A 51,161-nucleotide genomic window follows, 5' to 3' on the forward strand; every position below is an offset into this window, starting at 1 on the left:
GAAAACAAGAACAAGTGGTACAAGTGGTAAGAGTGCTAGCCTTTGCTGAAGAGCTCAGGTACAGCATCCAGGACCAGAGTTTAGGCCCCATGACCAACAGAAGAAAAGTTGAAGGCATTGCTCAAATAGCAGAGCACCAGCTGAGTGAGCAGAAGGTCCTGAGTTCAAACCTTAGTGCCACAAAAATAAAAAAGGGAGAAGTAATTGGAACACAGAGACTTGTACAGAAGAGAGACAACCCCACATATGGTGGTGGCAGAGGTTACAGTGACATGTCTACAGGCCAAACTGCTGTCTCCACCAACCAGGAGAGAAGGCGCCAGCCCCATGTAGGGCTTCTCCAAAGTGAAAGCTCACCTTGGGGGACTGACTCCAAGGTGGATGCAGGTCACCTTCAGTGGCCTACAGTGGCCAGCTTGGTCCTCTGTCTCACTTTGCTAGGTGATCTCCACTGTTACCCACCCAAGTCAGCTTCCCCCCTCTTCCCTCTTCCCACCCCTCACTGCTCCCCAACACTATTCAACAATATTCGCTCCTGCCTGTCTTCATTCCTTGTGTGTTTTTGGTTTTGTTTTGTCGGCTGTGAGGCTTAAACTCTGGGCTTGGGCATTGTCCCCTGAGCTCTTCAGCTCAAGGCTACCGCCCTACCCCTTGAGCCACAGCCCCACTTCCCATTTTCTAGAGGCTAATTGGAGATAAGAGTCTCACAGACGTTAGTGCCCGCACTAGCTTTGAACTGCAACCCTCAGATCTCAGCCTCCTGAGTAGCTAGGATTACAGGCGTTCATCATCCCTTGTGTTCTTAACTGTTCATTTTCTCCCCATGCCTTGCATGCAGCAAATTAACTCTCAAACATTGGCACAGGTCTCCTTCCAATCCAGGAAGTGGCACAGGGCAATATGGCATGAAATTGGTCTTGGGCTGTTTGAGCCTCACTAGCAAGATGGGCACAGTGCCATCCTCCGGCTCCAAGTCCCATCCACACACAGGGAAGGGTAAATGTTACACTGCACTGGACTCGGTAGCGGTGGCCACCGGCTGCTCCTAATCCAGCCCTCACTGGTGTGAGCCAGGTGGAATGTAGGGGAAAGGGTACACGAGGAGGAGCTGGCGTAGTGGCTCTGCTTCCAGGATCAATGGACCTTGCTCCTTGCTCCTAGTCCAGCCTGGCAGGTCCTGGCGGTGGAAGAGGTCCTCCAGGGCTGGGTGGGCAGGGCCCACAGGAGGTGGAACAGGAGTAAGCTGAGGCCAGAGGCCAGCCCCAGTCCACAGATCAACTGGGCCTCCTCCACTCATCTTTCCAGAACACAAGTCTGGCCACAAGAACAATGGGGTAAAATGAGCTCCCTTGGCCACTGACACTGCTGAGCTGGGCCCTGTGGTCTGGAGGGGCTGCCTCTCCCCTCAGTACCTGCTGAAAATGGAGGGAGGGGAAAGCTGATCCACCATGCCAGTCAGGCATTTTACAAGGAGAAACACAGGTCCTGGCCCCAGCCTCAAAACCCTCTGCCACCATTTCTGCGTCCTGACTACTCTCAGCTGGCAGCGTTTATATTCACATCCCAACTCAACTGTTCCAAATGATCAGAAATGCAGTGACTCGGAACAACACAAATGAGTCTTCCAGCTTTAGAGGCTGCAGAGTGCAAAATAAGTTGCGCTGGACTGACATCAAAATGTCAGCAAGTCTGCTCCATCTGCAGGCGCTGGAGAATCTTCCAGCGTCAAGACTCTGCAACCCTTGGCTTGTGACCCTCTCTGCTTCTCTCACTGCTGCTTCACACAGCAACCCCCCTCTTCTGTCCACACATCTCTGCTCCCCTCTTAGGACATTCATGAATATAGGTGGCTCACGCCTGTAATCCTAGCTTCTCAGGAGGCCGAGACCTGAGGATCTCGGTGCCAAGCCAGCCTAGGCAGGCTGTGAGACTCATCTCCAACTAACTACCAAAAAGCCAGAAGTAGAGGTGTGGCTCAAATGAGTGTCAGCCTTGAATGAAAAAGCTGAGAGACAGCGCCCAGCACTGACTGCAAACCTCAGCAGTGGCACAAAAAGAAATGTAAAATGAGCTGGGGGCTGGGAGTTTAGCCTCGTGGTAGAGGGATTGCCTAGCGTGCATGAAGACCTGGGTTCCATTCCTCAGTACCACATACATAGAAAAAGCCTTGAGAAAGCCCAAGGACAGTGCCCAGGCCCGAGACTAGCCAAAAGGAAAAAAATTTCCCCTTGTACCAGTTAAATTAATTTGGGAACAGTTACACAGTGGGCCATGGCATACTGGAAAACTGGTGAGAGAATTTAAACCAGAATTTCCATGTATAATAAACATCTATTATTTGCATAATTGAAAATGTTAAATATGTTCCAAACAAAAACAAGCTAACCAGCATCCTCATGGGCTTTCTCTCCCCAGGGCTCCCTGGCTCCCAGGATGGAGGTGAAGGAAGTGGGATCTTGATGTCCTCAGGACTGTTCTTCCTTCCTGGAGTGCTGAGTCCTGAGGACCAGGGGGGGTTGGGCAGGGACTGTGTTCTGGAGTGTCAGCTGACCTTACCAGCTGTATATGTCATCCCTTGAATATCAGTGTCCTGTTCCATCCTTACAGCAGGTGATACCCACCTCACCACCTCTATGGAGGTTTACTGGGGCCGGCTCTCAGGAGAGATGGGGCTGACCTGGGTCACAGCCAGCAGTGCAGCTCACAGCTCTCTGTCTAGACACAGGGACATGTTTTGACCCTGCATGACAAAGATGGAACAAGGGTTCTTGGCTTGAGCCCCTTTTCCTTTGAGAGACGGAGTTTCTCCTATTAGCCTCATCTGGAAGACCTGAAAGCTTAGAGCCATTTTTTTTAACAGGTGGAGAGCCTCTGGACAGTGAGAATGGGTCCTGGAATGGGTCAGAGGTGATAGCTGTAGTGCCAGGCCCTGCCTTTCTAGCTATTGCAGAGCTTTGTGGGCTTAGCGCCCTCTGGTGGTTGGGAGAAGCCAGCTGAGAACTCCGCACCGTTTGGAGAGGGTGGAGAGGGGAAAGCTGACCCCGGGGTGGCAGCCTCTGGCTCACCAGCTGTTCCCTAGCTACAAGGATGAGATCTGGCTCCACCTGGATGCCCTCCACACTGGGACTTAGGACTGAGTCAGGAGAGTCAGCCTCCTTGTGCCTGAGGGGGGCTGAGCATCCACCCTGGGAAAGGCTGTGAGGAGGGACACGGGAGGTGGGAAGCAGGGGTGGAGACTGAGGGATGCAGGGATGGAGAGGTGCAGGGGTGCACCCCCTCACACCTTGCTGTTCTGTACCTGGTACACAGTCTCCCTGGTATGAATTAATTACCATGAAGAACAGGAATTGTTTTTGAAGAATCAGGAGGTTTCCAGTTGCCCAGTAATTAACAGAGCCCGGCAGATACAATTGGCCCACCTGCACCTGCCTGGCTCCTGGAGAGCCCCTCATAGGCCAGCATGCCTGATGGATCTTCCTCTCGACTGCACCCCAGCCTGGGGCTGAAGTCCAGGTGGCCATCTGCTGCCAGAATCACCCAGCACTGCCTGTTCCCAAAGGTGGCCCCACTGCCTGCACAGCAGAGGTCCGAGCCACTGGCTCCCGGGCCAGGGCCTTGCTCTGAGGCTGGCAATCTTCTGAGCACTTGTCCTGCATCTTGTCACCAAACCCGCATGTTTCTGATAAGAAGGGACTGTCCCTAAACTCGTCCGACAGAGGAGGAACCAGACTGAGAGCGCCAGGTGCAGAGCCAGACCTGCCCCCACGGACATCTGCACCCAGATTCTATGACAAGCTGCTCAGCCACCCCCCACCTGACCCTCGCACCTAATGCCAAGGGAGGGGGTCACGCCAGGGCTAGCATGACCTGGTCCTGGCCCTCCTTGTCAAGACGGCCACATGGCACTCACCACACCGAACTCGGGGACGGTGCCCCCTAGAGGGGGCAACAAAAACACTTCCTTTATTGCAAATATAGCAGGAATCCAAGGGGAGTGAAAGTTCCAGAAGCAGGAGGAGCCTGGGAGCTGGCAGGGGTCTCCCTAATGCACACTGTCCCACAGCTTTGGCCAGACAGGAACCAGTGATCCCCTTCAGGGGAGCCCAGCTGAGGTCCAGGAGCGGGGGGCTGATTCCCTGGGGCTGGGTAGGGAGGGGAGGTCATCCCTCTGTGATACCCCACCCATTACCCTCACCATGGCTGTGGACGAACACTGAACCCGGGTCTTACTCCCAGCACCTCGAGGTGTCCGGTGTCAGTGGTAGAGGGCTCGGGCAGAGTGGAAAAGAGGTAAATGTCCCTGGAATCCCAACACACACAGCAGCGCCAGGGCTGGCCTCTTCCGCCCCCTTCCTCTCTGTCCAGTGGGGCACTCAGTGCGCTGGGGGGACCTGGGTGATGGCTTTCTCCACCCGCAGGTACCACGGCTGGATGCGTGAATGCTGCATCAGGTCATCAAAGGCCTCCAGACCCTCCATCACCCGCAGTACGCCATAGACCGCCTGTGGTGGAGCATGGAAATGCAATCAGCACTGGGGCTGGGCCCAGAAGGGGCACCGCAGACAGGGCACACAGATGGGGTACCACAGACAGGGTACTAGATCGGAGACTACACATGGATACCACACATGGGGCACTGCAGACAGGGCACACAGATGAGGCATCACAATTGGGGATATCACCAACGGGGCACACAGACAGGACACCACAGCAAGAGACTAGTGACCAGACCTGCCTGTTCTGGGCCTGTCACCGCACCTCTCACACCCATGTCAGGGCCACCCATGTCCCTGGGGAGGACAGATCCCAGCACCCTATTCCCAAACCGGGGCCATCGGGCTCCAGAACTGCGCAAGGACAGGCACGGAAGCCAGGCCAATGAGACTGCTGGGTAGAAGCCTGGAGCCAGGCCTGCCTAAACCGCCATCAGGAAATGGATGTTGAGATGGAGTGAAGGAAAGCCTGGACCCTGCTGCCACCAGCTGGGCTCCTGGATTCAGACAGGCCTAATGCCAACACTGTTCCTTGTCCGTTATGTGACACAGGAAGGTTCCCTGCAGTCAGCTCTCTCCTAGCAGACAAAGGCAGCGTTTCTAGAGAGCTCGAGGCAGTATGGCCTGGATGCCGCCCCAGCCTGCACCCACGCCAAGCCCCCCGACCACACCTACCAGATCAGCGAGATTCGGCTTCTGTCCCCCCATGAAAGGCCGGTCCTTGCCCACTGCTGCCACCCACTTGTTGGCAGCCTCATAGAGATCCTCCCGCACATCATCCTGGAGGTGGTGCCTGAGTGGGGCACAGGGTCCATCAGGAAGCAAGGACTCCTCTGGAGATCAGTTAGACTGAGGGAGTAGGGTGGCCTCTGGGGAGACCTGACCTCAGGAAAAGCGGGGATGGGGACAGGGACAGGGACAGGCGCAGGCACAAGGCTGCAGACTCCAAGGTCTGAGGTGGGAGAGCTCTGGGCTAAGTTGTAGCTTGCCTCTGCCTCCCCCAAGGGTTTGCTGGGACAATACACCAACGGAATGGAACTCAGGCGTTCTCCAACAGCTGGCCCCAGACCCTCACCCACCATCACCTGCTCTTGAGGCGCTTGCTGATGAGGTACATGGCAGCTGCACCCACATACTTGGCCATGGCACCCTCCACGGCTCCAAACTTGCCCTCTCGGACAATGTAGTCGAAGGACGCCAGGGCCTCGGCAGGAGTGCGGTACACATTGGGGGAGATGAGGTGCACCAGCCAGTCGTCTGCCCACTGCCGCCACTTCATCTCCTCCCTGGGGGCACATGAGGACAGAGGGCTGGGTGGCCAAGCCATGGCCTCGGCGGTCAGGAATGTGACCTGTCTTCCAGAGGAGCCACCACCCAGCCACGCTGCTCCCCGCTCTGCATCAGCCCAGCCCCACTCACTTCCGGGCCTCCTTGCCCGCATACATCTTCCGGGCCTCCTTCTCGTCTAGCATGAGCCAGTATTTGTTGCAGAACTCGGTTACCTCCTTGCCTTTCTCATTCACAGCCTTCATAGGAGGGTAGTAGGTGATGACCTCCTCCAGGGGCTGTCTTTGGGAGAGAGCCAACTTGTCACTTCAGTCCTTCCCTTTCTTGTCTACACGGCCTGACTGACCCTGCCCACACCCAGAGAGCCAGGCTATAGCTGAGACCCACGCACCAAGGCTTTATGCGCTTTGGCAGCAGGAAGGGTTTGAGTGAGACACAGCAGCACTTCCCTAATCGGAGATGTAGAAGCGGGGAAGGAGAGGTAGGATATCCTTGGCTCATTCTAGAAATTTCAGCAACAATCTCACCCTGTTCTCACATAAAATTTTGGGGCACCCTCCTCGGAGAGAGAAGCTGAGGCTGAGCCGGTCTGTCTGGCCTTCCCAAGGGGCTCCTTACCCTGACACCAGGTAGGTCTTGAGAGCACTGATGATGACAGAGGAGTCATTTAGTTGTTTCTACAAGAGAACAGACAAATTTGATGCTGGGGCCTGAACTCAGGACATCCCACTTTTGTTTGGCCTTTTTGTTCAAGGCTGGCACTCTACTGGAGCCAAAGTTTCCCTTCCAGCTTTCTGCTGGTTAACTAGAGATACAAGTCCTTCCGATTTGTCTGCCTGGGCTGGCCTTTGACTGTGCTCCTTGGATCTCAGCCTCCTGAGTTGCTAGGATTGTAGGCATGAGCCATCAGTATGCCTCACCAGACAATTTTGTTTGTTGGCCAGTCCTGGGCCTTGAACTCAGGGCCTGAGCACTGGCCTTGGGCTTTCTCAAGGCCAGTGCTCTCCCATTTGAGCCACAGCAGCACTTCCGGCCTTTTCTGTGTATGTGGTACCAAAGAATCGAACCCAGTGCTTCATATATGCTAAGCAAGTACTCTACCAATAGGCCACGCTCCCACCCACCCACCCACCCCCTTTTTTTTTAAATGTCCCTCAGGTATCCATGTGAGAAGTTTTGTTAAACTCACTGGCACCCAGACTAGGGCAAGAATGCCCTACCTGGTGGCTCAGTATTAGCATGGCAATTCATCATCGGGACAAGACACCTTTTTTACCTTGTTTCTTGCAGTGCTAGGGATAGAACCTAGGGCCTAGTGTGCAAGGCAAGGGGGAAGCAGAAATGCGGGAGACCCGACATCTGGGCCCAGCCCAGACCTTCGCCTCCCACCACTGAGGCCAGAGTAGACTCTAGGCTGCATACTAAGAGCTGAACTCTGTGCCACACATATCTGTGTCCCTGTAGCCCTTCTCCTGTTGACTAATTGAGAAGCCAGACCATGCTGGATGCTGGTGGCTCACAACTGTCACTACTAGCTATTCAGGAGGCAGAGAGCTTAGGATTCTGGTTCAAAGCCAGCCCAGGCAAAAGAACCACCAAAAAGCCAGAAGTGGAGCTATGGCTCAAGTGGTAAAGTGCCAGCCTTGAGTGAGAAGGTTAAACAAGAGTATGAAACCCTGAGAGACTAAGAAAAAGAGAAGAAAAAGAAAGAGAAGGAGGTAGAGGGAAGAGGAAGAGAGGAGAGAGAGAAAAAAAAAAAAACAGGTAGGTGGCAGAGCCATACTTCCGACTCAAACCACGTGACTTGAGAACCTATGTGGTTAATTTCTGAGTGCTCAGCCTCTCTGAGGGAAGGAAGAATGCCAAACATCTACTTGTTTGTTGGGTTTGTTTGGGATGGGGAGAGTCTCACTATTTTTCCCAGGCTGGTCTTGAACTCAGGGATTCAAGTGATCATCCTACCTCAGCCTTCTAGTGGCTGGGACTACCACTATGGGCCCCTAAGCCTGGCTATGACCTGTATTTACCACTCGCGTGTACACCAGCTGCTTTCCCCATCAAAAACCTCTGTAAAGAACTGGGGGTCCTAAGTTCCTTCAGGGGTACAGAGTAGGACAGGCTTGAGAATGCCACTGGACAAGCGAGGGCTGAAGAGAGGCAGGCAGGTTGTGGAGACTCACCATGTTGTCTCCTTCCTGGACGGTGAGGATGGGCACCTTCCTGTAGGAGGAAAACTTGATCTCAGTCCTGAGCACCGGGTTCACCTCCACGATCTCATAGGGCAGAGCATGGAAGTCGAGGAAGGCCCGGACTTTGCTGCAGAAGGGACATGTCTTGTACTGGTACAGGGTCAGCTGCAGGTGACTGGAGAGGGACATCTAGGAGGAGAAAAAGGAAGGTGTCCAGGCCCCAGGCAAGCATGTTCCCAGAAAGTAACCAGAGACTATGAGGCAGAATAGGGGTAGAGAGAATGGAGGCACTGGGGGTTAGGGAAGTGTCCCGTGTAGCAGACTGCACCAGTACAATGCCCCAGAGCAGAACCCCCAGGGCAGAAGTCAGGCATCCGCTCTGGAAGGAGTCACCCGCCAGACGCAGGAAGCAACATGCCTGCAATCCCGGACACTCGGGATCTGAGATTTGAGCATCACGATTTGAAGCCAGCCAGGGGCAGAGAGTCGGTGAGACTCTAATTTCCACCCAAAAAAGCCAGGACAGCTGTGGCTCAAGTGGCACTGGTCTCCAAGCCCTTGGGTTCAAGGCCCAGCTCCAGCACACACAGGAATCCTGCCGTCTGTGTTTCACAGTGAACCAATGCGGCTCTTCCCTCTCGGGTCCCCGTACACGGGACGAGGTCAGGGTGTGTCTCTCTCCCTCCAGCTACCCCAGAAACCCCAGGCGTCTCAGGGTGGCCAAGCAGGGGCTTCCTCATTTCTCTCCCAAGTGGAGGGATCGGGGTCGAGTGCCCTCGCTACGGTTTCCCCGAGGACAGCCCCAGCTGAAGCATTTCAGTTCCGCTGGGAAACTGAGGCCCTGCTCCGCGTCGGGGGCTGCGGTCGGAGGGTGGCTGCTGAGGGCACCCCGGAAACGCCCGAAGGCCCCGCGACGCCAGGCGGCGGCCACGCGCCCCGGGTCGCTCGCCCCAAGGTCACGGAGGGCGGAGGCGCTTCTGACCCGAGTCGGGGACCCCCCGCCCCCGGCCTCACCTGCACGGCGGGGCTCTGGGCGCGCAGGCGCCGGGCGCGCAGGCGCCACCGCGCCGTGTGGTACAGCCCCAGCGCGCCCCCCAGGACCAGCGCCGCCGCCCCCAGCAGCCGCGGGCGCCCCTGGCCGGGGGCCGCCGCCGGGCCCCGGCCTCCCGCCGACTCCACGAAGCTGGCCTGGCTCTGGGCGAGGGGCGGCGGCCAGAGTCGTCCACCCAGCCTCTGGGCCGGGGCGCACCGGCGGGACCACAGCGCCCGCGCCGCCAGAGCCATGGTCGCTCCGCCGGCTCTACGGGCGGGCGCGCGAACCCAAGCAGGTCCAGGCGCCAGCTCGCCTTAAAGGGCCCGGCCGCAGCGCCCGGCAGGTTGCCTGGGGCGATGGTGGCGCGGAGCGGGGGCCGGGGCTCTAGCGGGACAGGGCTTGTGCCCTCGTTAGAGCGGCGGAGACACATTCAAGGGTGCTCAAAAGCGACTCCGCGCCTGTTTCCTTGGGCGGCTCTGCAGCGGGTATTGGCAGCGATCGGGGGTTCGTGGCTACCCATTTCTATACCACTGGAAAGAAATGAAACCTGACGAGAAAGGGGCCCCAGGCCGGGCCGAGGCCCTCTGCGGAGGGGAGGGCGGGGCAGTCTCGGGCGGGGGGCGGCGGCGCCTCCGTTCTTTTCCGCCCTCCCGCACCGCTCCACGCTTCTGCTCTGACCTGAACCATACGGTTTTTTTTCTCCTTTCCTCAAACCAGACAGGGGGCCTTGGAAACCAGGTGTGAGTGTCTCGGATGTAGCCCACGTGGAACTGTCTGGTCGACCCGGAGGCCTTTGGGGGAAAAAGAAAAACAAACAAACGGAGCGGAGTGATGGGGTCCTGGGATGCTTGGTTTCTAGAGACTTCCCTGCCCCAGCAAGGGCCAGAAAGTCCGAGGCCTGGGCTTCGCCTCGGACAGCCCAGGCGTGACCCCGCCCAGCGACGGGGGCGTGGCTGGGGCGTGGGGGCGTGGCTGGGGCGTGGCGCCGTGGGGCGTGGCTACGGAGACTAGCAAGCCTGGCTTCCGGCCGCCTTCTGCCCTCCTCCTGCCGAACCCTCGTAGGTGGATCCCAACCTGGTCCCTGATCTGGGCCTGCAGTTGGGCTCGCAAGGCGAGGACGACGGCCTCGAGGAAGCAGGGACCCGGAGAGCTGCTTTCACTATCTTTTCCTTTCTAGGGATGTCCTGTGGAAAAGCGGAGTTAGGGCCGGGTGGGAGTTGGGTGGAGGCCTGAGCTAGTCCCACCTCATGCTTTCTCTGTGTCTCTCTCCTCCCTGGCCTCCAACTTGCGCAGATCCTAGGTCAGCCTTCACCTGACAGCTGAGCAAGTAGCCACAACCTCCTTCACCGATGGCCAGGCAAAGGGGCAGATTCCCTTTTTCCAGGCAGGATGGTTGCTGTGCTTTGAAGGTGTTATTGTCTCTCCCTCCAGATCCATAAGTTGAATTTTAGACCTAGTGTAACAGTATTAAAAAGTAATACTATTACCTATAGGAGCTTTGAAGAAGTAATTAGATCAACCTCAGGAAGGTGATTGATGCGCTTACAAAATGGCTTCAGCCTTCATTAGGCCTTTTTCCCCTACCATCCCTTGTGACATATGAGGACACATAGATGGTGCCAAGTGTAAAAAAACAGGTCCACAAACTGAACCTGCTGGTGCCTTAATGTTGAACTTCCCAGCTTCCAGAGCTGTGAAAAATAGTTCTCTCTCTCCGGGCTCACGCCTGTAAATCCTAGCTACTCAAGAGACTGAGATCTGAGGAACACAGTTCAAAGCCAGCCCAACACTAAAGACTATGAGACTTATCTCCAATTAACCACTAGAAAATGGGAAGTGGGCTGAGGCTCAAGGGGTAGGGTGATAACTTTGAGCTGAAGAGCTCAGGGAAAATGTCCAGGCCTAGAGTTATAGCCCCATGACTCACAAAAAGAAAAAAAATAAATAGTTTGGCTGGGAGTTTGGCCTAGTAGTAGAGTGCTTGCCTAACATGCAGAAAGACCTGGGTTAAATTCCTCAGTACCACATACATAGAAAAAGCCGAAAGTGGTGATGAGGCTCAAGTGGTAGAGCGCTGGCCTTGAGAAAGTCCAAGCCCAGGACTGGTTAAAAAAAAAAAAAAAAATGACCCAACCTGTGGCATTTTGTTGTAACAAAAGGGACAGGGAGACAGAGACAGAGAGAATCAGAGAAATCAGAGACAGAATGTGTGTTTGTGTGTCTGTGTGTGTGTGTGTAAAGGTAAAGGGGTTCTCTATGTTGTCAAAGAGACTGCTGGGAACAGGTAGCTACAACCCAACCACCAATTTGCACAAAGAGAATGGAGCCTTTGTCTGGGTAGAGCTCAGATCCTGCCATCCCAGGAGCCGCATTCTTGGACTGAACTTCTACAACTAGCTTCCTAGATGTCTGCAGGTGGTAATGTTGTGGATAAATCCCCTTCTGTGGCTTTGTGACCACTCCCTTCCTAGTTTTTCTTTGGCTTCTGCAGCCTGCATAAGAACTGGGTTCCAGCCAGACACTGGTGGCTCATGCCTGTAATCCTAGCAATTCAGGAGGCTGAGATCTGAGGACAGAGGTTCAAAGCCAGCCTAGGCACAAAAGTCCGTGAAACTCTTATTTCCAATTACCCACCAGAAAACTAGAAGTGGAAGTGTTGTTTTAGCTCAAGCAGTAGAGTGCTAGCCTTGAGTTGAAGAGTCCAGGCCCAGAGTTCAAACCCCACAACTAACCAAAAAAAAAAAACAAAACAAAAAAGAAAAAGAGTTGGGTTTCAATAAGGCACAATGCCTCTGTGCATCTGATCTGATCATACAAAATAATATTTACTGAAATTAACTCCAGGAAATGGAGTCCAGGAAATGAACTCCAGGAATTGGAATTCCCTTTTGCCATTTTCTTTTCTTTTTATCCTGTTAGTTCATTTCTATGTGTTTGGAATTGTAAGGGAAGACACAGAAATGGAGGGACAAAATGAAGGAAGGTGAAAAAATGCAGCAGTGGTACTCACTGGACACTAGGTTGAAAATAAACTATACAACTTGTGGATGGGGATGAGAGGGAAAAAGAGAGCAAGGGAAGGGGTCCCAAAACAAATGTACTCTTGCTGGGCTCTGGTGGCTCATGCTTGCGATCCTGCCAACTCAGGAGGCCGAGATCTGAGGACTGCATGCAGTTCAGAGCCAGCCTAGGCAAGAATGTCGTGAGACTTTTTTTTTTTTTTCTCCTGGATGTGGGGCTTGAACTCTGGGCCTGGGCACTGTCCCTGAGCTCTTCAGCTCAAGGCTACGACCCTACCCCTTGAGCCACAGCCCCCCATTTTCTATTTTCTAGTAATTAATTAGACATAAGAATTTCACATTCTTTAGTGCTGGGGCTGGCTTTGAACCTTGATCCTAAGATCTCAGCCTCCTGAGTAGCTAGGATTAAAGGCCTGAGTCACCACATCCAGCTTTATTTTTATCTTTTGTGCCAGTACTGGGGTTTGAACTCAGAGCCAGGGTGTTGTCTCTTAGCTGTTCTGCTCAAGGCTGGTATGCTATCACTTAAGACGTAACTCATATTCTGGCTTTTTGCTGGTTAATTGGAGATAAGAATCTCATGAACTTTCCTGCCCAGGTTGGCTTTGAACTATGAGCCTCAGAACTCAATTTTCAGAATAGCTAGGATTACAAGCATGATCCACTGATATTTGGCTTGTTTTCCAGATTTCTAAGAGAGGAATAAACTTATTTTCACAAATCACCAAATTGTTAATGCTGGAGACAGATATTCTAAGCTATTCACTGGCCTCTCCCTACTTTCTTCATTGCATCTTTCCCTCTTGTCATTCAACCTTTTAAATAAGGATTTTGAGATGAGATTACCACAGATTATCCAGCCGGCTCTAAATGACGTCTCAAGTGTCCTTTGAAACAGGGCAAGAAGGAGATTAGGCACAACGGAGAAGGCCACACAGACTGGCAGAGAAGAGAATCAGGGCCACAGGCAGGGAGCTGGAAGAGGCAAGGCACAAGTTCTGGGGCCTCAAAGGGAATCAGTACCCCCCTCCCCACCCACACACCTTGGTGGACACACACAGTGATTTTCTGACTTGAGACTCTGATCTTTGGAAGTGTGTGGTAATTTGTTGTAATAATGTGCTGGCTTGGGCAATTCTCATCCTATCCAGATTGCAAAGGATGTTGGTAAGAAATAGCAGCGTTATGAAAATGTCCTGGCTGGGGGGGTGCGGGGGGCACTATGCTGTGGGGAAATGGTAGAGCAAAAGGAAGTAGGGAGGAAGTGGCCTAAACCTAGGGAACTCAGCATGGGAGGAGGTATGGGAGGGAGGAGGTAGCATGGAACAGGGGGACCTAGCAGTGTTGGAGGGAGCGCAGGGGGATGTAGGGAGATAGCAGGGAGGCCCACTCTCTAGGAGCTGCAGCCTGGGGCAAAGACTTCCAGCCTGAGCCATGGCCTCCTGCATGTCTGCCTTCACACCAATCCTGCCAGGTCATCAGAAAGGGCACAAGGACAGTAGTCACTCCTGCCTAAGGACTGGGGACTAGACTAAACGTGTAACAATTCCAAGAGCCACAGGACCTGAGGACACCCCGGCAGTGAGCAACAGGGACTCTGGAGTTCTGTCCTTGCCTGGGCCCAGTGGAAAGCGAGCGGGCAGGGACCGGACTCTTAAGTGTCTCGTCTACCCTGGAACTTGAGAGTTGGTCTGAACCTCCACAGCAAGTCTCCATTGTGGTCCTGGCCCAACTCCTCTGTGTCTCACAGCTGGTCAAAAGAGGGTGCGAGTGAGGAACTGACTCCCTGGCAACAGCACGTTTTCCCGGGGACATCCAACTCTGCTTTCCTGAAGCAGAAGGCTTCCAGTGCCCACAGCTTCCCTTCCAGCTCCAACCCAGCCCAGTACCAGACTCATGTTGGCAGGAATGGGCTGCAGCCATGGTTTCTGTCCCAGCTGGGGCAGTGACTGTCAGAAGCCCATGGAACCTGGCATATGCAATGCCCAGTCCCTCAACTGGCCTCGCGTCACTGGATGTCCAACCTCTAGGGCTGGGACTCTGTGAGGGTTTGGCCAGAGCTCCAAGGTGAGTCAGGTGTAGGAATGCACACCACTTAAAGCACCCAGGAGGCTAAACTAGGAGGATTCAAAGTTCAAGACCAACTGGAGGTATGACTTCTCAGAGCCCTGAGTTCAAACCCCAGTACCAACGAAACAAAATAAAACTATGAAGTTGAGCTGGGGTCATGGCTCAGTAGTAGAGACTTAGCATCTATGAGCTCCTGGATTTGATCCCTAACACTGTCTCCCACCCCAAACAAATCATGTTTAAAGCCATCATGTTCCTCAATTCCAGGAAATGCATGGCCTCACAGAGTTGGCAGAGCAGGTCTCAGAGGGGGACCTGAGGCTGGGAGGTGTCAGAAATGTATAGGTGCACCTGGAGGGGCCAGCCAGGTGCCCTGAACTGTCACCTCCCCTCTTGCCCTGCTACATACATCTCCACTTTGGGCTTGTGATATAGTCCAGGATTCAGAGGCTAAGGCTTGTCCAGAACTGAGCAGCAGACCCGTGGAGGAAGTTAATCAGAGGAAGGGAAGGGACACAGAAAGCACACAGCGGGAGTCCTTGTCCCCTGCCAGATTGCAGAGTTGTGGGAATGTCCCTCCTGTTCCCCTGCAGACACTCCTGTCCTTCTACCTTGCACAATCCTGACCACAGCGGGAAAGGAGCAAAAATCTTGCCAAGAGTTTCAGCAGGAGTTGCTGGCAGTTGCTTCACTCTTCCCGGATTTGGCAAAGGATTTGCCCCTCACCCTGGGGTGGGGGCAGCAGTCCGGTGGACCATAAATAGTTCGCCTCAGGCAGGCCTCCTAGCTCCTTCCTCTTCCTTCTTCAACACTAGCCAGTCCCTGCAGCTGCTCTGTAACCATGACCCTGGGGTTGCTGTGGCTGGGATTCACACTGCTGGGAGTCTTGCAGGCCCAGATCCCGGGCTCTGCTCCAAACCTGATCCCTGCCCCATCTCTACACAAGGTCCCCCTGAAGCGCAACTTCCAGGATAACCAGGTAAGAATCCTGGAGGGGTAGCTGCAGGGAGATCTAGAGTTTGGGGGCAGTAGAGGTGAAGGATGCCAAGAGCAGCAGTACTGAGGGGAGGAGATGTGGTACAGCGTCAGATACAGAGTCCCAGGCCCCATCTCAGACAAAAGAGAAAGGAAAGAGTGGAATGGACAAGACTTAGGAAGTCCAGAGCTCAGAACTCCATGCCTGGGTCCCCTGATGGAAGCCACACCCCTATCCCTTCCTCATCTCAGGGTCACTGGGTGTGTGTGTGTAACCTCCATTGGCTGCGAAGTGGGAACATCTTCAGTCCCTCTGGACAGATGAGGAAACTGAGGCCCAAGTTTCCCTACTGAAGCTGAAGTCCCCCAGCTCTTGCTGGCTCCTTAGGGCAGCCCCAGCCTGGGAACCTGGAACCCAGGTTGAGGGGTACCCAGCCAGGCTGCCAGCAGGGACAGAGCAGGAGGGGCTGGTCCTGGAGCCAGTCCAGGGCTCTGTGTCATTCTGCCCTGTAGTTCCAGGGGAAGTGGTATGTCATAGGCCTGGCAGGAAATGCAATACAGAAGAAACAAGGCGACGCCAAGATGTACACCACCACCTACGAGCTGAAAGGAGACCACAGCTACAACGTCACCTCCACCCTGCTCAGGTGAAGCTGCCACCTCCCCAGGCTCTGAGAGGCAGATGGATGTCACAGCCCAGGGATGACAAAAGCTGGGGGATCCTGTTCTTCCTGCCATGGCTTCCCTTCCTTCCTTTCTCCCTCCCTCTCTCCTTTCCTCCCTTCCTTTCTTCTCTCATGGTGGCATTCCAGCACGGACAGCAGTGGAGAGGCAGACAAAACATTAACAAGACTATCTTAAACAACAAGCCAAGCTGGGTCCTGATGGTTCATGCCTGGGATCCTAGCTGCTGCAGACATGAGGAGGATTGTAGTTTGACACCAGCCCCAGAGAACAAGTTCTGGAAATTCAATTTTCAATCATTAACTGGGTATGTTGGTATATATGTCATCCTAGTTAGGGTAGGAAGCTTCAGTAGGAAGATTCTGGTCCAGCTTGGCCTACAGAAAAAGCAAGATCTATCTCAAAACAACAACTAGAGCAACCAGAGCTGGAAGCATGGCTCAAGCAGTAGAGTGCTTGCCTAGCAAACATGATGCACTGAATTTAAACTCCAGTACCCGCACCAAAAACCCAAACCACACCAAAACAAAAACAATGGGACTGAGAATGTAGCTTAGTGATACAGTGCTTGCCTGGCATCATGAAGCCCTGGGTTCGATTTCTCAGTACCACATAAATAGAAAAGGCCGGAAGTAGAGCTGTGGCTCAAGTGGTGGGTACTAGCCTTGAGCAAAAAAGCTTAGGGACAGTACCCAGGCCCTGCGTTCAAAGCCAGGACTGGCAAAAACATAAAAACAAAAAGGAAAAAAAGGGAGCTAGGTGCCAGTGGTTCACACCTGTAATTTCAGCTACTAAGGAGACTAAGATCTGAGGATCATGATTTGAAACTAGTCCAGGCAGGACAGTCTGTGAGACTCTTTTTTTTTTTTTTTTTTTTTGCTAGTCCTGGGCTTGAGCTCAGGGTCTGAGCACTGTCCTTGGACTTTCTCAAGGCTAGAGCTCTACCACTTGAGCCTGAGCACCACTTCCAGCTTTTTTCTATGTATGTGGTACCGAGGAATCGAACCCGGGTCTTCATGCATGCTAGGCAAGCACTTTAACCACTAGGCCAAATTCCCGGCCCCAGCCCGAGACTCTTATCTTCAATTTACTAAAAGGCTGAAAGAGACACAACAGCTGAGGGACAGTGTCTGGCCCTGCCCTGAGTTCAAGCTCCAAAATGGGACAACAAACAAACAAACAAACAAAAAACAAAAACAAGATGGAAAGAGTAACATACTCCCTGGCAGGAGGAAGGGTGCTGGATCTAGCCTATAACCTCACCCATGGCTTCTAGGAAAGTGGCTTTAAAAAGGAGCCAGTGTGTCTCAGAAAATGTGCACAAGGCTGGGTAATCCTAGCTACTCAGGAGGCTAAGATCTGAAGATTGTGGTTTGAAGCCAAACTAGGTAGAAAAATGTATGCAACTATTATCTCCAATTAATAATAATTTTTTTAAAAAGTAAGTGGGGCTAGGAGTGTGGTCTAGTGGTAGAGCACTTGCCTTGCATGTACAAAGATCTGGGTTCAATTCCTCAGTACCACATACATAGAAAAATGTAGAAGTTGTGCTGTGGCTCAAGTGGTAGAGCTTTATCCTTGAGAAAGCCCAAGGACAGTGCTCAGGCCCTGAGTTCAAGGTCCAGGACTGGCAAAAAAAAATGCCAGGCATGGTGGCTCATGCCTATAATCCTAGCTAATCAGAAGGCTAAGATATGAGGACCACGGTTCAGAGCCAGCCTGAGCACTAAAGACCAAGAGACTCATCTCCAATTAACGACTAGAAAACTAGAAGTGGCATTATGGCTCCAGGGGTAGGGCAGTAGCCTTGAGCTGAAGAACCCAGGGACAAGCCCAGAGTTCTACCCCTACAACCTACAAAAAAATGAAAAGAAAAGAAAAAAGAAAAAGCTGGAAGTATGGTACTGTGACTCAGTGTTAAGAGTGCTAGCCTTGAGAAAGCCCAAGGACAGTGCCCAGGCCTAAGCTCAAGCCCAAGGATGGCAAAGAAAAAAAAAAAGTAAGTGGTGCTGTGGCTCAAGTAGAGGAACGACAGCCTTGAGCAAAATTGCTCAGGAACAGTACCAAGGCCCTGAGTTCAAGCCCTACTATCGGCACATGTGTGTGCATGGAGTATGCAGAGTACACAGCAGCGTCAAAGAGTGGCAGACAGTGGTGCCCTCCAAAGGTAGCAAGCCAGACCTGGGGGTACCCTGCACGGCAAGGCCAGGATCCGGGTCTCCAGGCTCATTTGTATCAGGAGAGAAAGTGAGATGGTGGTGGGAGGTGGGCAGAAGGTTAACATGGCACAGCCAGGGGTGGAGGGTGACAGAGTGGATGGGGACTAGAGATGAGGGCCAGGACTTATCCCCTGCAATGGTTTTCTCTTCTCTTCTTTTCTTTTCCCTCCACCTCCTCCTCCTCCTTCTTCTTCTTCTTTTTCTTCTTCTTCTTCTTCTTCTTTTTCTTCTTCTTCTTCTTTTTGTGGGTTATGGGGCTTAGACTCTGGGCCTGGGCACTGTCCCTGAGCAATTCAGCTCAAGGCTACCACCCTACCCACTGAGCCACAGTGCCACTTCCAGTTTTCTAGTAGTTAATTGGAGATAAGAGTCTCACATTCTTTAGTACCCGGGCTGGTTTTGAACCATAATCCTCAGATCTCAGCCACCATGCCCGGCTCCCCTGCAGTGTTTTTCTGATGGGTTGGAGGTGGAGCATTTGAAGATCAAGGAGCTGAAGAAATCAGATTTGGGGAGCTCACTTTCGGGGCCTCCGTAGGTAAGGCCTCAAGGAAGAGGTGGGGTTTGGCTCAAGAGCTAAGGAAGTACTTGGTCTGGAGCACAGGCTGGAAAGGTGGAGCTGGTGGTAAGCAGGGGGTGGGGGCTGGGGGACAGCCAGGTGAGAGTGGAACTAAGTGCCTGGGGCTAGGGCTGCAGGCCACCCTGGGAAGGCAGCTGAGGAAGGGCCATGGATACAGGAGGGAGGATCTGACAGGACAGGCTCAAGACCAGAAAGCCCAGGCTAGCTGGGGCAGGGGGCATGGGGCACGTGGCTCACGCCTGTAATTCTAGCTACCCAGGAGGCTGAGATCTGAGGATCAGGGTTCAAAGCCAGCCCGGGCACAAAAGGACCTAAGACTCTTATCTCCAATTGACCTCTAGAAAATGAGAAGTGGGGTTTAGCTCAAGGGTAGGGTGGTAGCTTTGAGCTGAAGAGCTCAGGAACAATGCCCAGTCCTAGGGGTAGGGTGGTAGACTTGAGCTGAAGAGCTCAGGGTCAGAATTCAAGCGCCGTGACCCACAAAAAGAAAGGAAGGAAGGAAGGAAGGAAGGAAGGAAGGAAGGAAGGAAGGAAGGAAGGAAGCAAGCCAGCAAGCCCAGGCCAGTCTGAGCAGGGTGGGTGGGGCTTTTGCTTTAATGGGGGACAGGCTCTCAGGAGTTGGAGCCTGAGGTATCTGAATCCTATCATCACCTTGGTGCCACCTGATCAGGCCTAGGACAGCCCACGCCTGTGTCATCTCTCTCAGCTCACCCCATCTCTTACTCCCATAGGGATCAGGATTGTGACTACTGGATCAGAACTTTTGTCCCAAGTTCCCAGCGGGGCCAGTACACTTTGGGCAACATTCGCAGTGAGTCCCCACTGAGACAGGGCTGCGGGAGTGGTTTCCAAGGACCTCCGAGATGCTGTCCTCTGGGGGGAACCTAGTCCACAGGCTGGAAAGAAAGGGGACAGTCTTTCTTCCAGTGAAGGCAAGGCCGACCTCTGACTCCCACCCCTATACCTCAGGTTACCCTAACATACAGAGCTACACTATGCGAGTGACAGCCACCGACTATACCAACTTTGCCATGGTATTCTTCAAAAAGACTTCTGCAAACCATGAGTACTTCAAGACTACTCTCTACGGTAGGTCTTCTTCCCATGCCCTGGGGTCCCAGCTCACTTTCCACCCTCACTCAGGCCCCAAGGTCTTCTGCAACGCCAGCCCCACTCAGGGAGCTCTTCCTGCATACCCTCTACAGGAAAAGCGTCAGAGGCCTCATTCACTTGCCCGATTTTTTTTTTTTGAGTGCTGGCATTGGCTTTGTGCTCAAGGCTAGCACTCTAACAGTCGAATCGTACCTCCACTTTCAGCTTTTTGCTGGATAAATCGAAGGAAAGAGTCTCATGGACTTTTCTGCCTGGAGTTGGTTTTGAATCACGATCCTCAGATCTCGGCTTTCTGAGTACCTATGATTATAGGCATGAGCCACCAGTACCCAATAATATTCATAGAGTACCTTTCTGTCTGCCACAGCGAGAACCAAACAGCTGGGCTCTGAACTGAAGGATCGCTTTATCCGCTTTGCCAAGTCTCTGGGCCTTACGGATGACCACATCATCTTCCTTGCTCCCATCGGTAAGGGCCTGCTGGGAACATGGGAAGGGGACATAGGCACTGTCCAGACTCGATGCTGCTCTACCAGGGAGAGGAAAAACAAAAGACCAGTGCCCTGTCTGGCCAATGCAAGAGCAGTGGCCTCCTCTGAAAGCCACTTTGGATTCATGAAGATGTTGCCCCACCCTGGAATCTACGGGGCACTAGGGATTCTGACCCCAAGTTCTTCCTGCTGTTAGCCTGGGCTGACCAGAAAAGAATCTCAGATCAGTGTCTAAGTTTTCCCAGGCTTTCTGTTCTGGATCTCCTCAGGACCTTATTTGACTTGGGACATGTCCTTGCTTTCAAGTAGCCTGGCCTTTCCTGGCCGGGGCCGGGGGTGAGGGAGGGGGTTCCACCAGGTTATTCAGGGTCACTGGATGAGAGGCTGGTCAGGGCTCAGTGGGTTAAACAGGCAGGAAGCCTAGGAGCTGGAGCACAGCTATGAGAGGCCCCACCCCTTAGGGCAACAGTCCCCAAATCTTTCCCTTACTTCTTCTTCCACACATGGGTCTTTATGCTTCCCAAAGTCCCAAGGGAGCCCCCAGCTATACCCCCAGGCTGGCTCTGAGGGACAGTACAGGAGTCTTGGTGCCAGGACTGTGCATGCACATATATGCACGTACACGCACATAGACACCTGCCCTACCTACCTGTTCTGATGGACTTTCTCCCCCACAGACCGGTGCATTGATGACTGAAAGTGCAGTGAGTATGGCTGGGCAGGAAGCTGACGGGAGGGAGGCCATGGGTGGGATGGTGATGGGGGGGCTCTCAGGTTTGCCTTTGCTCCCTCCTTTTTCCCCTCTCCCAATTGCAGCATCATTACCAACTCTTGTCTCAAGTGTTGCCTGTACTCCATTCTTCCCATTGCCTCTGCCCTGGGAGCCAAATTGGCCACTCTACAACCTGCATCCAGCCATGAAGCCAGTGACAACTGGAAGACCTTTCTTATGATATTCTGCCTACCCAGCTACTCCAAAAGCCACCTAGCTAATGGAACCCACCCACTCGTATGCTAAATAAACAGATGCCCTAACCTCACTTTGTGTGTGTGTGTGTGTGTGTGTACCAGTACTGGGGCTTGCACTCAGGCCCTGAGCACTGTCCACGAGCTTCTGTTTGCTCAAGGCTAGCACCCCAATCACAGTGCCACTTCCAACCTTTTCTGTTTATGTGGTGCTGAGGACTCGAGCCCAGGGTTTTGTGCGTGCTAGGCAAGCCCTCTACTGCTAAGCCACACTCCCAGTCCCTGTTTTCTTTTGACACTCGCATTGGTTAACGGTACACAAGTCGAGATTCTGAGGCCATTTAAAGAGGTCTCATTGTTCTGTGCTCATACCTGCCGGGATCTTGGTCCGGGGCTGGAGCCGGGCCGATTCCCACCCACAGGTGGCACCAGCTGATCCTCCTGCCGGGCCCGCTGGATCCCGCTTGCCCTCGCCCGCCGCCAGGCCCCGCCGCCTGGAGTGGGCCGGGCGGGGGCGGAGCCCGGCCGTGGGCGGGGCCGGGCGGGGCGGGATCTGTCTCGTGTGGGCGGGGCGGGGCGGGGCTCGGGCGTCGCGGTGCAGGCCGGGGGGCGGGGCCTGTCTCGTGTGGGCGGGGCGGGGCGGGGCTCGGGCGTCGCGGTGCAGGCCGGGGGGGCGGGGCCCGGACACCCGGCGGCCGCCCGCCGCTGCGTTCCTCCCTTCCGGCCCCGCGATCGCTCCGCGGCTCCCACCTTCCGCCCGGCGCCGGGCTCTCAGAGCCACCGTCGCCGCTTTCCGTCGTCGCGCGCGGCCCCTGCGGAGCCCGAGCCCGCAATGTCGGGCCCCAACGGGGACCTGGGCATGCCGGTGGAGGCGGCCGCGGAAGGCGAGGAGGATGGCTTCGGGGAAGCAGGTGACGGGGCGCGGGGGGAGGGCGCTCCCGAAGCGGCCGCGGCTTTTCCCGGGGATCCTCGGGGACGGGGTGAGCGCTTCCTTCCCGCCCGCGGAGAGTCCACACGTTTCCCGGGGCCGCCTCCCGCAGCACAAGGGGAAACCGAGGCAGCCCTCAGGGTTGCTCCTCTGCTTGGATTTGCAGCGGCCACTTCCGTCCCCCCCCACCCCCACCCCCGCCTTGCCCGCACCCTGGGGGTTTGGAACCCGGCTCGGCTGGGTTGGCTTCGCGGGGCGGGGCGGGGGTGACCCGGTGGGCGCTGAGTCAGCACCCCAGCCCCCCCCCCCCCCCCCCCGGGCCCTGTGCTTCCCAGGGCCGTGTGAGTGACAGATCCTGCAGGCCAGGGCTCATCCAGGACGTGAACAGCGTGGGTATTCTCTTCAGTGTGGTAAAGATTAACTTGGAGGGCAGGACCTGGTAAACGTGGGGGTAAGGATTGTTGTTGTTGTTATAACCTTTTATTGAGCTACTGTTTCACATGCTGCAGAAATTACCATTTAAATCGGACAGTTCCAAGGCTTCCGTATACTCAGAGTTGCACATCCCTCACCATTCTTGTTTGTTTCTGTTTTTGTGGGGCCTGACCTTGGCCTGGGCGGGGGTCCCTGAGCTCTTCAGGTCAAGGCTACCTCCCTACCCTTGAGCCAAACCCCACTTCCCCATCCCTCACCATTCTAAGATAGTTTCATCGTTTAGGGTCTTTATGTGTGTGTGGGGGGGTGGTACTGAGGTTTGAACTCAATGCCTTGTGTTTTCTAGGCTACAGGTTCTTACCATTTGAGCCACAATTCTAGTCCCCTGGGTGTACTTTGAATTAAAGGTAGGCAGGCCGGGAGTTTGACCTAGTGGGAAAGTGCTTGCCTAGCATGCACGAAGACCCAGGTTCAATTCCTCAGTACCACATACATAGAAAAAAAAAAAGCCAGAAGTGGTGCTGAGGCTCCAGTGGTAGCACTGTAGCCTTGAGAAAGCCCAAGGACAGTGCTCAGGCCCTGAGCTCAAGCCCAGGACTGGCAAAAAAAAAAAAAAAAGGTAGGCCACCCAATGAGGACAAGCAGTATGCTTGTTAGCTTGCAGAAGACAATGCAGTGGCCACAGTGAGGGCCTAGGGAAGTGCCCAGGGGGTGACATTGCACTTATGATGTTGGCCTATTCACAGGACAGTGGAGAAGAAGGTGGCCCAGATAGAAGCTAGAAGCAAGGTTTGGAACTGTGAAGTACTCTTGACAGGGTTGAAGGCCTCACCCTAGTTGGTATGGAGATATTTAGCAACTCCGTCCCTTCTCCTAACATGGAATGTGCAATATTGGTTGTAAAGAATCACTGTGGGGGGTGGTGCCGGGAGTCTGGTCTAGTTGTAGAGTGCTTGCCTAGCATGCACGAAGACCTGAGTTCAATTCCACAGTACCACATACATGGGGGGGGGAAAGGCAGAAGTGGTGCTGTGGCTCAAGTGGTAGAGCTTTAGCCTTGAGAAAGCCCAAGGACAGTGTTCAGGCCCTGAGTTCAAGCCTGAGGACTGGCAAAAAAAAAAAAAAGGAAGAAGAGAAGAAATCACTGTGCACTGTGGGGGCTGGGAATGTGGCTAGTGGTGGAGTGCTTGCCTAGGTCTCAATTCTTCAGCACTACATAAACAAAAAAAGGCTGGAAATGATATTGTGGCTCAAGTGATAGAATTCTAGCCTTGAGCAAAAGAAGCTAAGGGCCGGAAGCAGTGCAAAAAAAAATGCCAGGCATGGTGGCTCATACCTGTAATCCTAGCCACTCAGGAGGCTGAGATATGAGGATCAAGGTTCAAAGCCAGCCCAGGCATTAAAGAATATGAGACTCTTATCTCCAATTAACCTCTAGAAAATGGGAAGTGGGGCCTGGCTCCTGGGTAGGCAGTAGCTTTGAACTGAAGAGCTCAGGGACAGTGCCCAGGCCCTGAGTTCAAACCCCAGGACTGGCAAAAAAAAAAAAGAGGAGGAGAAGAAGGAGGAAGAAGAATTGTTGTGGCAACTTTGCTAAGCTCTGGATATATCTGACTCCTCCGTTCTTCACCCCTTTTCTAGAAAAGAGCTATAGCAATTTGCTGGGGTAGGATAGAATTGGAGCTAAAACTTAAAAGTCCTTAGTCCCTAAATGAGAATTCTGATTGTCATGAACCAGATGTAGGTTCCTGGGTAGTTTCCTTCTTAGACCTCAGTTTCCCTATCTGTATTATGTATGAGGTGTGGACCACCAGCAGACTGCACAGGACTGTCCTCTGTGAGTGGTGACCTTTGTGGGTGACCTTCCCCTGAATGCAATTACGCTTGATCCCACATTCCAGACACACTCCTTGAGCTCCAGACCTTTCCACCACCACCACCACCCACTTCCCTTCCAATCCTAAGCTGGCAGCCAAGTGTATCTGAGTCACAGGCTGGCTCAGAACCGGGTCCCGCAGTGGGCACAGGCCCAGACCTTGGGTACAAAGGAACATCATGTTGCTGAGAGAGGCAGGTCAAGAGTGGCAGTAGAGAAGACCAGAGAAGACTTCTTCAAAGAGGTATTTTGAGCCGGTCCTTGATAGGCTGTAGTTGAGGCATCTCCGGGTGGCACCGAGTTGAGTGGAGACAGAGACTGGCAAGTTAGCATCATTCATTCATTCACTCGCTCACTCACTCATTTCTTCAGCAAATGCTTACTTTGTCATTGGGCACACTGGGGAGATAGCAGCCAGCACACACCAGTCAATTCTCACATAGATTTATAGGGATGGACACCCATAGACCAGCACTCAGATCGTCACAGTAGTTGTTTCTAGGGGAGAGAGCGCTGTGGAGGCTAAGAGAATTTTGCTTGGTGTAGGGCACCAGTGATAGGTAGCCTGTGGTGGCTGCCAAAACAGAAGGGGGAAAGGAGACAGGAGGGCCCACCAACCACCTCCCAGGCAGAGACAACAGCATGGCGGGCTTGAGCTGGGAGAGGTAGCTGTGAGGGAAGGGAAAGGATTGGCAGAGGAGACGAGATGAAGGGAACTAGGGGCCTGGAGGGGATCTGGGAATCTGCTGATGGTTTACCCTGATGGCAAAGGTAGCCATGGAAGGGCTAGCGATGAGAGCCTGGCTGGAAGAGGCCTAATCCACCTCTAGAGGGAGAGGAAGGAAGGAAGGAAGGAAGGGACAAGGGGGCTTAACTTTTTCTCTTAGGCTACAAGCACCTTAACTCTAGAAGCTGGAGCATTGAGGTGTTTCTTCCAAGCCTTTCTTGTGGTTTCTACCCATTTTCCAGATGGTGACACAGGTTTAAGAAGGAGTAGAGACTTTCTCCAAAGCCCTCTTGGAAAGAGGCAGGCTGAGGGGCAGTGGGGTACAAGTGGTGTCTGTGAGCCTAGAGGAGACACAGGACCTTGGGTCTGTCTTTCCCCCTCCTCCCAGAGTATGCGGCCATCAACTCCATGTTGGACCAGATCAACTCCTGTCTGGACCACCTGGAGGAGAAGAATGACCACCTCCATGCCCGACTCCAGGAGCTGTTGGAGTCCAACCGGCAGACACGCCTGGAATTCCAGCAGCAGCTCGGGGAGGCCCCTGGCGATGCCAGCCCCTAGGCTCCTGGAGCCTCCAACCAGGCTCCGATCCTGCCTCCTCAGGCCACATTGTAGCCTGGGCCCTTACTATCTGGCTTAGACACCTTCTCAAGGGCTGGCCTTTGGGTCCCCTGCCTGCCTGGGCCAGCCCCCACTTCCTAGCTGGTCTCTTGGGGCCAGGGGTGAACGTACAACCCATTCCTTTCCTGCCTGGACCACCCTCTTTCCCTGAGGATTGGAAATCCACATTAAACCAATTCTCTACACCACAAAGCCTCTCTTCTGTGTGGGGGGACAAGGACCCCAGGAGAACGGGGCGTCCTTGATCACACATCATGGCATGTGAGCAGGCGGTGGGGGCTGAGTTCATGACAACCTTTGATCCTAGATGCAGACAATACAGCCGAGGTCCACCCCTACCGACATGTTCCCGGAACAGCTGCTTCAAGTGCCATGCTTTGTGACTTGAGCTGGGACCAGCTGGGTGCTGAACATCATGTACACTCTGCACCTTGGCGCTGCCCTCCTGCCCTTGGAAATCTCCCCCACTGGCCCATAATAGGCCCAGTCTCCGGGGCCAGGAGTTTGGCCTAGTGGTAGAGTGCTTGCCTAGCATGCACGAAGATCCGGGTTCAATTCCTTGGTGCCACATACTTGGAAAAAGCCAGAAGTGGTGCTGAGGCTCAAGTGGTAGAGTTCTAGCCTTGAGAAAAATCCAAGGGCAGTGCTCAGGCCCTGAGCTCAAGCCCAGGACTGGCAAAAAAAAAAAAAAAAATAGACCCAGGCTCACTGTCTGAGGGTCTAGGGTGTCTACATGAGGAGCTGTAGTAATCTAAAGGGCCACAGGGCTCCATCTGCTACTGGCTGAACTTGGGTACCCCCTAGGAGGTGCCAGAACTTGTGCTGCAGGTACCCCATATCTGACCATAGCTCTAACTTGCACTTTAACTTCTGAGAGGCTCATGTGGACAGCAGCCAGCACAGGGGTCCAGAGCTCACACTAGGGTCAAATCCTGGCCATCGGGCAGCTATGTGACTTTTAGCAAGTCACTTGACCTTGGGAGGCCTTAGTTTCTTCATTTGTCATTTGGGAAGAATTCCACCATCTCTGAGCCTGTCATTTCCTAGCCCTGATACATCATCAGAAGGGAAACTGAGGCTCAGAGAGGTGAACTGCCCCCTGGGTTTGAACTCCCGGAGGCTGGGCACTGGCTAAGAGCTGCATGGTGATCTACCTGGCCCCACTTCCCCCAGACAGAACTTGTGGGTGGGGACAGCACAGACCTTTTATTGGTTTTTGAGTGAAATCAAGCACGAGAACAAGTGCACACAGACACCGGCCGCTCTGGTGCTCTAGGGCCACCGTCAGGTTTTGAGGCGGGTTGAGCGCCGAGGTAGGCACTGGGGTTTGGGGAGTCGAGGTTTCACCTTGCCGGGGGCCTTGGCCACGTTCTGGGAGCTGGACTGCATGGGCAGGCGTCCACTGCTGCTGCTGGAGGTGAACAGCGCAGTTAAGGCATTCCGGGCGTTGATGGCACACCGGCGGCTCACGGGCCGGTGGGTTGTGGGGCTGGGGTTCTTGGCTGCTTTGTGTTTCTAGACATAGAGGTACAACAGTAAGGCTAGAGTCTCCTCAGAGCTCTGGCCAAGCCAGCCATGGTGGCTCACGCCTGTAATCCTAGCTACTCAGGAGGCTGAGATCTGAGGATCAAGAGCATTAAAAAAATGTGACTCTTATCTCCAATTAATCACTAGAAAACGGGAAGCGGGGCTGTGGCTCCAGCAGTAGCCTTCAGCTGAAGAGCTCAGGGACAGCGCCCAGGCCGAGTTTAAGTCCCATGGCTCACCAAAAAAAAGCTCTGACCAGCCACCTCTGACCATCTCAAAACAGGGTCAATGTGCTGTGTGACCCCAGGAGGTCTCTCAGCCTCTCTGGGCCAGGGCTCTAGAGCTAACAGCCTGACTCTCAGCACCTCCCAGGTCAATAGCAAAGCCCCGTCCTCCATCCCAGCTTGGACCCTGCCACCTGTGTCAGTGTGGGGCCTGAGGGGACCCGGAGGCTAGAGGCTGGGCTGCTGGACAGGGCAGGACAGATGGGCTTCCCAGCTCACCTGCAGGTTCTTCAAGTGGGCCAAGGTCTGGCAGTGGGACTGCTGTACCCCTGAGGTGCTGTGATAGAACTTGTGGCAGATGCGACAGACATAGCCTGTGACTGGCACCAGCAAGTCCACACCTAGGGCCAGACAAGAGGGCTTGGGCTCGCTGGCCAGGGGTCCATTTGGCCCTCCTCTTGGCAGGAGAGGAGGAGGGTTAGACACAGTGTTCAGCTGAGATCCACAGGGCTGAAGCTTACCATATGCAGTGTCACCGTCGCAGGTCTCTGAGTCCTTCCACTCCTCTACAGACAAATCTTGGGAGCTCACCTGGAGACACACAGTGTGGGCCTCAGAGGGGCCCCAGCCCTTCACACAGGCAGGTGGGCTTGGAGCCCACTCTGGTCTGGCACACACCTTGGTTTCTGGGTAGTTGGGGTGGCATTTTCTGAGCTCTGGCACATGCTGATCCTGCCTGCCAGAGCCCTTCTGGGCTCTTCTCAATCAAGCAGTCCTCCTGCCCCACGGGAAGTGTAGTAATCCCTGCCACTAGTGTCCTATCTCAAGACGACAACTCAAGGATGCACATACACAGAGCTGCTCAGCTGGACTATGGAAAGCCAGGCAACAAACCCTGCCAGACTCAAGCCAGAGCTCACACTCTTCTCGGGGTCCTGGGGCAAGCTCCCAGAGCCCACACCGACATGGCGTGACCTCAGCGCAAGGACCCTGGGCCTCACTTGCTGGTTCTACACTATTTCCAGAAGAGTCGATCCATTTCACTCAGGCCTTGTCAGTCCTACCTGCCTGGTAGCACCTCCCTTCCAAGGACACCACCCCTTTGCCAAGCCTAGGACCATGGTGGACAGTAGCGACTGGGACAGCTGGGGCTAGGCCTTGGTCCTCATGTGTCCCTGGGTCTGCACAGGGAGTGGCCCACAACAGCCAGTTTAATGCGCTAAACTGCAGGGAGGCCAGGCACCTGCGGTATAGCTGTCTGCACTGGGGCCTGGAGTAAGCTCCCTGCCAGGATTACGCATGGTACCTGCCTTATATGCAGGCAGAGCTCAGACAAGACAGTGCTGGTGCATCACACCTGTAATCAGCAAAAAGCCAGACTGCAGGTGTGACTCAAGTGGTAGAGTACCAACCATGAGCAAGGAAGTCAGGACAGTTTGAGGTCCTGAGTTCATACCTTGGTACCCATGCAAGAAAAGAAGGGCTAGGTGCCATCACTGCATCACTTCACACTGACGTGGTGCCTTTCTGACGCAGTTCCCTCAGCCCAAGTGCCTTTCTCCTGCTCCTCCTCCTCCTCACAGGCCATCCTCTCAGCCAAGTTTGAAGGCCCTGCACACCTCACCTGCCACTCAATTATCCCACACACATTCCCATGGTTTCAGAACATGGTGCCCACTAATACGTTGTGGCATGCAGAAACCATAAGACAATCCAGGATGTGGGTCCCAGGTTGCGGGGGGGGGGGGCAATGGAACACTAAAGGCTCTCCTGGTCTCCAGCCTGCCTCCCGCTGCCCTCTCCAACCACCTGCTTCAAGAATTCTTCCTCGACCTCAATCTCTTCTTCATCCATCTCCTCCTCATCGCCCTCGAAGCAGCCCACGGCGTCCACCGTGATGAAGTGCTCCTCATCCGGGCTGGCTCGCTCCTTCTCCAGGGTCTTCAGCTGCTCAGAGGAGTGGGCGAGGGAAGCTGGGGCGTCAAATGTCACCAGCCCTCAGGAGTCCCAGCAGTTGCTGGATACCAGTGGCTCACACCCATCATCCTAGCTACTCGGGGCTGAGATGTGAAGGCAGCCCGGCAGGAAAGTCCAGGAGACTGTTATCCTGAATGAACCACCGAAAGCCCAAAGTGGAGCTGTGGCTCAAGTGGGACAATGCCACCCTGGAGCAAAGAAGCTAAGGGACAGCATCCAGGCCCTAAGTTCAGGCCCCAGGACCAGCACACACAGGTGCACATACATGCACACGCACATGTGCACACGGGCCCAGTAGTTTCTATAGTCTGGGTTAAGCTGGGATAAATCTCAAGCTACTGTACCGCCTTGGGGAAGGCTTTATGCCCACTGGGTCCATGTTCTCTGAGGGGCACTGGGGTTACCTCCTCAGCCTTGTCCTTGTGTTCCTGTGACTTCACATGTTCCACAAACTTCCGGGGGGTCTTGAAGTAGCGGTTGCACACAGTGCAGAAGGGCCTCAGGGATTGTTTGGCAATCTGGGGGAGAAGGAGGGCGGGGGCATGCGTGGCGGGCAGGGTCCATTTCACTCTGACCTTGCATGCTGTGTGCAAACGAGTCTCTTCCCTGTGTGGTTGGCTGAGCCAAGGCAGCTACCCAAGGCTGAGCCCTGCTGTAAGCCCCAAGCCGAGTGCCCGGTGAGCTTGTGCCCTGCCCACATTAGACAGAAGCGGTCCCTGACAACCCCAAGAGGAACGTGACTGACTCACCAAAGCCACGCTGAGTAACCGTCACAGCTGGACAAGACATCTTTTCTCCCCACCCCTTCCTGGGCTCTACCAGCGATGGGACTGCAGGGGCCTCCACGCCCACCAGCCCCTCCTACCTTGTGGTCCTGAGTCCTGCGGTGCTGGATCAGGTTCCCCGTGTAGTACACCTGGCAAGTGTTGCACCAGCGCTTTGGTGGTGGCTCTCTGAATGAGGACAACAAAAATGAGCACAGGGACACTATGCACTGGTAGACAGAGCCACACAATTCAGTGCCCTGTGCATGGCTCAGGATAAGAGCCCATGCTTACCATGGGTGAGGCCCTGCCTTCTATGACCACTCCCAAAACAGAAAAAGGCTTGGATGGTGGTGGATGCCTGTAATCCCAGCAATGCAGAAAGCATATGTAGGAGTATCATGGTGCCAAGCTAGCTAGGGTGGAGTGTGACTTTACCTGAAAAATAATATGCTAAAGGAATAAGGTTGAGTGTGAGCACACAAGGCCCTGAGTTCAAACCAGAGCTACAAACAAAAAGAAAGGAAGGAAGGGAGGGAGGGGGAGAGAGAAAGATGGGGGTGGTGGTAAAAGAAAAGAAGCTAGGTACTGGTGGCTCATACCTGTAATCCTAGCTACTCAGGAGGCTGAGATCTAAGGATCAGGGTGAAAAGACCCTGTGAGACGCTTATCTCCAATTAACCACCAGGAAACTGGAATTGCTGCTGAGGCTCCAAGTAGAAGAGCACTAGCCTTGAGCAAAAGAAGATCAGGGACAACACCCAGGCCTTGAGTTCAAGCCCCGTGACTGATAAAAAGAGAATTTAAAAAAGCCAGGTGCTAGTGGCTCATGTCTGCGATCAGAGATGGAGCTGTGGCTCAAAATGGCAGAATGCTAGCATTAAGCACAAAAACCTTAGGGATAGCACCCAGGCCCTGAGTTTGAGCTTACAACCAGTGGGGGAGGGGGGAAAGGGAGGGAGAGGGGGGAGGGGGGAGAAATTCATAGACAGTGTGGAGCATGATTCTAATTCTCACTTTTTTTCCCAGGGGGGAGGGGGGAGAAATTCATAGATAGTGTGGAGCATGATTCTAATTCTCACTTTTTTTTCCCCTTTGGTGCTTGCCTTGGGCTTGAACTCAGGGTCTGCAAGCTGTCCCCAAGCTTTTTTGCTCAAGACTAGTGCTCTACCACTTGAGCCACAGCTCCACTTTTGGCTTTTGGTAACTGGAGATCAGAGTCTCATGGACTTTCTTGCCTGGTCTGGCTTCAGAACACATTCCTCAGATCACAGCCTTTTGAGTAGCTAGGATTAAAAGCATGAGCCAGGGCTGAGAGTTTGGCCTAGTGGTTAAAGTGCTTGCCTAGCATGCATGAAGACCCGGGTTCGATTCTTCGGTACCACATATAGAAAAAAGCCGGAAGTGGTGCTGAGGCTCAAGTGGTAGAGCTCTAGCCTTGAGAAGTCCAAGGACAGTGCTCAGGCCCTGAGCTCAAGCCCAGGACTGGCACAAAAAAAAATAAAAGCATGAGCCACCAGCACCCAGCTTTTGTTATGTTTTTTTTTTTTTTTTTTTTTTTTTTTTTTTTTTTTTTTTTTTTTTTTTTTTGCCAGTCCTGGGCTTGAGCTCAGGGCCTGAGCACTGTCCTTGGACTTCTCAAGGCTAGAACTCTACCACTTGAGCCTCAGCACCACTTCTGGCTTTTTCTAAGTATGTGGTACCGAGGAATCGAACCTGGGTCTTTGTGCATGCTAGGCAAGCACTCTACCACTAGGCCAAACTCCCAGCCGTTTTTTTCTTTTTAATGCCATTACTGGGGCTTGAACTTAAGACCTGGGTGCTATCCCTTAATTTTTTTTTCATTCATGGCTGGCACTCTACCACTTGAACCCACAGCTCCATTTCAGGCTTTTTGCACTGGTTAATTGTTGACCCTAACTAGCAGAGAACCAGGATCATCAGATCTCAGCCTCCTGAATCGCTAGGATTACAAGCATGTGCCATCAGCTCCTGAAGGGAAAGACAGAGAGAGAGAGAGAGAGAGAGAGAGAGCGCGAGCAAGAGCGAGCGAAAGCGAGAGCATGTGCCAGTACTTGGGCTTAGGCCCTGACCCTTAGTTTTTCCCTCAAGACTAGTACTCTTCCACTAGAATCCCATTTCTTTTCTTTTTTTTTTTTTTTGCCAGTCCTGGGCTTGGGCTCAGGGCCTGAGCACTGTCCTTGGACTTTCTCAAGGCTAGAGCTCTACCACTTGAGCCTCAGCACCACTTCCAGCTGTTTTTCTATGTATGTGGTACCGAGGAATCGAACCCGGGTCTTCGTGCATGCTAGGCAAGCACTTTAACCAGTAGGCCAAACTCCTGGCCTAGAATCCCATTTCTATTTCCAGCTTTTTGCTGCTTAACTGGAGATAAGAGTCTCACAAATTTTACTGCCTAGGCTGGCTTTGAACCTTGATCCCCTGATCTCAGCCTCCTATACCTATAGAGTGAACCTGCCTAGCTTAACCGTGACCTCAAGATTCCCCCTCTGCCTCTCCAGTAGCTGTGATTACAAGGCTACCACAGCCATAATTTTTTTTTTTTGATTTGGGTTTTGTTTTGATTTTCTTTTTTCTATACTAGGGGGTTTGAATTCAAGAGTTTCGTGTCTGCTATCCAGGCATTCTACCACTTGAGCCACATACCCCACAATTCTGTTTTTATTTCCAGAGGCAAAATATCAAGGCAATAGAGACAGAGTACTTGAATCCTAATAAAAACTGGAATAGCACTTTGAGTTCTTCACACTGAAGTACACATTTTTGTACAACTAGCTCAGAACAGCTGATTTCATCCGAGAGGTCTTAGCTGAGAAACGCCTCATCTATCTGTTGCGGACACTGAAGCAATGCAAAGGATCACATGGCTGGCATCCCCAGACTGTTTTTGTGCATTTATTTATTTATTACTTTCAGCTCAAGGCCACCGCCCTACCCCTGAGCCACAACCCCACTTCCCTTTATTTTTTAATTTAATTTTTGCCAGAAACATGGTTCCTTTGAGCTCTGGGTGGCCTGTGGAGGTGGCGGGAGAGCAGTACTCACACTTTACTGTACGATGCCTGCCATCAGAATGGGGACACACCTGAGGACAGCTGGCCTCGAATACTGACTTTCATTAAGCTTTCCCTGCCTTACCCTGATCCCTGGACATGCTACCAGCCCAGAAAGCCAGGACCCCTGGGGACTCCAGGTGCCACTGTCACAACACCTCCTACTACGGGCTGTGACAGCCCTCTACGTCCCACCAGCTCCTCCCAAGGGGACCCAGGCAGGAAGATGGCCCAGCTCTCCCCAGGGTGCCCTATGGGTGGAATTGCCACAGGTGCCAGTGCAGTGGGGGCTGTGCCACAATCCGCTTCACTTCCACGTGGACGGCCACGCTGCTCAACCTAGCAGGCAACTTTAGAAGACCACCGCCAGCCCTCTCGCCAGGCCAGTTGAGGGCTGGGGACCCGGAGGCTCACAGCTGGCAGTTAACACTGTGAAGGGGCAGAGCCCACCCAGGGCCCATCCCGCAGTGGTTCCCACTCACTTGGCCTCTCCCTCCAGGACGTCCCGGGGCACGGGCAGCAGGGACAGCAGGCAGGCCTGGCTGGCATGCTCCATCTCCTCAAGCCGCTGCAGGTGCTGGACCTCGGACATGTGGTCCTGGAACTCCTGCAGCCCGAGGGAGCCCGGGTGGCCATGAGGCATGGGCGCCAGGGAGGACGACTCCCACCTGGCTGTCACAGCCACCCTGCCCTCTCTGCGAGGCCACAGCAGGGATGGTAAACTGAGGCAGAGAGGAATTACACACCAGCTGGAGCTTCTTCCCCTCCCAAGGACTGTGTCAGGGTCTCAAAGGAGCACCCTGGTTAACTCAGGGCCCTGCAGCGCTGCTCAGGGGAGGTGTGGAGTGACAGGTCACAATGACAGTTAATTCTATGCCTCTACTGGTGTACGCGTGCGTGCATGAGTGCACATGCGTGGACATGCACACGCACACACACACACACATGAACACAGTGTTGATCCTGGGGCTTGAATTCTGTCACTTAGCCTTTTCCACTCAGGGTTAGTACTCAACTACTTCAAGCCATAGCTCCACTTCCGGCTTTTTACTGCCTAACTAGAGAGTCTCACAAACTTTTCTGCCTGTGCTGGCTTCGAACCTCACTCGCCAGATTTCATCCTTTTAATCAGCTAGGATTACAGGCATGAGCCACCAGTACTCTGCCCCGCCTACACACACACACACACACACACACACACACACGCGCGCGTACGCACAAGAAAAAAGGCAGATCTAGGGCTGGGAATGTGGCTTAGTGGTAGAGTGCTTGCCTAGCATGCAGGAAGCCCTGGAAGAATTAAGAGAGAGAGAGAAAAAAAAAACCAAACTAAAAGAAAGAAGGCAGATCTCAAACACTGGGCCCAAGTGATCCTCAGCCTCCTGAGAAGCTGGGACTAAAAAACAGTGCCACCGTGCCCAGCCACATCTACCATAACCAATGGTGTTCTCACTTGGGCCAGGACTGATTTAGGACTTTCATGTCGTTATGGAATCCACCAGTGACTCGGCCCTACGCAGCCCCTGAGCAGTGTGGAAGGTCAGGCCCTCCCCTCCCACCAGCTGGCTCTGAGTACCTGCTGGCTGTTGCAGCTGGCCTTGCAGATATAGCAGAAGAACTGGAGGGCCTGCCTGGAGGGTGTGCCGGCCACTGCAGGGGTGGCAGAGCTCGAGTCACCAAGACGGGGTCCAGAGGTGAGGGACACAGTGCTGAAGGCTCGGCTGTTGCTGCTCTGCAGGATGGTGACTTTCAAGGAGCTTCCAGCACTCCACATCTACAGCAGGGGCAGGGGCAGAGTTTCTACCATCGGGACAGGCACGTGTGGTGGGCTAGCACTCAACCCCTACCTCCCCTGTCCCGTCAACCTTCTTAACAGGGAAACTGAGGCTGTGGGCTGCTCTGTGATTCCCTGAGTCCAGATCATAGAGTTAGAAAGTACTGTAGCCAGGATTTGAACCCAGATCTGCCCAATCATAAAGTGTGACCCACGCCACCTTTCACACAACAGGAGACTGAGAACCAAATAAAAAGAGGTATTTGTCTCCAAATAAGTTAAAAGGACTTGGATCCCTGACAGAAGGGTCCGTTCTGCTCTCTCCTCTACAGTTACTTCTCCTGTGTGAGATGGGAGAGTAGGGGAGGCGGGAAGGGATGCCCAGTTGGGGGATGGGCAGGCTGGAAGGGACTCATCACCAAAAGCATCCTGGTCTTTAGCTCAAAGGCACATGGAGATGACATGACAGCCCGAGGTTTTGTGCAGAGGAACGGCTGCCTGGTGTAGCCACACGGCCAGGCACAGAATTGCTGTCTCTTTTATAAGAGGGGAAACACAAGGGACCTCCAGGTGGCCTGGAACAAGAGAAAAGCTACCTCCTCCCACCACAAGCTGCTAAGCGCTGGGGCCATCCCCGCTTCTACGTACCCCCAGCATCTCTCTTGCCCTTTTCTCGCATTCTCCCACATCCAGGCCGCTGGGCCGCTCCTCCTGGCTCACGTCCTCGCTGACCTGGGCACACAGTGACTCTGGTGAGGCCTCTTCTGCGCCTGAAATGACAAGTGTGCCCCTTTCCCAGAGTGCATTTTCCACTCAGGGCCCAGAGGGCACAGGGCTCAGCAGCTACCTTCTCTACCCACAGCCAGGCGCTGATGGTCCTAAGGGCAGCCCTAGCCCAGGGATGGTGCTGGGGGAGAAAGAGGGACCAGGGTCCCATGAAGCTGCTGCGTGAAAACATGAAAAGGGGTATCAATGTGTGAGAAGTCATGCACCTACTATCTGGCAAATATAACTGTAATTCCTCTATATATTACAATTTTTTGGGGGGGTGGGTGGGTCATGGGGCTTGCATTCGGCCTAGATGCTGTCCCTGAGCTCTTCAGCTTAAGGGCACTGCCCAACTCTTGAGCCAAGCCAGACTTCCCGTTTTCTAGAGGTTAATTGGAGATAAGAGTCTCAGGTCCTTTTGTGTCCTGGGTAGCTTTGAACCTTGATCCTCAGATCTCAGCCTCCTGAGTAGCTAAGATTATAGGTGTGAGCCACTGCGCAGGGTTATACATTACAATTAAAAAAAAAAAAAAAAGAGACTGTGTGGGAGAGGGGAAAATAGGGTAGAATGATGGCAGGGTAGAATGACAGAATGATGACATTAATCAAGATGTGCTGTATTCATAACCTGACTTAGGGAACTAAAACCTCTTCCTGCAATTGCTTAATAATAATAACAATAATTATTATCCCCCCCCCCAAAAGACACAATTCTGGAGACCAGACTCACCTTCCCTAGCTTCTGCGATGCCAGCTACGGGGTCCACTGTGGTGTCATGAGCCAGATCTGGTGCCTGCTCTGGGGTGGGCGCTGGCTCCTGAGGCTGGTCATGAGTCTCGCCCTGGGTCTGCTGCTGGAGTGGTTCCGATACCTGCTCTGAAGGCTGCTCCTGGGGCTGCTTCCTGGCCTGTTCTTGAGTCTGTACTTGTACCTGGGACTGCACCTGCTCCGGCTCTGGAGAGGTCTGTGTTTGTGCCTGCTTCTGCAGCTTTGGCTGCACCTGGGTGTCTGCTGGAGGCTGAGTCTGTGGCTGGGCCTGGGTCTGCAAAACCCATGGCTGGATACGTGGTGGGACTTGGGTTCCTGGCGGCTCAGGAAGCAACTCTGGGATCTGTGTCTGTTTTGGTGCTGTCGTGCGGGCCTGTGGCTGAACCTTTGCCTGTGGCTGCCGGGAAGGCCTCTTGTGGGTGTTCTCCTCTGAGCTACAAAACATACCAAGAGGATCAGACAGGCCAAGACTCAGTGTCCAATTCTAGCTCTGCCATCTGCAATGGGGGGATATGAGCAAACTCTGGCTTTCTGAGCCTTGAGCTGGCCTAGCTTGCATGTACTGTTATCTTCCTGCCCTGGGCACCCAGGAAGACCTCTGGGAGGCTGAGCCCCAGACTCCTGGGTCTGCCTGGAGTCCCCCAGGTAGACCACCTTCTTCCCGGCCAGAGGCCAAAGCCCACTCTTCATTCTAATTCCACCCCTGCCTTAATGGAGGGTGACAGGGCCCAGTCTGTCTGGAAGTGGTTACCTCTTTAACCTCTTGGTTGGCGGACCTGAGTCATCAGGAGGTGCAGGCTCGATTGCCAGGGTGTGCCTCTCACTTGCGATGCCATCAGGGTGAGGGGGTGAGTCCCGGTCTACAGTGGAGGCAGTGAAGGAGGAGAGATGCTGAGCGGTCCAAACCCCAGAGACGCCCGTCTGCACAGGCTCTGTGCCCCACCCCTGACGGTCTGCAGCCTCCTCTCACCTTCCAGTGTGTCTATCCCAAGGTCGGGGTCTTCCTCAGACCCGTTGAGGGGGTCTTCCCCATCTTCCAGAGGTGCCGTCTGGGAAGAAGAATCCTGTTTCGTATCAGAAACTGATTTTTTTGTTGTTGTTTTGTCCATTTTTTTGCTAGTTCTGGGGCTTGAACGCAGGGCCTGAGCACTGTCTTTGGGCATTTGTTGCTCAAGGCTAGTGCTCTGCCACTTAAGCCACAGTGGCATTTCCAGCTTTTTCTGTGCATGTGGTACTAAGGAATCAAACCCAGGGCTTTGTGCATGTGAGGCGAGCACTCTACCATTAGGCTACACTCCCGGCCCAGAAACTGATTTTTGACATGCCTCCCACCATCACAAATATCCCCTTGCCCAAGAACGGCAGCCATTGTCTTCAGGGGCTCAAAGGGCCAAAGGGTCCTATACAGATCCAGGAGTCCTCTAGAACTAGGACCAGTGATTGAAAATACCTCAGGATGTTGGGAGGCATCCAGTGGGCCCCAGGCTGGAAGCTAGATTTATTTAGTGGCTCATTCCTGGCTATTCAGGAGGCTGAGTTCTGAGGAGCAGGGTTCAAAGTCAGCCTGGGCAGAAAATCTATGAGACTCTTATTTCATTAGCTGTCAAAAAGTCCCTGTTTGGGGGCTTGAACTCAGGGCCTGAGCACTGTCCCTAAGCTTTTATTTTGTTCAAGGTTAACATTCTACCATTTGAGCCACAGCTCCATATTTGTTTGCTTTGGGTGTAAACTGGAGAGGCACCTCATAGACTTTTCCTGCCTGGACTGACTTTAAACTATGATTCTCAGCTCTCAGCCTTCTGAGTGGCTAGGATGACAAATGTGAGCCACCAGTGCCTATCTACAGCTTTTTTTTTTTTTGGGGTGGGGGGAGTCATGGAGCTTGAACTCGGCCTGGGCACTGTTCCTGAGCTCTTCTTCTCAAGGCTACCACCCTACCCCTGGGCCTGGGTGCTGTCCCTGAGCTCTTCAGCTCAAGGCTACCCCACTTTCTGTTTTTCTAGAGATTATTTAGAGATAAGAGTCACAGGTCCTTTTGTGCCCTAACTGGCTTTGAACCTTGATCCTCAGATCTCAGTCTCCTGAGTAACTAGGATTATAGTCATGAGCCATGTGCACAGTTATACATTTTTTTAATTATATATATAATTTTTTGGCTTGTCAGTGGTGGGGCTTGAATTCTGGGTCTGGGGCTGTCCCAGAACTCTTCAGCTCAAGGCTACCGCCCTACCCCTGGAAACACAGCCCCACATCTTTGAACCTTGATCCTCAGATCTCAGCGTCCTGAGTAGCTAGGCTTACAGGCATGAGCTACCATGCTCGGCTACTATCTGCATCTTTATTTCTAATTAATCACCAAAAAGCCAGAAGTGGAGCTGTGCCTAAAAAAGTAGTAGAGCTCCAGTCTTGAGCAAAAAAAACACAAGAAACAGTGCCAAGGCCCTAGTACCAATACAAAACCAAAAACAACACACAACAACAGCAAAACCCTGGTAGTTAAGGGCATGGGAGAAATTACATCAGGGCACACAAGTTGGGAAGTGCTAGAGAAATCTGCCCTCCACCCCCAGATAACAGATGCTGTCACTGAGGCAGGGGGAGAGGAGTGAGCTGCCCAGAGATCCAGAGTGAGCTGTAGCAGGAGAAGATGGAGAGATACCCAGACAGCATCTCTCATTCTCACCTTCACCTGTCCACACCAGCCATCACTCACCTTGCGATTTGGGGGGAAGGAAGAGAAGTTCCGAGCCCGTTTCTGGCGGTTCCACCCAGATTGGCTGGGCTGGCAAGGGTTCATGGGAACCCCCACAGGAGGAGGGCCCAGCAGGGACCTATGAGTGGCCTGGGGAAAGAACTGCTTCAGGTTTGAGGGAGCCAGCTGGGGTGCTGTAAGGTTAGGGGCTGCCAGATTTGGGGTTGCCATGCCGTAGCCTTGGAAGTTGCCTGTAGGTAAGAGAAGTGGAGTCACACCATGGTTGGGTGGTAGAGCTAGAGGCTGGGGGATAGTTCCCCAAAGCATCATGGGAACATCACAGGGGGAAGAAAGGCTGGCAGGGGAGGAGACTTTCAGGTAGCATTTCCACTCTAACTGGGGGTAGGAACTGCCTGTCTCTCTTAGAGCTCCCCTCACCCCCACTCCCCCTGCAGCTACCCTCTCACCCTCAGAGATGCTTTAGGCTACCCCCTTTAGGCATGCCAGGGCCCTAGCACAGGGCTCATGTGCCAGGGACAGGCTAAGAACACTCCCTCAGCCACTTGGCCCTTGAGGCATCAGGGTCATGTCACTCCTCTATCACTCACAAAATGGAGATAGAAAACAGAGCAACAGCCTGCTCCCGGTCCACCCCTGAGGACTTCCTGACTCCTCCTCCTTACCCTAAGCCACCACCAAACCCTACCAGTACCATCTCTCCTGTTTCCTCCCAATCTGGCTTCCTCTCTCCTTTCCCTGCTCCCTCAGAGACATGTGTTCCCTTGCAGAATTTTAGCCTCAGCAGATGGCCACAAGTGGAAATCTTTTCAAAACCACATTCTGACCTCAGCTCTCCCTGGGACTCAAGATGCAGCACGTGACTCCAGTACAAGGTCTGGCTCTGCCTGCCTTCCCAGCCTCCTTACCGGCCATTCCCTCCACATACGCTCCCTTCCACTCCAGGTACATAGACAGCCCTGTGTAATCCTTCAGACATCCTGATTCTGGGCCTTTGCTGTTGCCTCTGTGAAAGCTATTCAGCTCTATTAACTTCTACACATTTTAAGGGTCTCTCCTTCAGGAGGTTTTCCAGACCTTCTGTGTCACCACAGGCTTCTCTGTCCTAGGGCCAGCAGTATCTTTCTTTATCTACTTTCTATTGTGCTTCCTCTGACTCAGCTCTGCACCTCAGGGGAAGCTCACAGCCTGGAAAGTATTTGAGGACTCAAAGCCAGTTGGAATGCTTGCCCCAGTGCTGAGCAGGAAGGAAGCAGAGGGTTAGAGGGACGGGACATTTACTGAGTGCAGGGGCTCACGCCTGTAATCCTAGCTACTCAGGAGGCTGAGATCTGAGGACCAAGGTTCAAGGCCAGCCAGGGCACAAAAGGACCTGAGACTCTTATCTCTAATCAACCTCTAGAAAATGGGAAGTGGGGATTGGCTCAAGGGTAGGATGGTAGCCTTGAGCTGAAGCGCTCAGGGACAGTGCCCAGGCCTAGCTCAAGCCCCATGACCCACAAAAAAAAAAAAAAAAGGAGGTATGTGACGTTTGTGCTATGAGAACTAGGTTTGAGTTCAGACTCTACATATTCCATAACCAAGTCAGTTCCTCCTTCTCAGCCTCACTGAAGTGTGGACAACAAGCGGGGTGTGGTAGAAAACACCCAGCTAAATAGGAGGCAGAGGTTTTAGTCCAATGCTAGCTCCAAGAAAAAAGCCTGAGACTCTGTCTAAAAATAATAAATAAATAAAAACTAAAGCATGCCAGGGTACTCATGCCTGTAATCCTAGCTACTCAGGAGGTTGAGATCTGAGGATCATGGTTTGAAGCTGGCTCACGCAAGAAAGTAAGGCAAAAAGAGCTGGAGGTAGGATACGAGTGTGACTGCCTGTGCAGCAAACTCCAGGCCCTGAATCAAAATCTCAGTACTGTAAAAAGAAAAACTAACGGGGATAAAAATAATCTTGCCTTATAATGTTTCAAGAAGATTCACTGAGACACATTCATGTGCCTGATTCTCAGTTCCATTAGCATTAGCCTCCAACAAATCCACACTCCACGTGCAAAGAACCGACCAAAAAAGCAGTACGATAAAGATGGAAGAAATATCCCAGAGGAAAATAGATGAAGGACATGGACAAGTCACAGAAAAAATTTAAATAAATACACAGGATTAACAGCGACAAATGAAACATAAATGAAAACATTCAGCACTTCAGGAAATGCAAATTGAGAGATGAATGACACAGCTCTTTTTTTTTGCAAACCAATTTAAATTATATGCACATATACATTTATATATATATATTAAAAAGCATATAATACCCAGTGTTGCTGTGGGCATGGTGAGACCGGCACTGTCATACGTGGCTGGTGGCATTGCAAGCTGGTCCAGTCCTTTAGGAAAGTAATTTGGCAATACTTATCAAAGGCCATAAAACCGCCTTATGTTCCCTCTGACTCAGTCATCGTACTTGGACCATCTATGCTAAGAAAACAGTCGAAAATACTTTCATACAAATGTTATTTCAAGTAATAAAAAGGAAAAAAAAACAAACAAACAACTGAGAACGTTTCAGCAAATCAAACACAGCCCCCGCTGCGGCCGAGCTCCAGCAAAAGGAAAAGAATCAGTAGGCAACAATGGCTCAAACCTATAACCTTAGTTACTTAGGAGACTGATATTAGAAGATCAAGGTTTGAAGTCCGCCTGGACAGAAAAATCTATGAGACTCTTATCACCAATGGACCAGTAAAAAGCCCTGAGCAAAAGGCCAAGGGGAGTACAAAGCCCTGAGCTCAAGCCCTACAACTGGCACGGGGAAACTTTACACTACCTAGGTATGTAGCAAAACGTTATCTTCCTATCGCTCCATCTTTTTTCAAGAGCTGAGGACCAAATTCGTCAAGCCCTGCATTCCCCAGGCAATTGCTCTTCCACTGAGCTCTCCCCAACCTCACCCCCACCTTTTTATTTTAACAAATATTATTTTCATTGTGAAGAAAGAATGTGCCTTGCTGGGCACTGGTGCCCCATACCCATAATCCTCGCTACTCAGGAGGCTGAGATCTGAGGCATGAAGTTCAATGCCAGCCTGGGTACAAAAAGTCTGTGAGACTCTGATCTCCAATTAACCATAAGAAAACCAGAAATGGCGCTGTGGCTCATGGTAGAGTGCTAGCCTTGAACTGAACAGCTCAGGAACAATGCCCAGGCCCAGAGTTCAAGTTCCACGACCGACCAAAAAAAAAAAAAAAAAGAGGGCCAGGAGTTTGGCCTAGTGGTAGAGTGCTTGCCTAGCATGCATGAAGACCCGGGTTCGATTCCTTGGTACCACATACACAGAAAAAAGCTAGAAGTGGTGCTGAGGCTCAAGTGGTAGAGCTCTAGCCTTGAGAAAGTCCAAGGACAGTGCTCAGACCCTGAGCTCAAGCCCAGGACTGGCAAAAAAAAAAAAAAAAAAGAATGTGCCTTTTTTTTTGGGTCGGTCGTGGGGCTTCAACTCATGGCCTGAGCGTTGTCTCTGAGTTCTTTTGCTCAAGGCTAGCACTTAACCACGTTGAGCCACAGTGCCACTTGTACATTTGTTGTTTTTTTCTTTATTGACATTGAGTAATTACATACACAATCATTTTTACATTCATACTGATAAGGATCATCAGATCATCATTCTGATGCCAATTCTACTTTTTTTTTTTCGTGGGTCATGGGGCTTGAGCTTGGCCTAGGCGCTATCCCTGAGCTCTTCAGCTCAAGGCTACCGCCCTACTCTTGAGCCAAGCCCCACTTTCCGTTTTCTGGAGGTTAGATGGAGGTAAGAGTCTCAGGTCCTTTTGTGCCTGGTTGGCTTTGAACCTTGATCCTCAGATGTTAGCCTCTGAGAAGCTAGGATTACAGCCACCATGCCCCAGCTGCCACTTTTTTTTTTTTTTTGAGTGGTTAATTGGAGATGAGTCTCACAGAGACTTTTCTGCTTGGGCTAGCTTCACCATGATCCTCAGATCTCAGCCTCCTTAGTAGCTAGGATTACAGGTGTGAACCACTAGCACTTGGCCAGAAGGTGACTTTTAAAATGGAAAAGAGGGCCACATGCTGGTAGATCACACCTGTAATCCTGACTACTTAGCTACTGGCTGAGATCTGGTTTGAGGCCAGGCTGGGCAGGGAAGTCCATGAAAGGCCATTGGAGATAAGAGTCTCACAGACTTTCCTGCCCCAGGTGGCTTCAAGTCATGACCCTCAGATCTCAGTCTCCTGAGTAGCCAAGATTATAGGCATAAGCCACTGGCCACATCTCTCTATCCATCCATATATCACTTATAAATCAGCTCTCAGGACTGACCATACAAATGTGCTCTGCAGGACTGCAGGGTGATGACCGCTTCCTCAGCCAGCTCCTAACCTGCTGTGGGACCATGGGGACATGTTCCCTCTCTAGGCCTCAGTTTTCTCATTTGTAAGATGATATCCAGGTGGGTAGGGAGTTATGCCTCCCCTTGGTATTCCTAGAAGAGGCAGAAACAGCCTTCTTGAAAAGGAAGAGCTGAGACTGCTCTTCACATGGGGAAACTGAGGCACAGGCCAGTAATGCTGCTGAAGAGGCCTCAACTTTGTCTAGGTAGGCTAGCACTGATGCTGTGTGACCTAGGGCAAATGACCCCTTCTCAGAGAAGCTTGTGCCTGTGTCAAATGGCAATTAACTGCTTGTGAGTGGGGTGTGCAGAGCCTTGCCTACAGCCACAGCTAAGGGCACAACTCTGAGCCTCCTGTCAACTGGCATGCTCCCAAGGCCACCGTGGACGCCATGGCTGGATGCCATGGCCTGGGGCTGTGGGAGCTGGCAGAGCTTGGGGGGCCATCCATACCTTGTAACTGCTGCAGCAAGAGAGCTCTCTGCAGTATGGGGCTATTGAAGAGGGAGGCTGTGGAGGCACCCTGGAGATTCAGAGGCTGCTGCTGGGGTTGCTGCTGCAGGAGACCCCTGTGTGTGAGGAGAAGGTAGCACAGGGTCATTGTCAAAGCCACACTTTCCTTCTTCTTGAGATCCCTCATTTCTATGCTCCCATCCCTTCGTTGGCAAATGGAAGATTCCTCCCTATGTGGACTCAAATGAGGATGTCTCTGGGAGGAAGGAAGGCTGTAACCCAGGTAAGTGTGGGGCTGGAGGTCCTTCCTCCACCCCTAGGCAGAGAACTCACCGGTTAACAGCCATGGACAATGGGGCCTGGGTTTGGGACTGTTGAAGCAGTTGCTGGAGCTGCAGCAACTGTTGCTGCTGCTGCTGAAGTTGCTGCTGCTGGAGCTGCTGCTGCTGGAGCTGCTGCTGCTGGAGCTGCTGCTGCTGCTGCTGGAACTGCTGCTGCTGCTGATTGAACATGGTGGCTGAAGGAAGACGCCTGGGTCAGTCCAGCACCCCACTCCCAGCCATAAATCCTACACTCCCAGCCCTGACAAGCGCAGACGCCACGTGTGCCCCGGACCTTTCCTGTGCCGGACAACGCTGCCCGGGGCGAGATCCAGCCACTCTTCTGACCACTCCCCCCACCGCTCCCCCGAAATCCGGCCGAGATCCGGCCTTCACCCCCACTCCCAGCTCCCCAGCTCTGCCCCCCGCCCACCCCGTTTCGCGTTCCGGGCCCCAGCTCTTCCTGGAGGGTGCGGGACACCCCCGGCCCCCCATCCTTCCCCTTCCTCGGCACACACGGCCGCCCGTGCGCCCACCAGCCACACAAAGCCTGCAGCCGCGGTGAAGGCTGGCCACCCCGCGGCCTGCCCCCGCTCCGTCCCCTTAAGCGACCGTGTGGCCCCCACGGGGACGGCGGACAGCGCACCGGCTGCGTGCAGACCGAGGGGCTCCAGCGTGCAGGCGCCGGAGCTCCCGGGGCTCGGCCGGTGTCCGGCCGCGGCCTGGACACTCGCGGAAGGCGCGCCGGCGGCCGCGCGGGGCAGCGCCCTCTGGAGGACGGGAGGTCGCGGTGCGGCGGCCGCGCGCCGGACCGGCCACGTGGGCGGCTCCCGCTCGGCGCGGGCGGACGCGGCGGCGGAGGGGGCGCGGGCGCCGCGGAGCTCCGGCTCCCCGCCTGCTGGCCTCCACCCCGGGAAGGGGCGGGCCCGGGCATCGCCGCCATCCGCCGCCACCAGGAGGCTGTGGTCCCGGCGGGGACATGGCGGGGGTCGTCCTGGAGAGCCGCTGCCCAGCGCTCCAGTGTGCGCGGGGCCGGGACAGGGCGGGCGGGGCACGCGGCAGCCCGGGGTCGTTCGACGGCCGAGCCGGCGAGGGCGGCCGGGGTCCCACGACCCTGCGGGAACGGGGGTGGTGGGGTGAGGGGAACCGGGTTGGAAACGGTGGGCTCTTAATTGACTATTGCTTAGACGGTGTTATTATTATTTGATTTCTGAGGCTCGTCCCGGGAGGCGATCAGGAGACCTGAGTCGGGGGGCACCTGGGGCCCGCACCTTGTCATCCCAGCTACTCAGCGGGCTGCGATGTGAGGACCGCGGTGCGAAGCCGGCCAACGCACAGTCCACGCGAAAAATCTTAGCTCCAGTTAACCACCAAAAGCTGGAGCTGGAGCTGGAGCTGGAGCTGGAGTGCCAGCCTTGAGCGGAAAGGGCTCAGGGAAAAGTCCCTGCGTTCGAGCCCGGTACTGGCGTCCACACACACACAGGCGCGCGCGCGGTCCTGTGCCCCATCCCGCCCTGAAATCCGTCCTTCCACCAAGGGCCCCCTAAAGACCACCCTGTCCCCCATCCTGGCCCCCCACCCCCAATTCTAGGTTACTGAGCCGCAGTTCTTTTCCGAGCCCAACCTCCGCCCCGCGCTGCGCACGGATTGCGCGCGCCGGACGCTCGAGGGCGCCAGGGACCGCGGCCCCGCGCGCACCCAGGGCCACCGAGCCGCGCCCGCAGGTCCCGCGGTCAGCGACCCGCGCCGTCCGGGCCTGGGGCGGCGGTGGTCGGCGGGTCTGCTGCCCTCGCGCGGGCCGTGCCGGGGCTGGGACTCGGGGCGCGCCCGTGGCTGCCGTGGCCCCAGCGCGCCGTGGGGGCCCGGGCGCCCGCGCGATGGAAGAGGACGGGGGCTTCATCCTTGGGGCTCTAGGAAAGGGTGTGAAGCCCGCGTGACGACGTCAGATCTGCAGACCAGAAGGCATGTGCACGGGTGAGAAGAAGGGAGGTGCGGGCGCTGGAAGTGGGGAAGGACCGCCCAGGCCACCCGCCAGCCAGGCGGAAACGCAGGGACACCGGATGGGCAGCCTGCACCGGAGAAGCCCAGCGCTGAATCGGGGCTCCTCTGCCCCCCTGAAAGACAGGACAGCCCTGCCGGCCGTTTCCTCCTCTCTAAAAAGGGGTGCCCTCCTCCCAGTGGGGTGTGAGGATGATGTTATGTAATCGCCTAGCACTGGCGCTGCCTCCTGGCCAGCTTAGTAAAAATTGCCAAAGTGAAAACACTAAAAATAAGGCAGGTGCTGATGAAGGCTTCAGAGCTTTCTGGGCCACTTCGTTTTTCTGAAAAGCACTGTACAGATCTAACAAGGCTCCAGAGCCCATTCTGACCTCTGATAGGAACCAGCCTACAACAATGGATAGAATTGAGAGTTAGGGCTGGGAACGTGGCTTCCTGGTCCAGGGCTTGCCCAGCATGCATGAAGCCCTGGGTTCGATTCCTCTGTACCACATAAACAGAAAAAAAAATTAGAAGAGGAGTTGTGGCTCAAGTGGTAGAGTGCTAGCCTTGAGCAAAAGAAGTACAGGAGTGTCCAGGCCCTAAGTTCAGCCCCAGGACTAGCAAAAAGAAAAGAAGAGGAGGAGAAAGAAAGAAAGAAAGAAAGAAAGAAAGACAGACAGACAGACTAGGGGGAAAAACAAGAAAAAGAAATGAGACAAAAGCCAACAGGTTGTTTATTGATAATAACTGCTTAGAAAATAAGCAACTTTAGGCCAGGAGTTTGGCCTAGTGGTAGAGTGCTTGCCTAGCATGCACGAAGACCCAGTTTGATTCCTCAGTACCACATACATAGAAAAAAGCCAGAAGTGGTGCTGTGGCTCAAGTGATAGAGCTCTAGACTTGAGAAAGTCCAAGAACAGTGCTCAGGCCCTGAATTCAAGACCCAGAGCTGGCAAAAAGAAAAAGGAAATAAGCAATTTTAGGGGAATAGCTAAATAAACCCCTAGATAAGATACATTCCAGGTATCACTGGTTTGGGCTGAGTGTCCTTAGTCAACCTCTTACAAAGATGCCCAAAGACTATGTTTAAGGGGAAAGAAAGACCCCTGTCTCTAAGCATCTTTAGTGAAGTCTTAGGCTTCAGAACTACTTTGAACCCTCTTTTTTTAGCTCTGGCATTAGAGGCCTCATTATCATTAAACACATTACTATGGTCACATGCATGTATATATGCACCTGTTCATTTCTGTTCCAGACTCTGCCTGTCTCTTCTCAGGATGGTGCCACACACTGGTGATTAGACTTCTGGAAAAACTTTTGTATGTGCCCAGCAATGGGGCTTGAACTCAAGACCTCACACTCTAGTTTGACTTTTCCATTCAAATAGCTGCAGGCCTGGTCTCTATGTTTAGCATTTCCACCCAAGGCTAATGCTCTACCACTTGAGCCACATGTCCACTTCCAGCTTTTTGCCAGTTAATTGGAAATAAGAATTTCATGGGCTTTTCTACTTGGGCTGGCTTTGAACTGAGCTCCTCAAGATCCTTAGATCTAAGCTTTCTGACTAACTAGGAGAAATACAAGCATGAGCCACTGGAGTCTGGCTGTCATGTACCCCTTCGTGACAAAAAGCAGCTTCTGAGTTACCCCCCCACCTTAGGATTCAGCTCAGGTCTGTACATCACGGGTTTCTTGTGAAGATCAACTAAATGAATGACTGAACTAATGAATGAATGACTCCAGGATGCAACTGCAACTCTCTCAACTTACTGTTCCTCATTCTTCCTTCCTTGACATCTGTGTCTATCCCTCTATAGAGAAGGGGCCCAGCTGGGTACCCAGCACAGGAGTAATTCAGACAGCAAGGTGGACTCCACAGCCAGAAATCCCAGTTCAGAATTCCCGGGAACAGGCTGTACCCAGCAACAGCTCCAAATCAGGCAACAGGCAGAGAAAAATATAAGAGCATATGTTTATCACGTGGCCTCCCCAGTGCCTGTTGCCCACCTGTGCCTCTTTCTATAAATAAGTGGGGATGAGAGAGACAGGACGGGGTGGGGATAAGCTGGATGGGCACAGCCATGCTGACCTCCTGACCTGCTGAGGTGACCCACCCCAAGGGCCTCACCTAGGGCCTTAGTTTAATGGTCTCTGCTGGCTATCAGGCCCCCCCACAGCCTCTTCACCGTAGCCAGCCATGTCCTCTGCTACCTGCACAAAGCCAAAGAATTCTCTGGGTCTGGCAGTGGTGGTGCTGGTTATAATCTCACTAATTACAACTCGTAATTATTCACTGTTCTGTTGTTTTACCTGGATTATTATAACATCATCAAGTCCTCATACAATCCTAAGCGTTAGTCTTGATTGCTATCCCCCTTTTACAGGTGGAGAAACTGAGGCGGGAGGGGGTGGTAAACTGACATCTTCTATGTCATCAGGTTAGAAGATGGCAGAGGTAGGATGTGAATACCTGGCAATCTGGCTTCAAATCTAAGCCCGGCACAATCAGCATCACAAGCAACCACAGTCTTCCAGGCTCATGGATGCATCTCCCCACAGGATGGAACAGTATAATGTAAGCACAGACGCCTGGACCATCCAAGCCCCAAGCCCCTAGGAAACTTGGCGTCCAGCCCCCAGCCTTGTAGAGCTGGGTACTGAGCATGCCCCAGCCTGCTCTATCAGATATATATAATAAAGGGGTTACAGTTACATAAGTAAGGTAAGGTAATGAGTACATTTCTTTCTAAACACTTACCCTCTCCCTCATTTTCTCCTACTTACCCCTTCCCACTCCCCTCCCCTCCAAGTTATAAAGTTCATTTCCAACAGAGTCTAGTGGGAACCACTGTGGCGTTAGTTCATCCTTTGGCCTGCTGTTTCTGTGATTTCCTTTTTCTTCCACAGATCAACGTATATATACTAGACAAAGGGTAGAGAAAACTAAAACAGAAAAAAAATAGAAATAACTACATCCAGATATGACAAGGACCTCTTGTTGGATTATCAGCTTTCTGCAGTGAGCCAGTCCCAGGCTCAGCCAGATGCATTTGCCCAAGTGATCTGCTGACCTCCTCTGTCTCTGCCCTACAAAGCCTGGTTCTAGCAATAGCAAAAGAAACTCTGTATCTTAGTAACCTTTTCATCCATCCTCTTTAAAGAGTTTTACTTATTTATTTATTGCTGCACTAGGGTTTGAACTCAGGGTCTTGCACTTGCTGGTAGGTATTCTACTGCTGAGTCACATCGCCAGCCCTCAAAGTCATTGTGTGTGTGTGTGTGTGTGTGTGTGTGTGTGTGTGTGTGTGTGCACGTGAATGCATGCATGCCAGTACTGTGGCTTGAACTCAGGGCTTGGACAGTTTCCTTTTGTGTTTCTTCCTCCTCTCTCTCTCCCTCTCTCTCTTTGCCTCAAGGCTAGCACTCTATTAGCGCCTAGCTCCTCAAAGGCATCTTTTATTTGTATGCTTGGTGCCAGTCCAGGACTGGCAAGCCCCAGGGCTTGAACTCACGTTCTAGATGCTGTCCCTGAGCTGCTTCTGTCACGGTTAGAATTCTACCACATGAGCTGTGGCTCCACTTCCAGCTTTTTGTTTTTCCTTGTTGTAGTTAGAGATAATAGTCTCACCAGCTTTCCTGCCCAGGCTGGCTATGAAGCATGATCCTCAGATTTCACCCCCTTGAGTAGCTGGAATTACAGGCATGAGCGATCAGCACCTGCTCTCCTGTGTCATTTTAAAGATTTTATCTTAATTTGTTGACTTAAGGGCATCGCATGCAGCCTCTCGGCCACAGCCCTTCCTTGGCCTTTACCATGCTCAGCAGGGAAAAGGATATCAGAGTTGATTTCGGGGTTTGTTTCCTCCCTGACGTCACACCTTTATATGGGTTTCTCTGCACACAGCAAGCTGTCTGTAATCCTGGCTACTCAGGCAGGAGGCTGAGATACGGACATCCTGGTCTGAAGCCAGCCCAGAATGGTAAAGTCATTAAGAGTCTTATCTCCAGGGCCGGGAGTTTGGCCTAGTGGTTAAAGTGCTTGCCTAGCATGCATGAAGACCCGGGTTCGATTCCTCGGTTCCACATACATAGAAAAAAAACCGGAAGTGGTGCTGAGGCTCAAGTGGTAGAGCTCTAGCCTTGAGAAAATCCAAGAACAGTGCTCAGGCCTTGAGCTCAAGCTCAGGACTGGCACAGGACTGGCAAAAAAAAAAAAAAAAGAGTCTTATCTCCAATTAACCACTAAAATGCTGAAAGTAGAGCTGTGGCTCCAGAGGTAGAATGTCAGCCTTATATTTGAAAAAGCTAAGGGACAGCGCCCAGGCCTTGTGTTTAAACCCCGGTATTTGTGTGAGCACAAACACAAAACGAGGTGACTGAGATTCAGAGACCTGAAAGGACTGGATTGTACAGTTTGTCCAAGGCCTGAGCCAGGCCCCTAGCCCACACCCAGGTGTCGCTCAGGAAAGGGTTTGCTGGCTCTCTCCCCTCACCTGGGGCATTTGCTCACTTGCTCAAGTGTCTGCTCCAATGTCATCTCATCAGATGGCTTTCCAGCCACACAGGAGTGGCCCTCCCCCACCTCTGCGCTTCCTGCTGTCTGATGGGATGGTATTTATTTGGCTTATTTGCATTCTGTCCCTCTTAGACTCTAAGCCACACATAGGTTAGGGCATCATCTATTTATTTTTTCTTCTTGCTTTGCCTCTAGGCCTGGC

The 51,161-nt window shown here is 53.2% G+C and overlaps 4 protein-coding genes, 1 long non-coding RNA gene and 1 other non-coding gene across 11 annotated transcripts; 2 read left to right on the plus strand and 4 right to left on the minus strand.

Annotated features, from left to right (window-relative positions):
* Positions 1-3,920: 3,920 nt before the first annotated feature.
* Positions 3,921-21,562, minus strand: Ptges2 (prostaglandin E synthase 2). Of its 4 annotated transcripts, none has more exons than XM_090330723.1 (7): positions 21,493-21,562; positions 7,961-8,158; positions 6,399-6,457; positions 5,913-6,062; positions 5,579-5,779; positions 5,169-5,286; positions 3,921-4,502 (listed from the first exon to the last, which is right to left on the minus strand). In XM_090330723.1, the coding sequence occupies exons 2-7, from the start codon at positions 8,156-8,158 to the stop codon at positions 4,374-4,376; spliced, it is 855 nt and encodes a 284-aa protein (XP_090186849.1). In that variant the 5' UTR covers positions 21,493-21,562; the 3' UTR covers positions 3,921-4,373. The 4 variants fall into 4 exon arrangements, with proteins under 4 accessions (XP_090186849.1, XP_090186848.1, XP_090186847.1 ...); XM_090330722.1 differs by lacking the exon at positions 21,493-21,562 and adding an exon at positions 9,681-9,886; XM_090330721.1 differs by lacking the exon at positions 21,493-21,562 and adding an exon at positions 8,984-9,276.
* Positions 6,930-7,039, minus strand: LOC150066003 (small nucleolar RNA U6-53/MBII-28). The gene has a single exon (XR_016535063.1). It is a non-coding gene; the product is annotated as a small nucleolar RNA U6-53/MBII-28 (small nucleolar RNA).
* Positions 14,867-21,194, plus strand: Lcn2 (lipocalin 2). Its single transcript, XM_090330725.1, has 6 exons — positions 14,867-15,071; positions 15,581-15,714; positions 19,282-19,361; positions 19,520-19,639; positions 20,031-20,132; positions 20,832-21,194. Exons 1-6 carry the CDS (start codon positions 14,934-14,936, stop codon positions 20,849-20,851), a joined length of 594 nt encoding a protein of 197 aa, XP_090186851.1. The 5' UTR covers positions 14,867-14,933; the 3' UTR covers positions 20,852-21,194.
* Positions 21,563-21,807: 245 nt separating the features above from the next.
* Positions 21,808-25,899, plus strand: Bbln (bublin coiled coil protein). Its single transcript, XM_090330726.1, has 2 exons — positions 21,808-22,031; positions 25,475-25,899. The coding sequence occupies exons 1-2, from the start codon at positions 21,953-21,955 to the stop codon at positions 25,645-25,647; spliced, it is 252 nt and encodes an 83-aa protein (XP_090186852.1). The 5' UTR covers positions 21,808-21,952; the 3' UTR covers positions 25,648-25,899.
* Positions 25,900-26,894: 995 nt separating this feature from the next.
* On the minus strand, positions 26,895-45,192 carry Ciz1 (CDKN1A interacting zinc finger protein 1). 3 transcript variants are annotated; one of them, XM_090330728.1, is made up of 17 exons: positions 45,110-45,192; positions 44,477-44,660; positions 44,144-44,259; positions 41,603-41,674; positions 39,298-39,527; positions 37,555-37,633; positions 37,336-37,444; positions 36,546-37,018; positions 35,696-35,817; positions 34,850-35,047; positions 33,756-33,880; positions 30,301-30,388; positions 29,840-29,953; positions 29,268-29,405; positions 27,980-28,049; positions 27,738-27,859; positions 26,895-27,222 (listed from the first exon to the last, which is right to left on the minus strand). In XM_090330728.1, the coding sequence occupies exons 2-17, from the start codon at positions 44,653-44,655 to the stop codon at positions 26,992-26,994; spliced, it is 2,466 nt and encodes an 821-aa protein (XP_090186854.1). In that variant the 5' UTR covers positions 44,656-44,660; positions 45,110-45,192; the 3' UTR covers positions 26,895-26,991. The 3 variants fall into 3 exon arrangements, with proteins under 3 accessions (XP_090186854.1, XP_090186855.1, XP_090186853.1); XM_090330729.1 differs by having other exon boundaries at positions 29,292-29,405; positions 37,555-37,648; XM_090330727.1 differs by having other exon boundaries at positions 37,555-37,648.
* LOC150066007 (uncharacterized) lies at positions 31,728-33,115 on the minus strand. Its single transcript, XR_016534820.1, has 2 exons — positions 32,407-33,115; positions 31,728-31,833 (listed from the first exon to the last, which is right to left on the minus strand). It is a non-coding gene; the product is annotated as an uncharacterized LOC150066007 (long non-coding RNA).
* Positions 45,193-51,161: the final 5,969 nt, after the last annotated feature.

The sequence above is a fragment of the Megascapheus bottae genome, chromosome 3 (genome assembly GCF_031878675.1).
Source record: "Megascapheus bottae isolate mThoBot1 chromosome 3, mThoBot2.hap1, whole genome shotgun sequence".
Taxonomy (NCBI): Eukaryota; Metazoa; Chordata; class Mammalia; order Rodentia; family Geomyidae; genus Megascapheus; species Megascapheus bottae.

Excerpts from the sequence above, each read along its gene's own strand:
- Ptges2 (XM_090330721.1), bottom strand. The coding sequence starts at position 9,253 with ATGGCTCTGGCGGCGCGGGCGCTGTGGTCCCGCCGGTGCGCCCCGGCC. Across the intron at positions 6,458-7,960 it reads TCCAGGAAGGAGACAACATG|AAACAACTAAATGACTCCTC; the intron begins GTGAGTCTCCAC and ends GTTCTCTTGTAG. Across the intron at positions 5,780-5,912 it reads GCGGGCAAGGAGGCCCGGAA|GGAGGAGATGAAGTGGCGGC; the intron begins GTGAGTGGGGCT and ends ATGTGCCCCCAG.
- Lcn2 (XM_090330725.1), top strand. The coding sequence starts at position 14,934 with ATGACCCTGGGGTTGCTGTGGCTGGGATTCACACTGCTGGGAGTCTTG. Across the intron at positions 19,362-19,519 it reads CACTTTGGGCAACATTCGCA|GTTACCCTAACATACAGAGC; the intron begins GTGAGTCCCCAC and ends CCTATACCTCAG. Across the intron at positions 19,640-20,030 it reads CTTCAAGACTACTCTCTACG|CGAGAACCAAACAGCTGGGC; the intron begins GTAGGTCTTCTT and ends TGTCTGCCACAG.
- Bbln (XM_090330726.1), top strand. The coding sequence starts at position 21,953 with ATGTCGGGCCCCAACGGGGACCTGGGCATGCCGGTGGAGGCGGCCGCG. Across the intron at positions 22,032-25,474 it reads GGATGGCTTCGGGGAAGCAG|AGTATGCGGCCATCAACTCC; the intron begins GTGACGGGGCGC and ends CCCTCCTCCCAG.
- Ciz1 (XM_090330727.1), bottom strand. The coding sequence starts at position 44,655 with ATGTTCAATCAGCAGCAGCAGCAGTTCCAGCAGCAGCAGCAGCAGCTC. Across the intron at positions 41,675-44,143 it reads CTTGCTGCAGCAGTTACAAG|GACTGGACCAGCTTGCAATG; the intron begins GTATGGATGGCC and ends ACTTTCCTAAAG. Across the intron at positions 35,818-36,545 it reads CATCGCAGAAGCTAGGGAAG|GCGCAGAAGAGGCCTCACCA; the intron begins GTGAGTCTGGTC and ends TTGTCATTTCAG.